The following is a 63178-nucleotide window of genomic DNA, read 5'->3' as shown; positions in this document are numbered from 1 at the left end:
CGTGGCTCTCGGCGCCCTGCGGCCGGTTCGTGCGCGCCAGTGCCTGCGGTTCTCGCCTGGAGCCCTGGCCGCCGCCGCGCCGGGCCCGGAGGCAGGGGGGCAGGCAGGGAGGGACGCCCGGGGGGCGGCCGGCGGCGGAAGGCGCGAGTGACGCTCGCGGCCCCGGGGCTCGGGCGGGCGTCCGCTGCGCGGATCCTGCCGAGCGTGCCCCGCGGCCGACGGGGTGTCCAGAGGCGCCGAGGCTCGGGGCGTACCGTCGGCGGCCAGACCGGGGTCTCCCGTGTGTGGGAGGCGGGTGGGAAGGCCCGGGGTGGCCGGGCTAGCTGCAGGGCCGGCCGCTCGGGCGAGAAGGCCCTGCACCGCGCGCGGCCGCGCGCCCCTCCCGGCCTGCAGGTTTCCGCGGGGGACCGGCTCCCGCAGCGGCGGGGCGCGGGGCTGGCGCCGTTGGGGCCGGGAGAGGCGGGAATGCGCGGGGCCGGGGGGAGGTATGGGGCCCTGGCCCGGGCGCCTCGTCGGACGGCCGCCGAGCGGTCTGCAGCTGCGCCCCCGCCACCCTCCTGGGCCCCGGGAAGTGGCACCCGCGGAGGCGGGCCGGAGAGGCCGAAAGGGTTTGCTCGGACCTGAAGGGCCCGGGTCGGAGGACGAGACCGCAGGCAGGTGGCCGCGCGGCCCGGGACCGGACAGGGCTCGTAGAGCCTCCCCGAGATTGGAGAGTTAGGGGGCTGGTTGTGAATAAATTCGGAATCGGGCTCGGGGCTGACTAAACACCGAAGAATGCGCTTGGCTTCGAGTTCTTTTGGGTTTTTTCCTCGCCTTTCCCCCTCTCCCCAAGCCTTTAAACTCGGAGCCTGCGGTCGGGGCTACAAGGGAGCCTGCGGGTCGCCGGTTCCGCAGGCGGTCTGCAGAGGTGGAGCCGCCCCCGCCGCTTCTCGCCCCCGGGCAGAGCCGCTCAACCGCCACCCGGACTTGGGACTGACCGGGGCTTGACCTCTCCCGCTCCCGCCCGCTCCGCCTCGGCCCGCGCTCTCGGGACCGCATTCTCCGCGGCCCGCAGGCCCGGACGGCTCCGACTTGGCTCTTCCGTCCGGGCACCGAGCCTCCAGGCTGGGGTCGGGACGGCAAAGGTGCCTTTCCGCGTGGGGTGGGGGGTAAGCTGGGGAGAAGATGCAGATTCTCCGTGTCGCCGGCGGGTCGGGCCCGGAGCGCCTCCTGCGCGCCCGGGCCCTGCGGTGGAAGAGCGGAGCCTCCCCAGCCGTCCCGGCCGGCCAAGTTCAGAATTTCCCGAGCCAGACTCGGCAGTCGGGCCCTTGGAGGCCGGGGCTGGCGGCGAGGGTAGGTTACTCCCCAGCCACTTGAGAGGAGACGCAGTGGGGCCATGGAGGTTATGGACCACCGCGCTCACACCGTTCCCGCACTGCCTTCAAACTCGGGGACCTCCGTAGCCTCCGCGGTTACTGGTGCGCAGAACGTAGTGCCGCAGCCGCCGCAGGCACCCCGCGCGCTCAGCCGAGGCCCGCGGCGGTGAGCACTGGCCTGCGCCGGGCGGGCGGTGCGGGGCGGAGAGGCGGCCTCCCCGGGTCTCCCGCCTGTCACATCTGCACTTATTTAAAGCTCTGCTGGTGGTCCGAGATCTCTGGAATGCCAATTGCGGACCTGGCCTCCTACGACATTTGCATTGATTAGTGAGCTGGTCATGGGGGAGGCCAGAGGCGGGGGAGGTGGGAGGCTTCGGGGAGACCGGAGGTTCACAATATTCTTCCCGACCCGGGTCCACGAGCTGCCCTGCCGGCCAGCGATTCCCAGCGCACCAGACTGCTGAGTGTTCACGGAACAGAGAACTGAACTTCAGGAACGTTTGATATGTATAGCAAGGGGCCCTAGCCTTTTAGCACTGTACATTGGGGTCGGCACACACAACCCTACATCTCTGAGGGCTCCAGCGCTGAATCAGGCAGAGAAGGTGGACACGTGCTGTGACCCCAGGTTCACCCCAGGTCCTGCAAGTGCCTATGTGATGTCTGGGATAGGCAGCTTACTCAGTGCATGACTTCTAAGAAATGTTTTCTGGTACAAGTCCACAAAACCGAGATTGACCTGCCTTGCTTAAAATACCCTACACAAAGCATGAAAAGGCACGGGTAACCTTGCGTCTGAGTCCAGCCCCAAGCGCAAGAGGCCTGGTGCAAATTCATGGGTGAGCAACAAGCTTCGTTCCAACTTTATGGGATGCCTCTGGTGCTGGGGGTGGGAAAGAGGCAAGGGGAGGAAGGTTTTTAATTCTATAAACCTAGAAAAGTTGAGTCTGATTTTGCGTTTGCCTTTGGACTTGGTGTAATTAAGGGTGAAAATAAGGCCCCTCTGTATTTCAGTTCCCCTTTGCTTTCTGTGAAGCCTTTACCCCGGAAGGAAAGTTGTTTTAGTAATCTGGAAAAGAGAAACCATGTGCTGAGTCAGCAAAAGTGCTGTACCAGGCCCGTTCAGTCGGATACTACTGCTATGTGTAATGTGCACATCTATGTGCCTTCCTGGAAATAATGCAAAATCTATTGGAATTTTCATGGCGTAGAAGAAGAGGTCACAAAACCTGTTGGCAGTTCAGCATCAGATAAAATGCTGTGTCTTCTAATACAAGAAATATGCTCGGAACACGTCTTCTAACAAGCATTAGACCCAACCCCATTTAATGCGAGAATACAGGAGAAATACAATTCTCCAAACAACGTAAAACACCTTTTTTTCCCCCAAATGGTTGTGTTGCAGAATGTTTCAACATTTCTTTCTGCTCGTGCTCTTGTGACAGATGTTCAAGGTGGCTCCAGTGCATGGAATCTTATTTTCCATTTTGAATCATTCAAAACATTTCTCAAAAATGCATCTTTAAAAGGTCTGAAAAGCCTTCTCGCAAATCCTGTTAGAATCTCGACAAACCTACGGACCATGCATTCTCAATTTCGTGCAAGGAATACATGTATTTGCAGAGTCATTTCGAATGATGCTCTCACTTCTTAAACTGTTAAGCAACCATTTTTGACAGTCATTTCTTTTAACTGCCCACGTCTTACCTGAATTTGCAGGACCCGAGTGTTTTTATTATTGAACGACAATCCCAATCCTTGTATTTTTAGTGACAGGCCGTATTTCTGGGGATATTTCTTCATAATTTTAAAAAATTCTTGAGTTGCAAAATACGTGGCTTAAAAAAAAAAAAAAACTAGCATATTGCATCAAGAACCAGCCAAAAGTATGCCTTTTTCCCTCATCTTTTCTATCTCAAAACTTAAATTAATATAACTGTTAATGCTTTTCCTATTTAAATTCTTAAAAATATAACTGACGTCTTTTAATTGTTTCAGCATAATGCAAAAACATCTGGATGTGAAGTGAAACATTCAGTCTCTCACCCTACGTGTACAACGTAGACAAAACATCAGGATGAATGACTGAAAATGTTCTCCCCAATCCAGACGGTTGAGTGCCTGGTGCTTCTATAAGGAAGCATATTTTCCTTTCTCTAAACATCACATCCTACCATATCCCACGTAAGGCATGATTTACACCCTTTCATCGACAAAATGCTGGGCCATTTGGAGTACAGCAGAGCAATCAGTAAGTGAAACTCTAAGTGTATGTTTTGGAAAATGTAGTCCTAGTACAAGTGTTAGTGTGTACTTTGGAGGGGGTGGTGGCAGAGGAACCAGAAATCGGAAGATAGGAGAGAGAGAGCCTTGTTCAATGGGGTGATGACTTGACTTAGAGGACGCAGCCTTCCAAGAATCCGTCTGTGGCATCCCGTAATCGGAAAGAGGCAAAGCGCGGCATCCAGCAGCAGCATGAACCAGGCTGCCTTTCGCCTGAGATGCAGTCGGACCGTGAAATGTCACTGTGCCCCCGGTGGCCCCGTCCCCCCGTTATTCCCTCTCCGAACATTATAAAGTCAAACAAATATCATATGGCATGGAAACATGATTAGGACTTATGAGCATTACACAGGTGGGGACATTCTATGTTTGAAAAGAAAGTGGTATAGTGACTGTTTTAATAACTCAAAAAATCTAATGACAAGAGATTTCTCTTCATGTGAAATATCACCACACTCTACAGTTGTTAGGCGTTGGAGAGGGACACGCAGAGCCACGGCTTTTTTTCTTCTCCCAAGTCACAGAGATTTAAAATCTTGAGCCGAGTCTGAGGTTTTCCACGTCTCTTTGCCTTAACCATGTTGAGAAAGGAGGAGCAGATGTAAGAGAGGCCTTCCACTAGAATCAGCAGATGCAATCAAACCTGGCATGAATTCCGTTCTACTTATTAGCCTCACACAACTCACCGGATCATAGAGGAGTGTTTAGATAATGAATGGCAATGAATGTTAAAACATCATAAAATCTGACCACTTCACAATTGCTGCAAGAAAAACATACCATTTTAAATAGACGTTCTTACAACTCAGAATCTGAGACTTGGATAATAAGACCCAGGATTTCATAGTGGCCCACCATCAATTTTAAAAAACAGTTTACAGGGATGTCGTAGAGTTTCAGGGGTACACATATTGGGCCTTTAAGAGGCTCAGGAGGCAAACGGGAATCTTTAACACCATATAAAACAGAATGGCAGTTATTTTTCTTAATTGTTATAATTGGGATGTTTTCATGACTTTTTTGTGATTCATTTATTGGAATAATAAAATGACAAAGCGAACTGGAAGGGATTCAGTGCTCATCCAAGGCCTCCTGTCTCCCTTTATGGAAGAGAAGACTGGAGACAAAAAACATGAAAGGACCTATCCAAGGCCACACGTTAGTCGGGGGGAGGGTCAACACTAGAATCATTGCGTCGCAGTCATGACTCACAGAGCCCACGGCTTGTTACAGGACAGCCTGCCTTCGAAAATGCTGCCCACAGATTCCCCAGCAGTGTCCAAGAAACTGACACCCATCCCTACGGGCTGGAAACAGCTCAAGACCATTCATTGGTGTTATACAGCTAAGAACTCCAAGACAAAGCCAGTGTGAAGGCAGAGTTCTCCCACTTGTCTCCAAGTAAGGCAGTTTTGCATAATTGCAAAAACATAGCTAATAAAACTCCGTCAACTTCAACAATTTGGCTAGTGGTCCCGATAACAACAAATGACAGCTTAGCTTTTTATGGAGAACTTACAGCACTTTGGAAGAATGTCACACACAGAATCAGCTGTGGTCTCTTTTCTTTGAAAATAACACATACAAACAGTCAAAATAAGGGTCTTTAATGGGGAGGAGGGAGGAGGAGGAGAAGGACGTGGTTGTAGCCATGCCAACAGCATTCCTGACAGAAGAAGACAAAGGTGGGGCGCCTGGGGGGCTCAGTCGTTAAGTGTCTGCCTTCAGCTCAGGTCCTGATCCCAGGGTCCTGGGATCGAGTCCCGCATCAAGCTCCCTGCTCAGTGGGAAGCCTGCTTCTCCCTCTCCCACTCCCCCTGCTTGTGTTCCCTCTCTTGCTGTCTCTCTCTCTATCAAATAAATAAATAAAATCTTAAAAAAAAAAAAAGACAAAGGTGTCAGTGGAAGTGTCTCAACCTGACTTAAAACCGCATCAACTCACTGGCCCAGTGGTTTGTGTGATGAAATGAAAGATTAGGATGCATGGGGCAGGTTGGGGGGTGGGAGGGCCCCAGAAGAAACACACTATTTAAGGATATTTAGATAGCAACACGAAGCATATGTCACCAATTTTTAGGACCTGGGAATCTCACTGGTCTTTCATGGCATGAGACAAGGAACTGGATTCATTCATGATGTAATCAAACCTCTTCCATTTTCTGTGTTACTCAACATCAAATTAGAACATAAAAGCATGGCTTCTAGGAAAGGGAGACAACTCTTCTTCCTGAACATTCTGAACCAAGAAATGCAAGGAAGGATACTGATTAGGAGAAATGAGGATGGGAGGGGGGAGTGATGTCAAGACTCAGTACTGGGAACTCTGAGAAAAGAAATAAGTCATGTTTCGATCGGCCTGGTGAGAGAAGAGATTCCAGTAAGCCTTCCCTACAGGCTAATCCAAGGTCTGTGCCCCCTGAGAAGCAGGATCTGGCCAAAATTTGAATTGGGCAGTGGGGGGAGATAATGATGCTGGGAAAAGCGGTCTGACAGCCAATATTCTTCCTTTGAAATGCTTAGGGGAGCAACTAAACCAGCATGCCCGTTTACCTCTTTAATTTACTCTCCCAAACAGATCATCATTTGGGCTATTCCCCTGAAGTCAAGCATGAAATCTATTTAGCTGGAGAGCTACTACCCATTTCCTCTGACCTGCAGAAGAGATGCCCTATTCTTCCAGAATCTCCGGAATGCCAGAATCTAGAGAAAACTGGAGCCACAAGCCTGGGCCCCTTGAGGTCCTCCCCCCCCCACCCCCACACCAAAGGAACAGAGTAACAAAGATGGAGCAGACTTTCAACACTACCCAACCTAGAAGCATAGCTGCCCATTCATCAGTGTAGGTCACTGTGTGACTTGAGGTTGCTATGGGTTTAAGAGGGTCTCTTGCCAAGAGGAGTTTCTCAGTCTTTTTTTTGTCCCTGAGAACTTTCTGGCAGTTTTGTAAAGCCTATAGACTGCTGGTCAGAGTGTTTTAAAATGCATAAACTAGGGGCGCCTGGGTGGTTCAGTCAGTTAGGCATCTGCCTTCAGCTCAGGTCATGATACCAGGGTCCTGGGCTCCCTGCTTAGTGGGGAGTCTGCTTCTCCCTCTCCCAATGACCCTCCCCCCTGCTCCTGCCCTCACTTGCTCGCTCTCTCTCTCTCTCAAATGGATAAATAAAAAATCTAAAAAAAAAAAAATGCGTAAACTATATTGAACTAAGTTTATCAGAATATTTTTAAGAAACTAATTTGTGAGACAGAATTATATTTAACCCATTAGATGAAAGATCTATTGGCGGGTCTAATAATATCTGCAATATTGGAATAGTGATAAGTGTGAATGATAAGCTATCATCAGCAACTATGTGATGTGAAGGTTGCTGTGATTTCTGTTGGTGACAGAGGCACAGGGACTTTTGCTAATGTTGCAGTTTGTCGTCTGTGTTCAGAATGTAAGGAAATGCTAATTTTCAAATAGAGGTTTATAGAAATGAAGATGGCGGTTTTTTTCACATCCAAGTTTATGGGATTCTGCTTTTACTTGATTGCATTTCCAGATCACTTTCAAGTGAAGAACCCCTTAGAAGGAGGAAGAAGGGCAGGCTAGTAGTACTTTGGAGATATGCAATATAATGGTCACGTGGATCCATTTTGAGTGGATTATGTCGGGCCCGCATTTGGAGTTTACATGTTGAGCCTGTGATCTTAGGTCTTGGTCTTGAGGTGAAAACTAAGTTTATAACATAATCCAGGAGAGTGGAGATCTGGAGAATGGCTCCCTTGCCCAGAGGACACCAAAGGAAGTGTCCAAGATCACCTGCCAAAGCATTTGGGGGAGGGGTGTAACCGGAGCCAGGAAAAGACTTGATAAGGATGAATGGATCACCTCTGCTCGGTGAAGGAGCCCAGGGTGGGGCTCAGACTGGAACGTGAAATGCAGAGGGACCCAGGGAAGGAGGACTGGCTGCTGCTGGTGGGCAGGGAGACCCCAGCAGTCTAATAGTTCCAACCTTCGAGATCCGTGGCTACAGAGGAAATACGGCCAGGCACAAGTTAGAAAAAGAGGCCAATTCTGCTTATCCAAAGAGGAGTAAGACTTCAGCCCCCACCGCAGGGAATCTACAGCAAGCCAGGGGAACAGAAGGCATCTGCGGGAAGGGTAGGGGAGAGACCTGCAGGTCAGGACACAATAGCCTACAGCCTGGGAACGGAAAGCGGAGAGAGGACCCAAAGCAGACTGTCTGACTGCAGTCAAAGAAACAAGTGATAATGTGAACTTAATTCAATGTAAGAACTTCCATTCATCAAAAAACATCATTAAGAGAATGAAAAGGCAAACCATAGACGAGGAGAAAAATATCCACAACACATATCCGATGAAGGATTCATATCTAGAATACATAAAGAATTTTTATAAATCAATAAGAAAAATACCAAACATACCAAAGTTAACAAATGTGCAAAAAAACTCAACAGACACTTCACAAAGGAGGATATCCAAGGGGCCAGTAAGCATGTGAAAAGATGCTCAAAGCCATTAGTCACCAAGAAAATGCAAACTAAAGCTTCACTAAGATACACACATGGCAGAAGGGCCAAAATTAAAAAACAAAACAAACAAAAAAACAAACCCATTGACAATATCAACTGTTGGAGAGGATGTAGAACAACTGAAATTCTCATAGACTGTGAGTGGGAATGTATACTGGTACAACCAGTTGGAAAAATTTGCAGTATCTACTAAAACAAAGCAGTAATTCATACCCTAAAGACCCAGCAACTCAGTCCCTAGGTATAGGCCCAAGTTTGCCTGTGTCCATCAAAAGACCTCTAAGAATATATAGCTTTAAGGTGTGGCTCAGTAAGTAGAGCATGTGATTCTTGGTCTTGGGGTCATGAGTTCAAGCCCCATGTTGGGTGTAGAGATTACTTTTAAAAAATGTTCTGGGGCACTTGGCTGGCTCAGTTAGTGGAGAGTGTGATTCTTGATCTCAGGGTTGTGAGTTCAAGCCCTGTGTTGAGTGTAGAGATTACTTCAAAAAAAAAAAATCTTAAAAAATATATATTGCTTTATATATTTTACATGTTTATAAATACAAATATTATATAAATTTATATATGTATATATATATCAACTTTATTCATCATAGCACCAACTTGGAAACAATTCAGATTGTAGTATATAATGGAATATCATGGAGCCAAGAAAAAGAACCAACTATTGCTATACACAAAGTGGATGAATCTCACAGACATAATTAGAGCAAAAGAAGCCAGATACAAAAGAGTACACGTTGCTTGATTCCATTTATGTGAAGGACAAGAACAGGCAAAACAAATCTACGGTGATAGTGGTCAGGATAGAATTTACTTTTCCAAGGGGCTATTGATTGAGAGGGGGCGCAAGGGCACCTTCTGTGGTGCTGAATTATAAATATTATTGACTTTCTGGAAAGCGATTTGGAAATGCAATCAAGTAAAAGCAGCTGGCCACGCCATAGATTCAGTCCTCCTAACTCCGTGGTTTTATATTACAGAAAGATTTCATTGGGCCATATGAGCATGAGGAGAGTGCAAGTTACAGACTGGCAGAAGATTTTTGCAATAGATATATTGACAAAGGTCTTATCTCCAGTTGAAAATGTGCAAAAGACATGAAATGCACTTTACAGAAGAGGATAATCAAATGGCCAAGAAGTATGAGGAAAGGTGCTCAACATCATTATTCTTCAGGGAAATACACATTAAAACCACAACTTGATACTAATATATTTTCACCAAAAGGACTGAAATTAACAAGACTGGTGATAACAACGGTGGCCCGGCATCTTGAGCAATGGAATCTTCGACAACACAAATTGGAGTACAAAATGGGATAAGCCATTTTGGAAACCACCTAGATCTACTGAAGCTTCACACATGCCTATCAGGTTGGGGCTCTGCATGGCTGGCCCAGGAACTGAGCTAAAGAAGAACAGGAGAAGAACTGGGGATCTTGGCTAATGAAGTCCACCAGGCTTAAGAAACCTTATTCCAAGTGTTTGAGTTTTTTCTTAGATTTCTTGAAAGTTCCTCATGCAAAATCCCAGGATTATCGTGGCTTAAATAAAGGGAAAGCGGAACTGGCAGAGCTTAGTTCAGATCAGTAAGGGAGAGGAGAGATCAGGTCCTCTGGTGGAAATGACTGAGCCAGCCAGAAAACCTGGGAAGGTTCCAGGAAGCTTTGAAGAGAGTGTGCAAGTCAGGGTGGGGCTACAGGGTTCTCTCTTAGGGCACCAAGTGAAAAGACCAAGAAAGTCACTCATCTCTTCCCACTGCTGCCCAGGAGATGGCCCTCTCCAACTCCTGCCACCTTGGGTGGTGTGGACAACACATTCGTCCTGAGCAGAGATGTTTCTGTCACCCTCACTTGTGTCTCCAACGAGCCAGTGCTGTGGGAACTGAAATGAGATCCCACATTTATTGTGAAAATCCAGCTTGGGAGGGAAGAACAAAGGGGATGGAGGGAGGATGTGGGGAAGGAAGAAAGTGACCCAAAAAGCAAAGAAGGCAGGAGCCAACGGGAGCCTGAGGCCCAGCCTTCCAGCTCTCCTCACATGAGCCCATCCATCAGCACACGCTTCTGGCCACACATTGATGCTTCCCATGAAAATTGGTGCCGGGACGGACAGGCTCCAGAGTGACTCATAACAAACAGCAAATAGCAGAGGAAGGCCAGGGATTTGACATCTGTTCTCTGGCCCGTAATTAAAACTTCTTTCCCCTAAACAGTGAGGACAGTAGTTGTAAGTACCAGCCTTTGTATGTCACTGTCAGAGTAGTTTTTCCTAGTTGGAGAATTTTCTCCGGAGATGCAACCAATGAAACAGCACACCCCCGCCCCCCCCAACTTCCCAGATCACATGTCGAAGTTCCAAGTTATCATTACCCTTCGGCAGCAAAATCCTTGAACAAAGATACCAGCCCTCTCACAAAAGAAAAGGGTTTTTTGGTTTGTTTTTAGAGATACGATTAAACTGACCCTATTCACATGTCTTGTTCTGTTCATTTCGCTTTGAGATTTGGGACACTGACTTTTCAAACTTCATCTTCACTGCTGTCACCTTCCACTGACATGTTTTAGGCACCTGCTGTGTTTAGAATGCTGTGCTTCGCATAAAGGGATGTGTATAAACTCATAAAATTATCAATAGGATGACCTGGAAGACACTTTGTCATTAAATCCTAAGACGCCATTACTCACTGATTCATTCATTCATTCAAAGAATGTTTATGGAGCCCCTATCATGTGCCAGCTGCCATGTAGGTGTCAGTGACGATGGAGAATAGAACGAGTCTCTGCCCCTCACATGCTTATAGTCCAGTGAGGGAGGAAGGTCTTAATTTTTCAAAATCATTCCCCTCTGTATATTTCACCCTTTCCCCAACCCTAAACTACCTGAAAAAGATCGTTGTCAAACTTAGGATAATCAGGGGTACATAGTGGGGGTGGGGGATCTCACTGCACTTGAAAGGGCTACTGATGGGGGGAGAAATAAGCAAATAGATCGAGGGGGCTGTTGCTGGCGTTTCTATCCTATGGTGTATGGGGTTTGGGGAGTTTGATGGAGGGCAGCTGTGGCATCCTCCAAACTACGAGACACGATCCTGCCAAAGAACCACAGGGGTGTCATTGTGCTTCTTATTTACTTGTGAAAGGCCTCTGTCCCCCACATGGTTGAGAATCCCCTAAGCTGACTCCAGAGGGTTGGTGGAATCTGGGGTGAGGGGTGGGAGTTGGGGCCTCAGGATAGGCCAAGACCTTGACTGAGGTCCAGGAGAATAGCGTTCTAGATCTTTCTCACCCCAACTCTCTGGCTGGGTCTCCACAGACAAACCCAAATGAAGGATGATAATTCAGCTGATATTGCTCCCTACTCTTGAAAAGAGGAAAGGTGATGTGTTGGCATGCTGCTGTCCAGGTTGGAAAGCACTTCCACGTGTATGATCGCATTTGTTTCTCTTAATAACCTTTTGAAGTGGGCAACGCAGCCCATTTCACAGATGAGAGAACTGAGGCTTCTTTCTGCAGATTAAATAATTTGCCCAATGCATACAACTAATGAAGTGGCAGAGTGGGGATTTGAACCCATCTCCGTTGACTGTTAGTCCTGTGTCCTTTCCACAGGCATAATATTGTTATTTAAACTTGTGAAGTTGAGAGCACGGATGGGTCCTCCCTCCAAGGAACCCGGAACCTCCCAAGGTGAAGGTTTGCTCCTGAACAACATCGAAGATTCTGCCAAGAGGGACTCTTGCATGTGTCGGACACTTCCCAGGAGGGCTTGTCTCCACGTGCGCTGAAGAGAAAACAGATGTCAGGGACAGGTTCTCAGCTGCCAACGGTAACTCCACTTCCTTGGACCGACTGAGAAGAGAGATTCCTGCTTCCCTAACCAGGCCAGCCCGATGCACACGGAGGAGAAAGCGCTACTCCACTATGTGATTTAACAGCGGCGGTCAGCAAACTTTCTGTAAAGGGCCGGAGAGTGTGTGTTTGAGGCTTCAGGGGCCACATGCGATTGCTGTCACAACTACTGAAGTCTGCTGTTGTGACACCAAAACAGCCGGAGACCACGTGTAAGTGAGTGGGAGGGGCTGTGTCCCCGTCAAACTTCTGGACGCCGAAACATGAATGTCATATAATGTTCACACACCACAAAATACTATTCTCCTGTTGATTTTTTCCAACCATTTCAAAATGTAAACATTATTCTTAGCTTGTGGGCCATACAGAATGGGCGGTAGGCCCCCTATGGGCCATAGCTCAGCCAACCCCGTTCCAGAGGACCAGAGGTCCCTGGCTCCCAACTATCACCCCCACACACGTCAGGAATTCCACATCGGTACTTTGTTCTTTTGGGGGTTAAACCATACTCTCCAGACTTCTGTTTTAAGAAGGAGGGAGTCTGACCCAGCACATTAACTTTCTAACAACCTCCTTTTCAAAGTTTATGAGTTTGCTTAGAATGTAAGCGCCATGTGGGCTGGGCTTTCTGGCTGTTCTGTTCATTGCTCAGTTCACTATTAAGAACTTAGGACGGTGAACAGTGTTGTATAGATACTTGGTACAAATCTTGGTTGAATGGAAGAATGAACTTTCCCCTTCTGGCCCGAAAGGTTGGAGTCTCCAGAGGGGCGGCAGTGGGAAGAGGACAGGGAAGGCAAGGGGCACCCGTCCCTTGGGGTGAGGAGGGCAGAGGTGATGAAGATAAAGCTTCAGACTTAATGATGTTCCTGTGGGCCTGGGAGGCGCCCGAGTCAGCGATGCTCCAAGAAGCCAGCAGGCTTGGAAGAGGCAGGATGCGGGGCATGCCAGAGCTGGAGGAGCCTGGGAAGGGCGTCAGGAAAAAGCCCCAGTGGCCGCACTCGGCGCCCGGAGGAGCGGCACCAAGCCCCGATGGCTCACCCCACCCATTTCCGCGGAGTGATGGGGTCCCTGCCAAGGAAAACATTAAGACTTGACAGATTTGGCAAGTCCCCAGGCCATGGATTTGTGCAACATAAAGTTAGAAGGGCCCCTTGGGAAATGGGGCAGATCTGAACAGACGGTGGAAAAGTGTGCATGGGAAGTCAGAACCCACTCCCTCGGCAGGCAAGTGCCAGGGAAAAGGAAAGCTGAGAGAGGGAAGAAAATAAAGACCACCCCCGACACCCCCAGGAGTCACACATTTTCCTGGGTCAGACACATCATAAAGCGCTGTAGGATGAAATAAATGCAATGGCTGTGGGGTGTGTTAGTAAAAATAACCAGAGTTCCTCACTGTGACCGCAATGAAAAATATCACGCAGGAAGTTACTAGATGGAAAAGTTCTCGGAGATGAGCTGTCCCGGCGTTGGGGCTCCAGCCTTGAGTTCTCACCCTCAGTTCTCCCCGTGCAGAGTGGATTCACAACCAGCCGTTCCCTGGCTGCCTCCAAATTGCTCCTTATCTCTTACTTGGGGACACTTCGATCTGACCTGGTAATTCCCCAAATTGTAAAGGGATGGACCGAATCAGTCCTTTTACCTCTGGTTAGAAAAGGCAAGCTGTGGTCCTGTGAGACCTTCCAGATCATGGTACAGGAGGTGAGGTCCCTGCACCCGGGCCCAAAAGCCCCAGGACGGGGAGGAACGGGTAGGACACACTGAGCTCCCCACTGGAGCTGGGAGTCTGTCCGTGCAGTGGTGGAGGTGAACCGAGAATCATACAAGGGGGGGCCTGTGATACATTGTGGAGACACATGCCACATGTCTCTTCCTTCATATGCCCACAGTGGCGTGGAGTATTACCTAGGAGTCTGGATCTTACCAGCTTTTTTTTTTTAAGATTTTATTTATTTATTTGAGAGAGAGAGAGAGCAGGAGTGGTGGCAGGAGGGGTGGAGGGAGAGGGAGAAGCAGGCTCCCCACTGAGCAGGGAACCTAACACGGGGCTCAATCCCAGGACCCTGGGATCATGACCTGAGCCGCAGGCAGACGCCTAACTGACTGAGCCACCCAGGCGCCCCTGGATCGTACCAGTTTTTTGACTCGGGGTGAGTTACTTTACCTCATAGTGGCTTGGCTTCGTCAGCTATGAAGCGGGAGTGATACCACCTCAGTGGTTGTTGTGAGGATCGACTGCAATGATCTGTGTAATGCAAGCAGTCCAGTGCCCAACATGCAGGACGCACAGAATACTTTGCAGGCACTACTTTTTTTACTGAAGTCTGGCTGACACAGACTGTTACATTAGTTTCAGGTGTACAGCACAGCGATTTGACAACTCTCTACATTATGCTCTGCTCCCTACAAGTGTAGCTCCCATCTGTCACCATACAATGCTATTATAATGCCATTCACTATGTTCCGTATGCTGTAACTTTCATCTCTGTGACTTCTTCATTCCATACCTGGAAACCTGTGTCTCCTACTCCCCTTCACCCATTTTGCCCATCTCCTTAACCCCTCCTCTCTGGCAAACATCAGTTTGTTCTCTATATTTATGGGTCAGTTTCTGCTTTTTTGTTTGTTCATTTGTTTTGTTTAGATTCCACATGTGAGTGAAATCATGTAGTATTTCAGTATCATATACAGTATCGACTTATTTCACTTAGCACAATACATCCATCCATGTTGACTCAAATGGCAAGATCTCATTTTTTATGGCTGAGTAATATTCCATTGTGTGTGTGTGTCTATGATATCTTCTTTATCCATTCTTCTGTCAATGGACACTTGGGTTGCTTCTATACCTTGGCTGTTGTAAATAATGCTGCAATGAACATAGGGGTGCATGTATCATTTTGAATTAGTGTTTTTGTTTCCTTTGGGTAAATACCCAGTAGTGGAATTACTGGGTCATAGGGTAGTTCTACTTTTAATTTTTTTGAGGAGCCTCCATACTGTTTTCCACAGTGGCTGCACCAGTTTGTATTCCCAACAAGAGTGCACAAGGGTTCCTTTTTCTTCACATCCTTGCCAACATTTGTTTTTTCTTGTCTTTTTTATTCTAGGTTGCTATTGTGTGTGGTTTTTTTAAATTGCAGATCGGTGAAACCATGGCCATTTACTTGAAATCAGCAAAGTTTCCCCTCCCATTTTTCTGGCCTCTATGAAGAAAAGGGAACCCTCCAATATCCCCTCACATCTTACTGCCTATTTCTCCAGCTCTTTTACCCAAGTCCCCCAGTGGAGAGGAGAGCAAGCAGGTATCCGGTTGGGTGTGGCCCAGAGTGATCCTCCACCTTCATGAAATTTTCCCTAGGTCTCAGCTTTCATTTACACATTCTTGCCAATTTTATATCTTACTCCATAACATGTTTTAATAGATTACATCTTATTAAGTTATTCCCTCAGAATCTTTGAGTAACATTGAGGTTCCACGAAGGCAAACATTCATCCCCAAAACATATCCCTGTTGGAAAATCTCAAACCAACATCATTTCTGCCTACAGCAGGTCAGCAGGTCAGGGGAGGGAGAGCCCAGATTAGACCATCAGGGACGATTTCATGAAGGGGCCTGCATGAAGCCCTGAGCTCTGGCCCACTAGGATGCAGACATGTGGAAAGAAGAAAGGTCATGAGCAGAGGTCTGTGGGTGAACACAAATGAAACCCTCAAGGAACCACAAAGACATTTTGTTCCAAAACCCGGGAACTGAGTTTCTTTCTCACCTGAAAGTCACTAATCTTTGTGTCTCATTCCAGGAAATCCTGATCCCACAGGGGCAAGATTTGCCGTCCCAAGGCCATCAGTCATCTTCAGCAACCACGCCATTTCTTCTACTCTCCTCTCTAACTCTCTACACATTTTCCATCTGGACAGGAGGCCCCGGGCAAGCATGTTTGGCACCAGGCATTGCTCACGTGCCTCCCTTAGGACTTAGCGGTCATTAAGAAATTTCTCATAATGAGCACTCTGGCTCCAAAGCACCCAGCTTTCCTTGCCCCTCTCTGCAGCCAGCCTTCAGGCCCTACCCTCCCCCATCCCAGGTCAGGGAGCTTCTCACGGTGGGGATTGTTCTTGCTTCCCTCCCTCTTCCCTTCCTTCGTCAGTGTAACTTCCTTCCTGGAAGTGTCGATGAGGGCCAAAAGCCAAGGGGAGGATGAATCATGATATTCAGTCGGTTCTGCTACATAAAGTGTGAGCTGCCTCAGCATGCTGAGCTAACTAGCTTATTGCTGGAACACTCCCAGGTTTTTCTTCCAAGGTTGGCCATCTTCCTCTGGGTTCAAGTGGAGACATCAAGAAGCAAAGCAAGGTACAGTTGGTTGGGGGTGGGGTCTAACAGTGCCTGCCTCCCACTGATGCATTTGCCATCACTGAAGAAGGCTGCTTTGGGACTCACTGGTGTGGGATGGTGCTGCCATAGGGGCTCCTGGAAGATCACCAAGTCCTTATTTTGTGATGTTGTTTCTGCATCTTGAAACGACAGCCCAGAACTCTGGGGCCTGGCTATAAGGAAGGCATGGCAAGTGGACATGTTTTTCTGCTTGTTTTCCTGTATTCCGAAGCAGGTAGCTGTGTCCTTGCAGATGGGATCTCTCTCGGCTTCTCTCGATGAACACTTGATGAAAGAGTTATTGGCTTCCAGACAACAGGTTTCAAATCCGAGCAGTCTTCCACATGGAAACTGACATGGGGCATCAAAATAAGAGAACTTTTTAATTTGACAGAGGTTGCTATAAGGCAGCATATACAGGTGTGACAGACTTGGCAGTGAGATGAATATGGAGAACAGGCTAAGGCTTTAATCCAGATATGATGCAAAGCCAGATCCTCACCAGCAAAATGGGGATAACACTTCTCAAATAATAGGTATGCTGTGAAACAGGTTGGCAAAAGCGAACACTTGGCAAAGGGTTTAAGTATGGCATAGGTCCCAATCATAAGCATTTACTTCTTCTCTTTGGTGGGTCATCAAACTGAAGGTGGTAAAGTGGCTCCTTTGGGAGAGAAAGATGTGTACCTTTTGGGGAGTGGGGAGTCAGCTTATGAATTTCACTCTTCCTAGACGTGGCCGTGGTGGGAAATACGGAGAGCTCACAGGAGAATTAGGATGTGTCATGAAAGCTGTTCCCTGAATGCTCAGTCCACACTCTGCCTTTGGAGGCTGTGGAGGAGGCCCCCTCACCATCCCAAACTCTGCCTGGGGGTCGTCGCTGTCAGATTCTAGGCTGGACAGAACCAGGGGTACTGACACTTTCTGGGGCTCTGACTTTTTTTATACCACTCTGCTAACTAAACTAACTAAACTAAACTAACAGCAGTTTACAGTTAAAAGGAGAGAAAGAGTGGCTTTAGAGGTCTCCTTAGGCCTTTGGGGAGGGACTTGGAAATGTTTAAAGAGGATGCAGGAAGACCCCACAGAATTACTTCCCCTTGTCAGGAAGGAGGGTCCTGGTGGACAGTATCCAAAGGATGTTCCACCCCTTCCTCTGGGCTTGTCCCCAGCTTGCGGCTTTCTGACCCTGCGTGGGGTCCTTTCCCCGCTCTGGTCAAGACTAGGAAGCCGCCTCTCACAGAGTCAGTAGTACTTAAGGTGACTGTAACCAACGCCAGGATCCTGCGGAGGGTGAAGGCCTGACCACAGCTCTGACGAGGTTTACCTTCCCAAACTGAACCGGGTAGAATTTGTTCAGTATCTATTTAGCTTTGACAAGCCACTGAATGTCAAGAACAAGTCAAAAGACCAATGAGGTTTCCATGAAACTGATTTTGCTTGTTTGTTTTTGTTTTGTTTTACCACGGCAGCAAGAGGGCAAGAACTACAGAATTTTGTAGACTCAAAGCTCGTTTGAAGCGAGGTTACCTTCATGTAAATAGCACCTTTTTTTTCCCCAGGAAACTAGTAAATCAACAGAAGGTGTCCCAGCGGTAGGCACAGCAGAGGAACGATGTAAAAAGCCATGGGCCTGGATCACGCAGCGCAAGAAGGCCGAGTGCAGAAGGAGAAGCCTCCGTGGGAGTTAGTTTTCTAACCTCTAGGATGTATTCTCTCGGGCACGAGTGTGTATTTTTTTATTTGGCGCTTTTCCAAATTGGGTCTCCGAATTTCAGCCCAAGACAAGGCTGTACCGACTTTGGAGGTCAAGCTCATGCACGTCAGCTCCGGGGCTTCCTGCTGTCCAGTCCTCCCCGCCCTGGCCTCCCGCTGCTGCTGTGACGCCATGGGGAGCCCGAGATGGCCCGCCGCCGTCTCCACTTCTGCTCCTGCTTCCAGCCTGTCAAGAAGGGCTGGAGCGCGCCGCGGCTGTGCAGACCGGGCCGGGCCCAGCCAGCTTTCCGTCTTCAGCTCGCTTCTCCGGGCTGCTCAATGCCCTATTATTCATTCCCGCTTGACTTGCTCTCCCGTTTCCTGCCTGCCTCGCCTTTCCAAGGCACACCACGCTCGCCATGCCCTCCACCCCACCCCCTGCAGTCAGCACAGGCTCCCATGGGTTCCCTCCCCAAGAGGCTGCCAGAGCTGTCACCCGCCTCGCCCTTACCCCAACATTCTCAGACCCATCACCCCTTCTTGTTGCTGCTTCCCAGGGTCAATTCCTCCACCCCTTTCCGCCTCCCCCATGATCGTGCCGCCCCTGAGTTCCCTCCCAGGTCGCATCCCTGCCCCCCTACGGATTCCCCACCGAACCTTGTCCAGCGGTCCATCACCCAAGGGAACTTCTCACGCATCATGGTGACGCTGCTTTAAACCCGCTCTTGCCGCCTCTGCTTCTCACTTCCCACTCAGCGTCCCTGGACTTGGACTCTTCCCCCGCAAGACAACCACTATTTATTGCAAACCCAACCACCCCACCACCTCCCCGCTCTGGGGCCTCCTTGAAGCATCAGAAATGTGTTTCAGCTTCTGCTTTCAAAACTGTCCTCCCTTTTCTTTTTGCCTCATCTCCTGCTTCCCCTGCTGTTCCCTCACATTGGTGTCATCGGCACCTCTCTGTGTGACGGGTCCTCTGAGTTCTGCCTTTCTCCTGTTTTGGTCCGTTTCTCCCTCTACTGGCCCTTGGATGTTGTCTCATGAAAAGTCACCACCAGACACTCCAATTCCACATATCCAGTCGGAACTGGGGTCTCCTCTCCCCCTCCCCCCAGAACACTTCTCCCTCAGGGTTCCCTGTCTCTCTCGTAGCCATGAGCATCTTCCCAGGCATCCCGAAGGTAGCAAACGCCTGGCTGGTGCCTCCCTTCTACCCACACATGTGATTGGTTGCCCCTGACCTCTGCAGGGTCCCCAACATCCATCCCCTCTCTCGGGGAACACTGCCTGGGCTTGCCAGCCCTCTTCCTCTCAGACCTGGGTTATTGAAATCGCCTTTGGTCTGCCTACCTGTCGTCCCTCCTCGGCCCGCTCCTCGATGGCTCTTTATGGCTCACAGGGTCTATTACAAATACAGAGATGGGGTCACATCACCTCTCCCTTCCTTCCCCCCATCCTCAAGGCTCCAACTCCTTTAAGGGATGGCTGTGGTTTGCAAAAGGCAGCATAGTTTCTGTAGCCTCCTGATCATGGCTCTCAGGATGGCCCATCTTAACTTCAGTTCTATTTCCCACCCCCACCAACACATGCACACCCATGTGCACACACACACACACGCATACCTGTGCACACACGCCCTCATGGTGCCCACCTTCCATTTGGGACCACTCGTCATTCTCATCTGTGGTTCCTGTCACACTCATGCTGGTTCCTTCCCTTGGAACATCATCCTCCCCTCTTGAAATCCTACTCATCTTTTAAGACTTGTCTCTTCTGTGAAGCTTTCTTTTATTCCTCTTCGCACAGCTCACTGCTTCCACCTCTGAAGTCACGTAGCACTTTGTTTGTGTCTCCACTGGAGGACCTACTTCATCCCTGAGAGGGCGGACCGTGTCGTCTTTATGCCTGTACCCTGAAAGACGCGGCGACCTGCCTCGCACCCAGTGAGAACTTCTAACTTGCCGAGTGCACACGTGAATACCACCACTGCCGTCCGGGGGACGTATGTATAAGCACTTTGGGGGTAGGCTGAGTGGTAGATGACAGGGCTCTCACAATATTTATATCTTAGCTTCGTCAGGGTCCCAGCTCAGACTCAGCTGAAGCTCCTGTGAGTAGCCCTCCAGCTTCACTCCCTCACCGTCCTTCGATTCTTCCTTCTGGGACATGGGCCTCTCCTCCACCCCTTTACCCTGGATAAGATTAAGTCTCTGCCTCTTCCATAAGTCTACCAGAACTTTTTACCTCATCATAAGGCCACTGTGAAGGTGTCATCTGGCTATAACAATAGTCCCCCTACATCTTTGCTCTCTCCTCCTTCCAAGAGTTGCCCTCCTGCCAGCCAGATACCAGTTAACTCTAAGGCTTCTTCTTTGCCCCACGCCCCCCCCAGGAGGGGCTTTGCTCTGCCCATCATTCACACCATGGTGGAGAGCTAAGTCTCTACAGCTCCTTGCCAAGGATTCCTGCAGGCAAGCCTTTGACGAAATGAAAGGTTTGTCCCTCCCTACCACAGGCAATTAGACCTATAAAGGGATGGGGGAGCTCTGAGAAGCTGAGATCATTCCTCCTGCTCCTGACGAGCCCACAAGCAGCTGCCTCCTCCATCTTCCACTGCAGTAAATTCAGGGAGGCCGGACCACACAGAAGCCCTTCCCCCAAACCCTGTCCTAGCACACAGCAAGAGAGGGCCACGCTGGGCCAGGACAGCTTGTAATTCTGGCCTGCCCTGACCGCGGTGAGTCAGCATGCACGCGGGCAGCCCCTGGCTCCTCTCCCCAGCCTGGAGGGAAAATGCTGAGTCGCACAGCTCGTGGGGAGCCACTGAGCCGAGACCCCATTGCTCTCTATCGCCCCGTAACCCAGACGGCTTGTGGGCTCTGTCCACCCTTCTTGGCCTCTGATGAGGGGGCCCAGCAGGCTCCAGAGCAGCCACACCTTGGAAAGCCATCCTGCTAGTGGTCAGATGGCCTTCCCGGGAAGGGACAGGGCCCAAGGTTGTGCGTCCACGGCCTGTACCTACGTGGGCCGGAGCACCAGCTGCAGGCTTCCTCCCTGGGCAGGGGACAGCAGGCAGAAGGGAAGCCAGCAGAGACCACAGCCCCCCATCCAGGTTTGCATTCAGGAACTTTCTTCCAAGCGCCGCCTTTGCCATGGCTGGAAGTGATTCATGCAGACCGAGGCCAGACATGCGATAGCCGTTCTCTATTCTCTATGAGAAGATTTATTCAAAAATAAATTTAGCTAAGGGGGAAAAGTTAAACCCAAAAAAATAGGAAAACAGAGGGACAGATTTTCTTGTTGACTGGCTGCCAGGGATTGAAATGTTGAGGCAGCCAGTCCCTTTGGAGGGGACAGCTGCAACATTTCATGGTGTAAAGTCAGCGAATTTCCACTGGCTTGCCTGCCAGAGACCACAAAATGGTTTTCAAACAACAGCTCACTTCATGATATTTGTGTGTGCGCGCGTGTGCGTGTGCGTGTGCGTGTGTGTGTTTGAGAGAAAGGCAAGGGTGGGTGGGGGTGAAGGGCGAGCTGAGAAGTGTCCTCTCTCGGCCGGCCGAGTGCGCAAGGGGCACGGTGAGGAGATTAATGAAAATGTTTCACTGGCATGAGGGGTCTGATGGCCCCGCTGCAAAATTGCTTGCAGATTCAAAAACAGCATGTTTCATTTCAAACTCATTCTCTTGCCATACATTAGCACTTGTCAATGTAACCATTAAGCACAGGCAGTGCAGAAATTTAATTACAAAACCATTTATTTTATTGAAAGAAAAATAAACCCAAGCTACCTCAAATGCATTAGGTAGGTTCAAAACATGTTCAGCTGATAACACCCAAGGGTAGGGAGGCTGCCGCAGGAATAATGCGTCTTTCATGTGCGGTGGGGACTCGATATTAGAAACAGCTGCCTATAGGTCGCTCTTTATTTAAGTTCAATTATGAATTAAAAAACAACGGATTTAATGAAGGGACTTTTTATATCTGCAGTTACCCGGCTGTGGTGTTCCTTCTTCTCTTTCCATTTTGCCTCCTCTTTTCAGCGTTTCAATTAAAAATGCTAGGTAGGCGAGCCCAACTTTTTACTGAATGGGTCTCCCGCTCCCCGCCCTCCTCTCCCCTCCCCCCCCCATCTCAGGCTTGTCTTTTGTTTGCCTCATGGTGGGAGAACCAAGGTCTGTGGTATTAAAGGAAGTCACAGAAATGTGCTAAACACATCGAAAAGGCTCTGGTCTGTGTCTTATTCATGCCTCCTTCCTCCGTCCCCCGTGTGCATCTTCCGCACGTTGGAGAGCAGGCAGGGAAAGGCTCTCTGGTGAAATCGTAGATTTGGGTCAAGCGGTGGGCTGATGTCATGCTGGATTCGGCCTCTCCGTAGCACTACAGAACTGCCAATAACAAGTCTGTTTTACTATTCTGCTGGAGAGGGAAAAGAAAGAGTTATAACCTTAGTGGTTTGGACTGATTTGTCAATTTAAAGTGTTTTTTTTTCCCCCCGTCTGAGCTATCAACCCACAATTTCTTACAGACTTTTCCTCATGTAGTCCGCACAGAGGAGGAATCTGGAAAGGAAAGATCTTTCTTTTCTTTTCTTTCTTTTTTTTTTTTTTAAATTTCCCCAGTGAGAATACGAACCTCTAAAATTTCAAGGAGGCATACTTGTCTGGTTGGAAGTGGGGAGCAGAAGGCAGATAGGCTCGGAGGGGGGTTGTTCTGCTGAAAACTCCATTTTAGCTCTCGTAACGAAGCTTATGCACAGTAGCAGAGTCCTGTGATGTTGTCACAGTAATGATTTTGCCTGCGTGAGACCGAAGGAGGATGTCCCGGCCTGTTTCACAAAGGCCTCCAGACTTCTGTTGTCTCTGGACGGACCTCGGCCGATGCTCTGTGGGGGAAGGGGCACGCACATTGTTGCCCAGCGGCTCTGAGACCTGCCAGGAGGGGAGCCTGAGCAGTCACGCTGTCCTGGTGGTTTGGGAATTGTACCCACTCTCTGGCCCAGAGGAGCACCTCTACCTCTGACCCAGATGCTCAGCTCTGTTCTTGACACGTGTCCTCTGCGCCAAAGACCCAGGGAGCCTGAGGCAGGAAAGACACATTCAGAAACAGAGAAACTCACCACTCTAGGCACCAAACCCTTTCCTATAGAGTTTAGATAATTAGTGGTTTGGGGAGGAGGATGGGGGGCAGAAGGAAACAGGATGAGGATGTTGGAGGTGGGGGGCGGTTGGTGTTTGTATCCTACTTTAATATTCTAAAAGAACTGGTATCTACACTGAGCCCTGTAAGCCAAGGAAGCCTCAGAGTAGAGTGGGCCTCCATCCTGTTATCACAAGTGTACCCAACAGAGAAAATAGCAAAAGACTACAGACATTCTCTGAGGGGGTCAAGAAGGTGACTCTCATTCCATGACTGTAAACAAGAAAGAACAAGGGGACACGGGGGATGGTGGGAGGAGGGTTCCAGACTGGCTAATGGCACTGTTAACTGAAAGAAATTCCACTTGGGGTGTGTGCTACAGACTTTCTAAACATTGCATCTCACTCAATAAAAGCACACGGCAACATCACGTCCTTCTGCTATGTCTCTCCCTGTCCAGTGCTTGGGATGGATAAAGGTGCTCCTGCCGGCTTCCAACGCTTAGGTGTGCATTTTCTAAGTACGTGATGCTTCTCCGCCTGGGTTTCAGGCAGGAGAGTTTCCAAAATGTATCCTAGGTTTAGAAACCACAATGGTTTTTAAAATAAAGCAACTTAATGGAATATCCAATAATTTTCTTATTCTTGCCATCTTCCGGAATAAGACGTCAACCTCTAGGGGACAGAATAGGTTTCCTCTCCAAGGAGTTGGGTTGGAGAAGCAGATGGAACAAGCAAGCTCTTCAAAGTCATCCTGTGGCTTAGAAGCATGAACTGGGGGACACGCAATGAGCTTGCATCCGCAGGAAGCCCTCCACAGAGTGTGGAAGTCCCAGCCCTGAAATGTGCCTCCCAGAGTGTGCCCAGAGGACAAGAGAGCTCCACACCGTACCCAAAGCATCATTTTCATAGGCAAAGCTACTCCTTCTCCCCAAGGAGCTGCAGAACCCACAGCAAGATCACTTGGGGGTCCTCCTTTCAGGTGGCTAGTGACAACCAGGGCTGCCCCCTTTAGATAGGGTTTTCTCGCTCCTCTTCTGATCCTTCACCCTCCACTCATCCTCACTCTGTGATACAGAGTTGATAACATGACCTTTAACATTCAGTTATAGCTATTTATCCACACATATTTTTTGAGTATCTACTACAAGCTGGGCACTCTACTAGGTGCTGGGGATTTAATGAGCAACAAGACGGCCAAGATCCTTGCCATTTGTCTATATCCCAGTGGGGGAGATAGATATTAATCAGGTGAACAAATAGGTTAAAAGATTACAAATGGTTCTTTGTGCTTTGGATGAAATAAATTGGGCCTCGTGACAGGTTTTAATAGGGGAGGGACTTGACATAGGGAAGGTCTCTCTGAGTTGCTGAGAGTCACGCTGGACCTAACGGCTAAGAAGGAGCCAGCCACATGGGGAGCTGGGGGGAGAGTGACAACAGTGACTTGAATCCACACAGGCAGCACAAAGCCCTGATGCCCACAAGAGCTTGGCCTGAGCAGGACCAGCCAGAAGGCCATTGTGACCAAATGTGATACATGAAGGTAGGGAGGCTGGGCAAGAGGCCATGGGAAGTGGTGTGGACCCAGCATTTATAGTGCAGTGGAAGCCAGTGAGTGGCTTTAAGCACTGGATTAACCTATTCTCATTTGTGTTTTTAAAAGGTGATTGGCAAGTGTGGAAAATGGGGTGGAAGTGAGCAAATGGAAAAATGGGGAGATTTGTTGGGAGGGCACCCCAGGCTAGTGAGAGAAAATGGAGGCTGGAGCAGAATGACGGCCATGGGTATTCTTCCTCTTCTTTTGCATAATGGAGATTTATTTGGCTTCTCAACCAGTCTGAGGACAGAGAGCTTGCTTTTGTCTTCCTAGGATAAAGGAGGAGGCTCACCCTTTCCCACCAGTACCTTCACGTGATGCATCAAGCTGCTCCTCAGCTTGATTTTCAAACAGCCCAACGCAGACTACTCTCCTGCCCCTCCCTGGAGACACGACACTCAATTTTCTCCTTCCCCGTCCTCCCAAACTGTGGCAGCACTTTTTCAGAACCCTTCCGCCTAGGATGTTCTTCTAGTTCTGACAAAGCCTGACTGTTCCTGCTAACTAAAATGCCTGATGAAGTGCCCATCCTCTGAAGGCCTTTACTGATGCCCTGGGGTTGTGGCAGCCATCTCTACCTCCGTGCTCCCATGGCACTTTGTTCACAGCTGGATTTTAGCACCGCATAGCATTGTGCTGTAAACTCTCTGCTTGGTGTCTATCTCCTAACCAGATCCCTAGCTACTACTCAAGTTATGAACTTATCACAAAATCTCCATTTTCTAGAGAGAGCTGTCAACACGGAGGACAGGTTTTGAACTTCATTGTATATGAAATCATGGTATTACATACTCAGTATTAATAAATCGTAGCATTGTGGACTTCTGTTGTACTTTAAAACCTGAGCTTTCTGTTGTACTTTAAAATCCAATATTTAAAAAGTGTAAATACCAATCTGAAGACAAAAAAAAGAAAAAAGATTTAAAAAACTGAACAAGATTTAGGGACATGTAGGACAATATCCAAAGGTTTAATATGAAGTTAATGGGAGTCTCAGAAGGAGAGGGGAGAGACAATGGAGCAGAAAATATATTTGAGAAAATACTGGCTAAAAAATCCCCAAATTTGTCAAAAGATCCAAAGCATAGGGAATTCCAAACAGAATAATTATGAATAAAATCGCTTCTAGGCATATCATAATTAAACTGCTGCCGACAAAAAATAAAGTGGAAATCTTGCAAGCATGCAAAGAAAAATGACACATTGCATACAAGGGAAGAGTGCTTCAAATGGCTATGGACTTAATGTTGGTAGCAGTGGTTTGAGTGGCAAATGGACTTACACCGTTTCAAGGTTTTTCCATTTTATGTAAAGACATTCAGTATTAATTCTAAGTATATTGTAAAAATCTAAGGATTTTTTTTTTGTAATCCCTAGATCAACCATCAAAGAAATAATACCAAGTGATATAGCCAAAAATCTGCTAACTAAGTTAAAACAAAATTTGAATATATTTGAACAATCCAACAGAAGGCAGGGAAACAGAAGAATTAAGAATAGAGTGGAGTGGACAACAGAAAAGAAATAATAAAGTGGTAGACCTAGATACAATCATATCAATAATCACATTAAGTGTTAATGAACTAAATACTCCAATCAAAAGGCAGAGTTTACCAGAATAGCTCTTTTGAAAAAGCAAGACCCAACTATATGTTGACTAGAAGAGATGAACTTTTACACCCATGTTCATTGCAACACTATTCACAATAGCCAAGATATGGAAACAACCTACATGTCCTTCAATAGATAAATTAATAAAGAAAATGTGGCATAGACAGACAATGGGATATTATTCTGTAATAAAAAGGAAGGAAATTCTGCCATTTGCTACAACATGGATGAATCTGGAGGGCATCATGCTAAGTGAAATAAGCCAGACAGAGGAAGACAAATACTGTGTGGTATCGCTTACATGTGGACTCTAAAAAGTCAATAATTTTTTAAAAAGAGATAAACTTTAAGTATAATGTAATGGACCAATTAATAATGAAGACATAATGATTATTAATGTGTACATGATTAAGAATAGAGCCTCGAGATACACGAAGCAAAAATTGACAGATTAAAAAAAGAAATAGAAAAATTCACATTTATAGTGGGGTTATTTTAACACCATCCCTGCAACTGATAGAACCACCGGACAAAAAATTCAGTAAAGTCACAGAGGCTCTAAACAACTTTATCAACCCCTTAGCCTATTTACAGAACACTATACCCAACAACTTTTCAACTGTACACATTCACAAAGAGAGACCATAGCTGGGCTATAAAACAAGTCCTAATAAAATAAAAAGTATTGAAATTATAATAGCATGTGTCCTTGAATCACAGTATAATTACATTAAATTAGAAATCAATAAAAATAAGATGCCTAAGAAAACCCCAATATTAAATTAAACCCATACTTCTAAACAACTCATGAGTGAAAGAAAAATCATAGAGAAACTAGAAAATATGTAAAACTTAATGATCATGAAAATACAACAGAATTGGGGGGCTGTGGCTAAAGTAGGGCTTAGAGGGAATTTTATGGCTTTAAATGCTTATATTAGAAAAGAAGAAAGGTCTAAAACCAGTGACTTAAGATTCTACCTCAAACCCAAAGTAAACCAAAGTAGAACAAGTAATATAATAAATATGAGAGTAGAAATGAATATAATAAGAAACAGGCAAGCAATAAAGAAAATTAACAAACTCTGAAGATGTTTCTTTGTGAAGAACAACAAAAAAATGATAAACTTTGTTAGACTGCTGAAGAAAAAACAGAAAACACCAATTGCCAATATCAGGAATGAAGAGAGATTATCACCACATATCTCACAGACATTAAAATAATAAAAAGAGAATATGAGAAATTTGTGAAAAACTTTATACCAATAGTTTCTACTAATAGATGAGATGAAAAAAATCTTTAAAAATATAAATCACGAATATTTACAAGAGATGAGACAGAAAACCTGTATTTTAGGCACAGGTAATTACACTGGTAAATTCCATCAACCATTCAGAGAAGAAATAACACCAAACTTACACAAACACTTTCAAAAAATAGAGGAGGATGGGATATACTTCCCAACTTGCTTTATGGTACCAGTAAACGCTAATACCAAAACCTGACAAACACATATGAAAAAGAGGCCAGCATCCCTCATGAACTTAGATGTAAAAGTTCTCAACAAACTATAAGCAGATTAAACCCAACAATATATAAAAAAGAATAATACCTCATGAGTAACAAGGGTTTATCTAGGAATGCAAGGTTCATTTGATAGTAAAAAAAAAAAATCAATCATGTAACGCACCAAATTAAAAGAATTGAGGAGAAAAACCATGCAATCATTTGACAGATGCAGAGGAAGGAGCTGACAAAATTCAACATATCTTTATGATAAAAACTCTCTGCAATCTAGGAATAGAAAGGAACATCCTCAATCTGATAGAAAAAAAAAGTATTCTTTTTTTTCTTAAGATTTTATTTATTTATTTGAGAGAGAGAGCCAGAGCAGAGGGAGAGGGACAAGCAGACTCCACACGGGGTACAGAGTCCAATGTGGGGCTCGATCCCACAACCCTGAGATCATGACCTGAGCCGAAATCAAGAGTTGGAGGCTTAACCCACTGAGCCACTCAGACACCCCAAAAAAGTATTCTTAATAATGAAATATTGAACACTTTCCCAGTAAGTTTGGGAACAAGGCAATGATGTCCACTTTCATCACTTCTACTCAACACTGAACAGACAGTCCTAGCCACTGAAGTAGAAATAAAGATTTTAAAGTTCAACAGGATTAAAACTGCCTCTATTTGCAGATGACGTGATTTCTTATGTAGAAAGCTCTTAAGAATCTATAAAACCATTATTCGAACCAATAAATGAGTTTAGCAAGGTCACATGTTGCAAAGTTAATATACAAAAATTAATTTTATTTTTACAGACTTCTGGCAACAATTAGAAAAGGAAATTTTAAAAAGTCCATTTACAAGAGTGACAAAACATACTTAATAAATTTAATGAAAAATGTGCAAGACCTATACACTTGAAACTGTAAAATATTGCTGAGAGAAATGAAAGACATAAATACATGGAAAAATATACTGTGTTTATAGATTAGAAGAATCTATGTTGTAAAGATGTCAGTGCTCCTCAAATTTTAGACTCTATGCAAAATTCCAGCAGGCTTGGGACACCTGGGTGGCTCAGTCGGTTAAGCGTCTGCCTTCACGAAGCTCAGGTCATGGGATCCCAGGGTCCTAGGATAGAGTCCCACGTTGGGTCCCTGCTCAGCGGGGAGTCTGCTTCTCCCTCTCCCTCTGCTGCTCCTCCTGCTTGTGCTCTCTCTCTGTGTCAAATAAACAAATAAAATCTTTTTAAAAAATTCCCGCAGGCTTTTTTTTTTTTTGGTAGCAATTAATGAACCAATTATAAAATTTATATGGAAATAGAACTGACCTAGATTGCCAAGATAATGTTTATGAAGAACAACGTTGGTCATCTTTTACTGTCTGGTTTCGAGGCTTGCCATAAAGCTACTGAAATCAAGAGTGTAATGTTGGCCAAAGGACAGACCTATAAATCAATACAACACAACAGAGCCAGATATATTGTTGGTGATTTCTCATAAAAGTGCAAGGGCAATTCAAGGGAGAAAGGACAGTCTTTTCAATAAATGGTACTGGAACAATTACATATCCATATGTCAAAAAGAAAAGAAAGGGAGGAAGGAAGAGAAAGCAAGAAAAGGAAAATAGAAAAAAAGAAAGAACCTTTCTTTAGTCTCCATACTTTGTAGCATGTTCAAAACTAAAAATGGATCATAGACCTAAATATAAAACCTGAGAACCTTAGATTATACAACAGCTAGAAGGAAACACAGGAGAACATTTTTATGCCCTTGGCAAAGATTTCTTAGATATAACATATAAAACACAATTCCTAAAAGCAAAAAAAAAGGATAAATTGTTGGATTTCATCCAAATTAAGCAGGAAATAAAGTATCACCTTATTAATGGCTGGAAAATTGAGGCTTGCACCAGGTCACACCGCTAGCAAACGGGAGAGCCTGGAAATGAACTCATGGCAATCTGACTCCAGAATCCACATTTTTATGCACAGGATTCTAAAACAACTCCATGAGACACGATGCAGGGAGCATAGACTTCAACTACAGCTGTGCCTCTGGGCTAATAGACCAGGACAGCACCCTACAACCTCCCAATCCCCCACCCTGGACCTTGGGGAAGCGTGAGCGCTTAAGCTTCAGCAAGACTAAATGAGCTTTCAACAAACTCGGCAATGCTTCATCGCAAAAGAAAAATGTTATGACGGAGGTTAGAACCAGGCTGTCTTCCCTGATGATTTGCTAGCTCGATCTTAATGACTTGTTATTGCTGAAAATAAGGGCCATCCACGTGACTGGTGTGACCCCAGGAGCTGTGCTGTAGAGAATTCGGTTAGGCCTGAGCCCACCTCTTGGAGGCTTGTATAGGGAGTGGTGGGCAGGGTTTGGGGTTGAAATCCCACAGTGTGAGCCCTTACTTGATGGACCTGCCCCTGCCTCTTTTCTTTCCTGCAGGGCCGAACTCAGGACGAGGCACACAGCAGATTTCAACCAACGCTCATTGCTTGAGATACAGTTTGTAGATGCCATTTTCACATTAGAGATTTATTTGTAGTTCCAAAGTCCCGACTTAAACCATTAAATGATTTTCTCTGTGTTCTCTAGAATAGCACATATAAATCTCTTTACAATTCAGACTTGAATTCAGTAGATCTGGGGTAGAGGCCAAGATTCTGCATTTCTTTTCTTTTCTTTTCTTTTTAAGGTTTTATTTATTTACGAGAGAGAGCATGGATGAGTGGAGGGGAGAGGCAGAGGCAGAGGGAGAAGCAGACTCCCTGCTGAACAGGGAGCCCGAGTCAGGGCTCGATCTCAGGACCCCGGGATCATGACCTGAGCCAAAGTCAGATGCTTAACTGACTGAGCCACCCAGGTGCCCCAAGATTCTGCATTACTAATAAACTTCCAAATGATACTGATGCTGTCCATGGACCCCCGTGACCTGCAAGGCCAAAGAACGTGAACTCCAGAAGCAGTTTCTCTCTTCCGTTTCAACCAGGAGTGTTCAACATGTGCAATGCCTTAAGATCATTTTCTCCCTGAGAAGAAAATCTTGACTCGCTCATTGCAAGTCTCTTTGTGTATTCATTTATTTTAAAAAAAGGTAGATTGAGAATATACCGTGTTCATAGTATAGCTATCAGGCCAGAGGGAGAGCCAGGGCAGGCTCGTAGTATGGTGCCCTTCAAACACATTTGGGCATATATATTTAGAGGTCATGTCAGCTTTGCCTGGTGAAGGGGGAGAAGCAACATCTGTCCTCCTGATGAGTTTAGCTCTGGTTCAAACCTGCAAACCCTTTAGAAAAAAAGTAGCAACTATATATTGAGTGCCCCTGAGTGTCTCTCCCAGCCCACTTTCCTCCTTCCCATGAGACAGATCAAAGTATGTACAGTTTGCCCTTCACTCTCTCTCTGTCTGAGAAGAATCCAGTTAATATAAGTTTCCTGCCTTTTTATTTATAATAAATAGGCATTCTCGGAAAAGGTCCTGGCCGATCCATTTTCTAATTGGTGCAACTAAATTTCATTCCACCTGTACTTTATACTCAACCCAGTGCTGAGAGAACACAGACTCTGCCTTCGGTAGGCTTCCCATCCTCTTAAAGAAAGAAGGCTCCTGGCTAAGTACTAAAAGCATGTGGCAGCTGAATTCTGGGTCATGGTGTCCCCGATCTGACTGCGGGGTGGGGAGGGACCAGTCACAGTGGCCTTGGCAGGGCTTGCAGAAGGCTGCATGGGCTAGAGGGACAGGAACAGAATGTGAATCCAGGGAGCAGAAGCCAAGGCCAGGGAGGAAAGCTCGCAGGCTGGACAGATGCACACAGAACCACGCCTGCAGGTGCTCAGCATCCAGATCCGGTTGTTCAGAGCCTCTCCGGCAGCATGCTCCTCTTACCAGCACCCCCGCCAAAAGTTCCACAAACATTTCCATCCTGAATTCAGCCAGGCTGGATATTTCACTCGACCACAGAGAAGAGCCAGAGGCTTTGACCTGAATGCATGAAATGAAGGTGGAAAAACAACGTTTGAATTTTAATTCAGAGAAAGGAAGCGACCGGCAATAATCTGGAAATCCTTCATCAGGCAGCCACTTAACGACAGCAGGTGAAGCGACTCAGCGGACTGGAAAAGCGTGAGGGACCTTCTCTCCCACCGTGATTCGGATCCCACTGTTACTGGGACAAGCAGAGCTGGTGACATGGCATGGCTGTCTTGGGTCTTTTAAAAACCCGAGGCTGCCTCCACGATCTGATGCTACAGCCGAGCCCTGGGCCTCTTCTTCAAACTCGCCGCAGGAACACCGCTTCCAGCGCATTCTTGCCATTCTTCTGCCTCGAGGCAGGCTTCAGGTCAGAGCAGTTGCAAGATTGGATTTGTTTGTGATGTGTTTGTAGAATCAAGGATTTTAACAGTTGGCAGAAGGAGGGAAAGATGAAACCGAGAGGGCTAGAGCATGTATACCCGACGGGCTGCTCTTTGCAGAAGCGGAGAACTACGGGGTAGTGGGACAGAGGGAGGCGAGAGTCCCTTACTGTCGGCCCCTGGCTCCGGGCAGCTGCCCAGAATCTTGAGCCAGTCAGCTCCCTTTGGAAGGGCCGCTGCACAATGAAGGAGGCCCTGGGTGCTTACAGCGACTGCAGAGGGTCAGGGCACAGCACAGACAAGCTCCCCTCATGGTGATCAGAGATCCCAGCCACCCACCCCTGGGGCTTCTGCTCAAGAGGGCTTTGAGTAGCTTGGCTGTCCAGGCATTCAGATTCAGGGGAGGAGAGACAATGACAAGACCTCAATGACAAGAGCGATATTAGGGCTATATCACAAAGCCCTTGACTAGGTGTTCGAGGTTGAACCTGGCCGCAGCCTATCTGCTCCACCTAGCCACTCCCCTGCACCCGCCCTGTGCCCCCCGAGGCCAGTGCTCTGGAGGTCTTCACTCCCCTTCCCTCCGGGCCCATCCTTCCCCACTGCTATCCATCCTTCAAGAGCCATGAAGCTGGCTGGCTCGACAGGCCCCCAAAAGCTCTTCTTTCTTTAGAACTGGATCACCCAAACAGCAGACCACACCAAATCTAGCAGCAGCAAAGCACTGGGCAACTGAAAGCATTGTTTGGGAAGAAGTTGACGGGAAAGTTTCTTTTAAAAGGACCGAAATCATCACAATGGGAAAAATAGGAACTTTCTCGCATTTCTTTACTCTGATTTTGTTGTTTATGGTATTATTTTTTTGAATTACCTGGAGGGGGCACCCTGTCAACTCTCTAGGGTTTAAGTCCCCTAGATTTGCACCCAGCCTGTCCCTCTCTGACCACTGCACCCAGCAACAGCCTGTCCTGCACACCGGGGCCCTGAGTCATTCATGTCTTCCATATGGTTATGGAGCTATTTCCTGTCCTGCTTCCTGGTTCATCAGAACCTTCTCGTGGGCGGGCACCAAGTATCCTACATGGTACAGGATGTGGGTGCATGAAAGCTGTTAGCACAGCGCCCAGCACATGGTAGATATTAATAGTGGTGTGATTATTATTACTTCTTTGCATCACTGCAGAGATTTTTTTTTCCTTCAAAGATTAGACATTGCCAACTAATAGGAGCTCGGTAGATGCTTGTTAAACTTCTTTGCGGTTATCTAGTATCTATGAAATTAAACCGTGTTTTCGAGAACCAGCGGAGCCCAGCCTGTGGAGACATGTGGGTCCAATCCTGGCACCGCCCCGTGCGTCTGATTACTTAACCTTGTGGTCTCTGTTCCCTTATCTGTAGTGTCTACTTCGCAGGTTTGTTAGAAGAATCAATGGTTAATATTTCAACAGCGCCATCACACTGTGCCTGGAACCTAGTAAGCCCTATGTGAGGATCTCACATACCAACATTACCACACACAGTCAGGTAGAAATTTACCTTCGGAAACAAAGTTTTCTAAGCAGTACCAAGAAGATTGGCACTATTTTATTAATTTGAGAGAATGAGTTCCCCTCTTTGGGAATCCTGTTTGCAGATAAGCAATTGGGATGCTGATTAGATTGAGCCTCAACTCCTTCAAAGCAGGTGCAACAGGATCTTTCCTTGGCAGGACTTGACTAATGATTCAGCTTGAAGTATATATCTTTAAAATAGTTTTACTCAAACCATCCTCTTCTTTAGGGTCGCAGATGCTGGGCTGTGCTACCCGCACCCCTCTGTAGGACCATTGGGAGTGCTGCCAGCCGGAGGCCCTGCCCAGAAATCGGCCCTCAGCTGGAGAAGGGCCTTGGGGACAGCCACGTGCAATGACCTGTCGCTGTGCAGAAAGGAGGCCCACACCCCTCGCCCCAATTTCCAATAACTTTGAAGGTCATCCCTGGAGCTCCCCCCAGGGCCAGCTAAGGCCCTTAATGAGACTGCTCTGCAGTCTACGTTTTCTCTCTGCCCGAGCCTGCTTTTCTCCTTCCTATCCACTTCCACAGGTGTGGGTCCCGAGAGCACTCCCTAGTAAGCGTCCTGCACGCTAATCTCCACCTCCGAGAATGCTTCCAGGGAGCCCAGCCTGCAACGCCTGAGGGCACATTCATTTCTTTTCATGAATTTTGATATGACCTCTGACTTACAATTTACCTGATTTCCACTTGTAACTAAAATGTGAGAGTATGGTGCGGTTTGTCTGGGACAACCTATTTGTGCCTTTCATTAGCAAAAGGTTTAATTATTTTTTATAGGTTTTTAAAAATTTATTCATTTGAGACAGAGAGATACAGAGAGAGAGAGCACGAGCAGGGGGAGAGGCAGAGGGAGAGGGAGAAGCAAGACTCTCCGCTGAGCTGGGAGCCCGATGTGGGGCTCGATCCCAGGACCTGGAGATCATGCCCTGAGCTGAAGGCAGACGCTTAACCATCTGAGCCACCCAGGCACCCCGAAGGTTCAATTATTAATAGCAATCCCCTTGACCTTAAAAATATTTCCAGTGGAACAATAAATTATATGGTCACCTCATCTGTAAACAAATCTCATGTCCCCGGCCTCACTGCCAGTGTGGAAAAATGCGGTCATATTAACATTGCCTTCATTCCCCTAGCTTGGAGCGCCTCTCAAGTGTAACTTTGGAACCTCAGCCCCTCCTTCATCCTCCCCTGCTTCCTCCTCAGAATATCTGAGTGACTCTGGAGCCCACATGCTCTCAGCAGACCTAACTACTGCTCAGCAACTGCTCTCAACCCTCTTCTGAGGCTGCTGGTCACACCCAGGACTGACAGTTCCCTCCCCTCTCCCTGGCAGCAGTGGATCCCCCTGGAACCGCTGCTTTTGGGCTTCAGACAGCCTCTGAGCATTCCACGATTGTCACAAGGCCCAGATGGCCCAAGGAGGCCTCATCCCTGACCAGGGTTTGAGTCTCTCCTTTGGCTGTAGCTTGATACATCTGTCCTCCCATGAAGTGAGTAAAGAAACACATTCCCTTTGTCTGTACACATTTTTTTTTTAGCTGAGCAGAATGGCATGGAAGCTAAATGGGTGTGGTTCATCTCATATTGTCCACAAACTCTTCCCCACTCAGGATCACACACAGGCCCTCAAGGCCCTCCTCAGGTCGGAGTTGAATAACAACCTCCAAAATATAACAGGAAATCCTCAACCTAGCTAATCCTAGTGTTTCAAGTTCTTTTCCAGAAGTTTCCTCATACTCCATGCAATTGAGTTGACACAAACAGATGTGGAGGAATTGTACCCTAACTCTGCACAAACCAGGTTTGTTTGCTTTACACGATAGCACAAGATCATAAAAATGACCATGTACATCGCAACCCTACAAAGCCACCTTGTTAATCAGTGGGCAAACAATTGTTCTGTGACCTTTAAATATTTTTTGTCAAAAGATTAAAAACTCTCTGACTGCTGGTTATAAATGCATTGGGAAATGAAAAATGAGCAAAATTAATATTTACATGTTATCCTGTAATTTAAAACATTAGAAACACTGAGGATTAAAATGTTTTCTTTCTTTCTATAAGTTTCTTTTAGAAAGGTAGTTTGAACAGCGCTTGCCTTCTTCCCCTCATCCCCTAACTTGTGATGTGCAGCCGGCACCTTTTCCATGTCTTGGTGTGTGGTCATGCTTCTTACGGGGTTTGGATCAGCTTGCAATGGTTTATCCTTCACTCTTGCAATGCCATGAAATATCTATGAGCATTTCTTTGAGGTGAAGCGTTTTTTGCTGACATCACTTCCTCTGGGACATCTTCATTTTCTCCAGATCTGGGTGCAAATTCCTGGGTGTGCAAGTAGCTTAACATCAACCAACTCACACTGAAATCTGAAATGATGAAACCAGCCTTTTCGGCAGTAAATGGTTCTTCTTCAGTCTTCTCGTGATTGACTTTCTTGTTGTGGCAACTGACTTCAATCCTCTGGTCTGAATGTTAGCCAGACTAATTAGGATTTTGAAATATTATGCTCTTCAACTGAAAGTAGAAGAAAATATTCCATTTCAACCATGAGTGGCTTCATGTTGCTACTGTAATTAAAATTGAAAGATAATGAAGTGACTTCACCTGGTTTTTTATACTCACTGGACTTTTCCAGTAAGGTTAGCACCATAGCTTCTCACAGCCCTATGTCTCCTCCAATCTTTGCTTTGCTGTTGCCATTTTCAAATTTATCCACATCCAATTTCGCTGCCAGTGTTTTCACTTTTTGTTTCTTTGCTGTACTTCTGTTTTTGTTAGCTAATCCTCTAGAGATTCTCCATTTTTGTAAAATGTCACGTGGGTTTATCACGGGCAGGCAAGGAGGCAACACAACCACACACTTCGCTGCCTGTGTATGAACTCACTGCCAGGAGCATGGTGACCAGTCACGGACAGACTTCGAAAGGAGCGATGCGATGGGTCACTTCACCGTTCGTAATCTGTGGTCTGAAAAGCAGGCAGTGAAATTTGTACTTTATGCAATTACAGTCATAAACCATGGCAATGGAAGTTGGAACCACTTTGTTGGGGGTTGATATTATCTAATTAAATCACGGTAACTGAAACTTGCGTGTATCAGAACCATGCAACACAGGGACTGTTTTATGAATGTTGTTTACCAAATATTTCTGAGCACATTTATGGCACTGTACTTCACCCGTGGTTGGATAGTGGCATGTGATTACTTCTGGCCAATGAACTGAGAGCAGAAGTTACATGTATCACTTCCATGCTAAAGCATTTGCTTGCCAGTCAGTACTGACGCAGCCTCTGAGAGTATCTGAGAAGGTCGCTACTCTGTTAGCTGGGGTCCCTGAGCAACTAAGCTGAGCAGAGGCCTCTGCTAAGATGTCATAGACATGTAGCATAAGCAATAAGCAAACCTTTGTTTTAAGCTATGGAGATCTCAAGGTTTGTTTCTGCAAAAGAACAGCCTGTTCTGATTGATATGATATATAATTAGGAGAGAGTCTAGGAAAAGATGGATAGGGAACTGGGCAGAATTCAGAACCCAGAAATTGGCAGCTAATTGTCAGAAGGGCTCCAAATGCAGAGGTAGAGAAAGAATCAGGGCAGGTAGTGAAAACAAACATACCATCTATATATGGCTAAAAAAACAATTAGCACAAATACAGAAAATAGGTGTATAGTTTAATAAAGAATCAAAAGGTGAACATACTTATAACCTCTACCCAAATCAAGGGACAGAACCCAGTTAGAAGCTCCCATCTGTGCTCCATCCGCCACAGACCCCACCCTGCCCTCTGTCACCTGCTGTCCAGCCCTGTTTTATGATGCCTCCTTCCTCTCTTTGCGGCATTATCACCCCCTCATGCATCCCTCAACGTTGAGGTTTGGTTTCACTTTTCAAATATTTTTAAGTCTCTGAATATTCAGATTCCCCATCCACCCCTTTCCACTTGTGAATTTATTTGCTGCAGAATTTGTTGTCTACAGTCTCTGTGATACTCACGATGTGGTAGATATCTTCACCAACACGGAGAGATTTCGTCCCGGCTGATTTATGCTGCCTCACCCAGCGGATGCATCCAGGTTTAGCTTCGTGCCATCTGGAGGCGGCCTTTGCAAAAATTCTTCTTGAAATATTTACAGGAGAGTTGGTGAGGCATTGTGACTGGCAGCTTTTAAACGGACCTCCTGTAATGAAAACCAATCCCATCATGTACCCCGTGGACAACCTCCCAGAAAGGTTCACCGGCTTCCAGGGGGGAAGTTGGATGGCCATGAATGCCCAGACCTCAGGCTTATTTCAAGTGTACCTATGAGTTTTTACACAGTGTTGTGTTGATGTTGTTATATTTAATTTCTAAATGCATATCATAATATCTCTGTGTCTCTGCTTCAGTACTACAGTCTTTAAATATGAAAATAATACATGTGAGGGGCGCCTGGGTGGCTTAGCCGTTAAGCGACTGCCTTCGGCTCAGGTCATGATCCCGGGGTCCTGGGATCGAGCCCCACATCGTGCTCCTTGCTCAGCGGGGAGCCTGCTTCTCCCTCTCCCAGTCTTCTCTCTCTCGCTGTGTCTCTCTCTGTCAAATAAATAAATAAATAAATAATCTTAAAAAAAGAAAATAATACATGTGTACAGTTTCCAAAGAAAAGTAAAATTTGAAGGTAAGAAAAGGGGGAGCCATCCGTCGAGTTTCCCACAGTGTGGGTTTTACTGCTTGTACCACCTCGTTCCCCTGACTCTGTGGTTCCTCTAAATCTCTGGTTGGATCTATAGGTTGATCAAATTTGGGTGGGTTTGAATAATTTTGGTAAGACAACTTCATGGGCAGTGGTGTGTTTGTTCACCCAAAGGTACATAATCATCTACAACATGATTTTTTGTGTTATAAACAGTCATTGTTGCTCAGTTCCATATTTATCTGGGGTTTCAGAATTGGTGAAATTCCAGTTCAGAACTTCCCTCCTTCTATGATCTGGTTACCTGTGGTGCATTCAGACAGGAAAATCTGGGTAAATCCCTTATTTTCCCCCAATGCCCACAGCTCTGGCACACCCAGGTAAGTTGCCAAGGTCTGAAATTGGCCAAACGGTCATAAAGATGGCCTTCGTCAGCCCACCCCTCTCTCACTATGCCTTCAGCCACTAGAGTTCTTCACCCCACCACCCACCCCATCAGAACCCACCTTCAAGGAGGGCAGGTTCTCATTTTCTCTCCCCTTAGAAGATAAACTGTGGGCATCACCCATCCTAGAGGCATCTGGATCTTCAGCCACCTGTCTCAAATATTAGGTCACCATCCCTGTGGGGTTTAAAACAGGGAGCCCTAAGCCCAAACCCAGTTTGTGATTATGTTTGTTCGGGCCAGCAAGAGTGTTTTTGCTTCTTGTGTTTGTTTGTTTGTTTTAAGCGGAACGAGACTACATTTGGGTAGGGGGCATTTTCTCTCTGGCTAGCTCAGAGGCCAGCAGCCCCTCTTGCAGAACACCCGCTCTGGTTCCTGCATCTCAAACATACTGGTGTCGCCATTTCTGTCTTAGAGAAACCTTGAAGACAGGTGTTAGTAGCCCATTTTACAGGTGAATGAACGAAAACCAGCTAAGTAATGGGAAGGGCTTGAGCGAGGCCTGCCTGGAGATGAGATGGACAGCGTGCATTCTGGAAAGTAGACAGACAGCATTGGGAGAACCAGCGACGGGGCCCTCTCTATTCCTGCACAAACTAAAACCCCCATTCTTTTCTCTTCCCTTTTACAGAGACAGCTCAAGGAAGCATGATAAAATGAGGCCTAAGATAATATTTGGGGGGAAGGTTTATTTTTTTATGGTCTGTTTGCATTAGACCGTCGGGCGAAGAGAGGCGGTTAAAGACTTGTCCCAAATGGCTGGGCTGGAGAAGCACAAATCCAATGTCAATAGTTGGAAATACAAGTGTTTGGTTTCATTCAACTTCTTTTTAAAAAATATTTCTTCTTTCCTTCTCCTGAGGCAATCCAAGGGAAGGAGATACAGAGCCGGAAAGAGACAGGGAGGAGCGGGGAGTCAGCCGGGGCCAGGGGAGGCCTGTCCAGACAGCCTCGCTCCCCTCTGCGTGTCGTCAGCCAGCCCAGGAGGGTGTCAGGCCTGAGCGGGAGCAGTTGCCCGGAGTTGTCTGCTGGCCCCAAGGACTGTTGCTAATTGAGGGCAGGGGAGCCAGAGTGTCAGCATTTGTCCAACAGCAAACTTAAAAAACAAAAAACAAAAAGCAAAAAAACCCCCAAAAAACAAAAGCGGAGCAATAAGGAACAGATCATCAAATCGGGGCCAGCTCCGGGAAAAACAACTTGAGTCCTGTGCTCTCCTGTGGCCCTTTTCAGCAACAGCCGCCTCTTTTCCTTCCCCAAGGCAGAGGCCACATCAGGCAGAAGAGGCCACACGCAGAAGAGGCCAGGTCGAGAATGCAGGATCTAGTCTCCTTGAGCTTTCAGATTAAAATTCCACCTCTGACCCTTATTAACTGGGTCACTTTGGCAAATTCTTTGTGCCTCAATTTCCTCATCTGTAAAATGGAGAAAAAATAAGACCTCATGGCTGGGGAAAGGGTTAAGTGAGAAAACAGGTTAGCACAGTGCCTAGCACGTAGTAAGTGTTCAGTAAACGTTTGTTGTTATTTCATTATTTTTAGAGCTCCTTCTCTCTCTGCCTTTGTCCTTCAGTTACACGCCACTCCCCAGCAGTCCCACTGGATTTGTCTAAAGAGGTAAATGCAGCCAGAAGCATGGAAACACAGGTTCTCTTGCAGGGTATTTTGCACATGGTCCACCAAGACCCTCTCTCTCTCTCTCTCTCTCTCTCTCTCTCGGTCGGTTTCCACAGAGCTCCATGGACAGCAAGCCCTTACCCTCATCCACACACCCTAGGTGCTATGGCACCATCTACTGGGATAGCCCTCTTCACCTCCATCCACCCAACTCCAGTTCAGTGCCCACACTGTAAAAAAATGCTTTCTGTTTCAAGAAAACCAACCCAAGTGCATATAAGAAGACAGGAGATATACTGACCATACAGCTGAAAAGTCCAGGGGGAGGTCTGTCTTCAGGCATGGCTTGATTCAGGGTCTTGCAAGAAGTCACTACCACCTGATGTCATCTCTCAGTCTCGCGTCCTCTATGTTGGTGCTGCTGTCAGGCAGACTCAACACTTCTGATGGCAAGACATTTGCATTGCCAAGTGAACTCCAGGTTCAAGCTCAGTGAGAAAGAGAATGTTCCTCTCTCCTAACAGCTCCAGCAGATGTTCCATGTGTTCCTTGGCTGTCTTTGGGTCACAGGGCCATCCCTGGACCAATGTTATGGTTGGGTGACAGAGGGAGAAGTGTGACGCTCCCACCTGTAACCCAACTGACAGTTCTTGGATTGATGAAGTGGAGAGGGGTTCTTCCCAGAAAGAGATCAGGGTAGTCTCCAAAATAAGGGAGAAACTCAAAGCCCAGCAAATGCCCACCACACACACGTCTTCCAAAACCCATCCCCAACAATTCTAGCCAAGTCTCTCCTCTGAACTCCTGACCTGATTCTTCAGAGTGCCATTCATGTTGGCAATGTCTTTTATGTCTTTTGCTGGTATCTTTGGTTAGGAGTAAGTCTTGCTACATTAGCTACTCCATGCAACACTTCCCTATGAACACTTCCTGTGTCCTTCATTTGGCGATGAATCCAGCGCTGCATCCTTGTTCTGCACTGCTATGTTTCTCTTACTGATCCTGAACTTCACATCCTATATGTATGTCTTACCTGTCCTTCAGGACAGGAAACAAGAATGCTTCTTGCCTGGCACCTTCTATACAGTAATTGCTTGATCGATGTTGTTTGATTAAGAACTGAAGGGCAATTCTTTTCTTATGTCTTCTGTTGGTCGAATGCCAGTAGGTGCTAAATAATATTGCTGGAACCCTAGATTTAGAACGAACACTGAATGTACTTTGGACTTTGATCCAAGCATCCCTAGAGCCCCAGTCTGCCCCCCCTGGGGCTGGAGGCTGGGGGTCCTGGAGAAAGACCAGCAGAGCCCAAACCAACAGAGAGGAGTACAGCCCTTAAAACAAACAAAAAGCTGTATCTGGTCTTTCATTCCTCAGGGAATAGAGATTAAGGCAGGGCAGGTCCTTAGCAGGTGAATGAAATAAATCCGCAAAATAAGAGAAATACCAAAAGGGAGCTAAACCAGTTTGGACACTTTGTTCAGAGCCTTTGCCATTACCTGCAATGATTACCTGGCAAAGCTCCTGGACATCCGGAGATAGCTCAGTCCTAGCCTCGAGGCTCCTCTCTGGGACCTGGCTGGGGGCTTGATCCCAGTGCAACCCAAGCTGAGCTCTGCGCAAGGCCCGCAGGTCAAAGAGCCTCCAGGGACACCGATCAGCCCTCAGGCAAGGGGGAGGAGAGCCAGAAAGGCAGGAAACTGAAGTGTCTCCAGTTCTCCTCAATCCTCTTTACCGGATGGAGGGGGCCACCCAGGTGGGCAGGAACTAGTGATCAGGTCAACATGGCCCCTGCCCCTCAGGAAAGCTCCAGCAGGTAACTGCCACCTGACACCCAACACCCCTGCAGTCCCCTGTGGGGGCTTAGGCGGATGGAGTAGGGGTGCCAGGGGCAGGGACGCAGTCTTATTCTCCTAGAGCCCTTCACTGCGAGGACTGTGAGAAGACTTCAGATCCTATCCCCGTGTCATCATTTTCTAGCTTCGTGACCCCAAGCAACCTCTCCAGATCTGACTGCACTTATCTTGGGAGGGTGTGAGGTTGGATGAGCCCCCTGCCTGCTTTAAGTTAGGGGACGGTCGATCCTGATGGTATGTTATCACCTGCCCCAGCTCATCACCCACAGGCCACATCTCTAGGATGCTTGGTTTCCCGGTGGACAGTTCAGGCGAGGTCCCCGCTCCAGCTTGTGCTATGGAGCAATAGGGAAGTGCCGCCCAGCAGTGAAGGGCAGGGCCCAGGGGCCAAACTGTTGCGTCGAGTTCTAGCTCTCCCCCTTTCCAGGCCTCCCCTCTGTAAAATGGAGATAAGTCCTCTCTTGCAGAGTTCCTATGAGGACTCGATGATGTGATGTAGACAAAAGTGCCTGGCACTGGGTAAGGGCAGGGTAAGGGCTGGCTATTGGTGCCATGAGTGTTTAGGAGCCCACAAGGCTCTTAAAACCACCATCTGAGCTAATAAAAGGTCCAGGATGTCGCTTCCAAAGGCTTCGCCCCAGCGTAAGTTGAGCCTGGCACAGACCGGGGGCCGGGAAGAGATGGCCTTGGCCGTTCTTTTCCTCCCTCCCTCCGGCAGGTGAGAATCGGCAGCCCCGTGGCCCGGAGATTGAAAGCCCCTCCCAGCCTCCGGCTCCAGAGGGTGGTTGGCAGCGCGCTCCTGACGCTGACCGGCTGCACCCCACCTTTGCACAGTGGGGCCTGGCAGGCCGGATGCTGCCTTCTTTCCCAGCGGGCTCACGCCAGATGGCTTGATTACCGTGCGGTGCATTTCAGGCCTCCTTGCCATTATCAGCTTCTCGCTTTCAGGGGCTGGATCAGGGGCAGGATCCTGCCCTTCCTCCCGCGCGCCATCACTGGGGGTTTGTTTTCGCGGCAGCCTGGCCTGCACGGGTGAGCCATGACCTATCCCAGCAGAGCCTCCTGCCCGCACACACCCGCCTGGACGTCGTCCCACCTCCCCTCGGCTCCAGCCCCGCGCCTGCCTCCCGGGATCTGTCTTGAGTGAGGCTTGGCCGGTGAGGAAGGGGCTAGGTCCCAACTGTCCAGTCTATGCCACCAGCGTTTCCAGGTCACTGAAGAAAGCGTCTTTCCCGTGGTGATGACCAGCACCCCGGGAAGGATAAAAGAGGAGAAAATTATACAGAAGGAAAAAGCCAGGATTTATACCAGAGTCACAGGTCCTGGATTTACAACGTTTGCACCTCCCCCCCAGTCCTTTCCTCACACAGTGCCCCCTCCCACCGTGCCCTCCCCTGTCCCCCATGGCTTTCCTATGACAATACCTCTCACGGGTCCTTCCCTCCCAATCACGCCTTCCCAAATGGACCCCCGCCACACCCAGGCCGGTGCAGCTCCCCTGTGTGAGATGAATTCCTGAAGACGGGGTAAGGGATGGGACCTCACCTTTGAATAAACAAACAAACAAAACTTTCTTTCATCAGAGAGCTCCAGAAAGAGTCCCTGGGCGGGGGTGGGAGGGGCACTTTGGCAGCCGGTCCCTTTCCCTCCCCCGAGGTGCTTGTTCTCACTGCCACCAAGTCACCTCGGTTGCCTTGCTCTCCTGCCCAGGTGTGGGCTGCACCCCCATGGGCCCCCTTTAGCAGAGCTCAGACAGGCTGGAATTCTCTAAAAATAACCTCACAGAAAATCAACGAAACGAACAAAGGGAACACAAGCAGCTGAACAACAGACGTGCTTACCCAGTGCTGGTACCTAATCCTAAAACAACTGAAGTCCCGCCACCCCTGGGCTGGCCAGGCCTCGGTTCCTTCCTGCCTACTCCCTGCCCCTGCCAGAAAAGACCCTCTCAGGTAAAGCTTTCTGACACGCCCTCCCCCATCCCTGCTGCCTGGCTGGGAGCCTACCAGCCAGGGAGCAGTGGGTAAGAGAAAAGGCAGGTGTTCACAGTGCAGCAAGCAGCTGGTCTTGTGTCCAAGCTGAGCTCAAAGGGAAGGCGGGGCCCTAGGCCCCCTAAACCGGAGCGGAATCCTGCTGGGTGAAGCAGCCCCCCATTTGGTGTGACCTCCGGAGAGGGGAGGCATCTCCAGAGGGGTGCCTGGCTGGGGGAGGGGAGCAGGTGTGATCAGAATTAGAGCCAAGGCCGAGCTCTAGACGTGGGGAGCGGGCACCTGGCTCTGGCTCTATGCCTGTCAAAGGAGGTAACCTCCAAAGTCTCTGTCACTTCTAGCACTTTTCCATCTTCCAACTCTCCACCTTGAGCCACCAGTTCCTGGAGAAAACTCCAGTCCGTCAAGATGAGTCTCGGGGGCGGTACCTTGGGAAAGGCCGTTCCCAGCATGGTGAGGGCAGCTAACCTTCCTGAACGTCAGCCAGGTACCAGAGACCATCTGAGCCGTTTTGCACGTGCGGACTCATTTCCTCCTCACACAAGCCCTGAGCGGGAGGGCCCCAGGTCCCCATTTCGCAGATGAGAAAACTGAGGCACAAAGAGGGTAAGACCATCCCAGGGTGGTAAGCAAAAGGATGGGCTTCGGGCAGTATGCTCCGGGGTCTGTGCTCGATCCGCACATTCAAGTTCTCCTTCACATACAGTGGCTGTGATGTCTATGACAGGCACAGTAGTCAAAAGGTGAAAACCCACATGTCCATCAACGGATAAAGGGATAAACAAAATGTGCATCCGTACAATGAAACGATATTCAGTCCTAAAGACGAGTGGAGTGCTACAACATGGATGAACCTCGAGGACATCACACTAAGTGAAATCAGCCAGTCACAAAAAGACAAGTAGTATATGATTGCATCTACCTGAAATATCTAGAATAGACAAATTCATAGACATGGGGAATAGATTAAAGGTTGCTAGGGGCTGAGGTAAGGGGAGAATGGGGAGTAATTGCTTAATGGGTATAGAGTTTCTGTTTGGGATGATGAAAAACTTCCAGAAATGGATAGTAGGTATGGTTGCACAGCATTACAAATGTGCTTAATGCCACTAAATTGTGCACTTAAAAATGGTTCGGATGGTAAATTTTGTGCTATGTTAAAAATAACTTATTAAAAAAAGATTTATTTATTTATTTGGGGGGGTACAGAGAAGAGAGAGAATCTCAAGCAGACTCCCTGCTGAGCACAGAGCCTGACACAGGGTTCAATCTCATGAGCCTGAAATCATGACCTGAGCTGAAACCAAGAGTTAGATGCTCAAGTGACTGAGCCACCCAGGTGCCCCATTAAAAATAACTTTTAAAAATATCTGTACTGAGGGGGTACCTGGGTGGCTCAGTCGGTTAAGCATCTGCCTTCAGTTCAGATCATGATCCCAGGGTCCTGGGATCAAGCAGGCTCCATGTTCAGCGAGGAGCCTGCTTCTCCCTCTCCCTCTATCCTTCCCCCACCCACCCCCCCATGCTCACTCTCTCTTGCGCTCTCTGTCTCTCTCTCACAAGTAAATAATGAGCACTTACATGCCCTTACTGTACTAGGTACTTTATACATCACCTCGTTTTACCTTTACAACACCCCTGAGTGAGGCTATGGTGCCATTCTACCTAATTTATAGGCCAGGAAACCAAGATTCAGAGGATAAACTACCCAAGGACCCACAAGTGGTAAGTGGCAGAGCTGATACGTAAACCCAGGCAACGTCGAAAGCAAACTTGGAGAAGAGGGTAGGGAAATGTGAGAAGGCTGGAACAAGCTGGGACGACCCGGGGTGTGCAGCCACTCACATCCCTTACCTGTGCTCGCCAGCTTCCACAAATGCCACTTTGGCATTTTGTCCCATCTCTCCTGCATTTACGTTCTCACAGCCAACCAACACCTTCTGGCCTCCCCCTTCCACTAACATCACTAGCTCTGCCTCTGCTCGTCCACGACACCTCCACACTCACTCCCTGCACAGGACAGCTGGTCAGGGATCTGGGGGAGGGGGAGGGCTCAGAGTCCCTCAGCCTAATTCTGTTCTGAGGGAGAGAGGGGCCGAGATCTCTCCTAAAGGTGACTGCCAAGCAAACAGCAATTGGGGGTCCTACCGGGGGTCCTGCCAGGTACCTGCGTGTCCTCAGAAGAACCTCAGGAAGGCTGGGCAGGCAACTCCGTGGGGTGCCAGGTCTCATGGATTACTCATTTATCCCAGTCTCAGGTGACATCCTATCTGAGCGCGCTCAGGGCAGTGCGTTTCTTTTGCCTTTGAAATCACAAAGTGTCCGTTGCCCTTGAAACACAAGGCAGTCCACATTCAGGTCACGCAGGAAAGCCAAGCACACCCACATCCAGGCCACAGCACTCATGGCCAGTTGTAGCCTCCTGAGACGTCAGCCTAGTCCCGAAGGTCACATGCAAGTACAAAGCATCCTTAGAAACTCCTCACATGGAAGGGCTCGGGCAAAGTCCCAGCTGCTACAGGTTGTGACTGGGGGGGTAGGGTGGGTGGGGCGTGGATGGGTTTTCTGTGTGTGTGCCACATGACTTGCTGTCTCTACCCCATATCCCCCAAGAGATTTTCTCTGGCATTCTGTTCCCCAGGCCCTGCAGCCAGCCACTGACTCTAAGTCCCCAGATGTCCACTGAGGAGCTGTGACTCCTTTCAGGGGACCCTGAACAGCTAACAGGCCGCAAGGAGCGAAATCCATGGGGATTCCAGACCTCGGGAAAGATTTTAAAGCAGCTGAGTCTTTCCAAACACATCTTTAATCGTGTCCAGGAAGGATGGCCTCTGCCAGCTGGCAGATTTAAAGGATAGGTTCCCATGCTCTTGGGAAAGTCACTCTGGCTCAGAGTCGCCAGACGACTTTGGTGTCAACCCTCTAGGCCCTGACTCTTGGCTCTGCCATGACCCAGCCCTGTGACCTTCAGCCAGTGTGGCTGAATCTTTCTCCTTTATAAACCAGAGATGGCGACGGTACCTACCTTCAGTTACTGAAGAGAGTTAAATGGGATGCAGCACATCAGGTACTTAGGACAGTGCTTAGTACCAAGGTTCTATTCAAAAAATATTAGTTGTCGTTAGTGCACAGACACACATTGGTAGCCAAGCAGGGTACCTTGCCCTGGAAACCTGACTCCTTCTCAGACCCAGTGCAGCACAGTGGGTAGCCACTACCTGCCACTGGCTATTGGCCAAGGATGGCATCTAAGACAAACCTTTTTGCTGCCAGTGTCCTACTTTTTTCTGAATTGGCAGGTAGTGCACGTCCCCTGTCTCTGAGCTGGGACCCCTCCACCTCTCCACCTTTGTCTCCTATTGTACCAATGCTAGGCCACCCTCCCCACAACACACACATGCACTTTGGATCCAAAACCGGTCCCTGATTTCCCTACACACCATTTTAAACAGCTTTATCCAGATATAATCCACGTGCTATGCTGTTCACTATACATTTTGAAGTGTATAATTCAATGGCTTTTAGTATATTCAGAGCTATGCATACGTTGCCATAATCAATTTTAGCCTATTTCATTACCCCTCCAAAAGATCCATATGCCTCTTATCCATCACCTCCCAAACTCTCCTTCCCTCTGCCCCCCCCAGCCCTAGGCAACCACTTATCTACTTTCTGGCTCTATCAATTTGCCTATTCTGGACATTTCATATAAATGGAATCATATAATACGTGGTCCTTCTCACTTAGCATGATTTTTTCAAGTTCCATTCACTTTGTAGCATGTGTTAGTATTTCATTTCTTTTTATTGCTGAATAATACTCCATTTTACAAATACAGCACATTTTATTTATTGATTTATCAGTTGACAGACATTGGGGCTTCTTTCTACTTTTTGACTATTATGAATAATGCTGCTATGAACATTTATGTAGAAGTTTCTGTGTGGACACATACTTTCACTTCTCATGTAGATACGTAGGAGTGGAATTGTTGGGTCATATGGTATATGTTTAACCACTTGAGGAACTGCCAGAATGTTTTCCAAGCAGCCATACTATTTTAAATTTCCACCAGCAGTGTATGAGGATTTGATTTCTTCATATCCCTGTGAACACTTGTAATTATCTGTGTTTTTTTATTATAGATATCCTAGATAGCTTTATCCAGTGTGAAATGGTATCTCATTGTGGTTTTTATTTGCATTTCCTGATGGCTAATGAGGTTGAGCAGCTTTTCATGTGCTTATAATCATCTGAATATCTTCATTGGAGAAATGCCTATTACGATCTTTTGCCCGTTTTTAAATTGGGTTGTCTTTTCATTATTGAATTGTAAGAGTCCTTCGTATATCCTAGATACGAATCCCTTATCAGATACATGATTTGTAAAAAATTTCTCCCATTCTGTGGGTTGTCTTTTCACGTTCTTACTGTATTCTTTGAAACACAAAAGTTTTTAAATTTGATGCCATTTTGAGTAAATTTTGTATGTGGTATGAGGTAGGGGTTCAACATCATTCTTATACATGTGGATATCCAGTGGTCCCAACACTGTTTTAAAACAATTCTTTCCCCAATTTAATTATCTTGGCAGCCTTGTCAAAAATTATGTGACCATAAAGTTGAGAGTTTATTTCTGGACTCAATTCTGGTCCATTGATCCATATGTCCATCCATAGGCCAGTACCACACTGTCCTGATTACCTTTGTAGTAAGTTTTATATCTGGCAGTATAAATCTTCCAACTTTGTTCCTCATTTTCAAGTTGATTTTGGCTTATATGGATCCCTTGCATTCTCATATAAATTTTAGGATTGGCTTGTCAATTTCAGCAAAGAAAACAGCTGGAATTTTGATAGGGATTATGTTGAATCTGTAGATCAGTTTGGGAATGTTGCCACCTTAATAATATTATGTCTTTCAATCCATGAGCATGGGATGCCTTTCCATTTATTTAAGCCTTCTTTAATTTCCTTCAACGATATTTTGTGGTTTTTGGAGTATAAATTTTGCACTTCTTTTGTCAAATTTCTTTCTTTCTTTTTTTTTTTTTTAAAGATTTTATTTATTTGACAGAGAGAGACAAAGTGAGAGAGGGAACACAAGCAAGGGGAGTGGGAGAGGGAGAAGCAGGCTTCCCGCGGAGCAGGGAGCCCGATGTGGGGCTTGATCCCAGGACCCTGGGATCATGACCTGAGCCGAAGGCAGATGCTTAACGACTGAGCCACCCAGGCGCCCCTTGTCAGATTTATTTCTAAGTATTTTATTTCTTTGATGTTATTATAAATGGAATTTTTTTCCTTAATTGAGTTTTCAGTTTACTCATTGTTACTGTACAGAAATACAATTGATTTTTGTATATTTTTCATGTATCCTGAAACTTTGCTAATTCATTTATTAGAGCTAGTTTTTTTCATGGGTTATTTAGGGTGTTCTCTATATAAATCATGTCATCTGCTTCCTTTCCAATCTTGATGCCTTTAATTTTCTTTTCTTGCCTAATTTCCCTGGCTAGAATGTTTAGTAAAATGTTATATATAAGTGATGAATAGATATCCTTGTCTTGTTCTTAATATAGGGTTGCAGTCAAGTCTCTTACCATTAAGTATGTTAGATGTGGGGATTTGTAGATGCTTTTTATCAGATTGAGGAAGTTCCCTTCTATTCCTGATTTCTTGGGTGTTTTTAATCATAAAGAGGTGTTGAATTTTGTCAAATGCTTTTTCTCTGTCTATTGAGATGATCATTAAGTTTTGGTCCTTTATTCTGTTGATGTGGTGTATTACATTAATTGATTTTCAGATGTTCAACCAACCTTGTATTTCTGGGGTAAATCCTACTTGATCATATGCATAATCCTTTTTTACATATTGCTGGATTCAATTTGCTAATATTTTGTTGAGGGTCTTTGCATCTGTATCCCTAAGAGATATTGGTCTGTAGTGTTCTTTTTTGGTAATGTCTTTATCTGGTTTTGGTATCATGGTAACACTGGCTTCATAGAATGATCTGGGAAGTGTTTCATCCTCTTCTATTTTTGGAAGAGTTTGTGAAGAATTGGTATTAATTAATTTAAATGTGTGGTAGAATTCACCAGAAAAGCCATCTGGTCAAGGGATTATCTTTGTGGGAAGTTTTAAAATTACTAATTCAATCTCTTTACTTGTTTTAGGTCTATTAAGATTTTCCATTCTTCCTGAGTCAGTTTTGGTAGTTTGTGTCTTTCTAGGGATTTGTCAATTTCAATGAAGTTATCTAATATGCTGTCATATAGTTGTTCATAATGCTATTTATATCCTTTTATTTCTGTAAAGCCCATAATATCCCTTTTTCAATTTCTGGTCTTAGTATTCTGAGTCTTCTTTTTTTCTTGATCAGTCTAGCTAAAAAGACTTATCAATTTTATTTATCTTCTTAAAGAGCCAACTTTTAATTTTGTTGATTTTCTCTGTTGTCTTTCTATCCTCTATTTCACTAACCTATGTTCTAATCATAATATTTCCTTCCTTCTGTTTGCTTTGGGTTTGGTTTGCTCTTCTTTTTCCAGTGTTTTAAGGTGCAAGTTTGGGTTATTTATTTGAGGTCTTTCTTCTTTTTTGGTGGAAGTGTTTACAGCTATAAAATTCCCTCTAAGCACTGCTTTGGTATGCTGTGTTTCATTTTACTCATCTCAAAGTATCTTCTAATTTCCCTTGTGATTTCTTCTTTGATCCATTGGTTATTTAATAGTGTGTTGTTTAATATCTGTGTATTTGTGACTTTCCCCAATTTTTTCCCATTATTAATTTCCAATTTCATGCTATTGTGACCAGAGAATATAGTTTGTATGATTTCAATCCTTTTAAATTTATTGAGTTTTGTTTTAAGGCCTGGATATGGTCTATCCTGGAGAATGTTCCATGTATGCTTAAGAAGAATGTGTATTCTGCTCTTGTTCAGTAAAGTTTTCTGTAGATGTCTGTTACCCATTGACATTTTATCTCTTCTCATTAATTCCAATTCCCAGAATGTCTTTCCCCTTATCTCCACAGAGCTAAAGTATATCCATTACTTAATCCCTAGAGTAAGTCTTACCTCCAATGTTGTGTAAACTGCTTTGGCAAACTGAAAATAAAGAAAACATATGTGTTCGTTATCTGATGCTGCATAACAAATTACCTCAGAACTCAGGGCTTTAAACAACAAACATTTGTTATTGCAGTTTCTGAGGGTCAGGCATCCAGGAGCAGCGTAGCTAGAAGGCTCTGGATCAGTCTCTCTTAGAAGGTGGCAGTCAAACCATCAGCCAGGGCTACAGTCATCTCAAGGCTTGTCTGAAGGATGATCTGCTTCTGAGATGACTCAAGTGGCTGTTGGCAGTCCTCAGTTTCTTGTTAGCTATCAGCTGGAGACTTCAATTTCTTGACACATGAGCCTTGCTACAACATGGCAGCTTGCTTCTCCTAGAGCAAGTGATCTAATAGAGAGCCAGCAAACAAAAAAACCGCCCAAGACAGAAGCCATAGTCTTTTATAGCCTAATCTCAGAAGTGAGATTCTGCCATTTGCTTGCAATTAGACAGATAAACTCTGTAACAGTGTAGCAGGGGGCTACACAAAGGGTGTAAATACTAGGACATGGGGATCATTGGAGGCCATTCTTGAGGCTGGCTGCTGGAGCTTACAAATGATTCGTTTGAAGTAGCACAACACTGATACCTAAATCCAGTAAACACAACACACAAAATATAAAACTACTGGCCAAGCTCACAAATGAATATTGAGGCAAAATTCCTAAATTAATTGTTAATAAACAGATTCATGTGGCACATTTGAAGAATAATACCCATACATAAGTGGGATTTATTCTGGGAAGGCAAGGATGGTTCAATATTAGAAAATCCATTAATATGATTCACTGTATTTTAAAAAAATCTAAGGAGAAAAATTAATTGATTATTTCTATAAATTCTGACAAGATATTTGAATAAAATTCAACCTTCATTCTAGATTAAAGGAAAAAATCTTAATAAAAGAGGAATAGATAGATTCTTTCTTGGCATGATAAAGTATGTCTTCCCCAAAAGTCAGCATCTTGCCTAAAAGGAAAACACTAAAAGCAGCTCCATTAAAGACAGATGAAAAGATAAGAATGCCCATTACCATTACTCTTTAAAAAGCTCTGCAGATACAAGACAATACAAGTAGGCAAGAAGAATTAGGAAAGAAGTTAGAGGTGTAAAATACAAAAATAAGAGGCAAAATTATCACAATCTGTAGAATTATCATGAGTATGATGTATAATTATCATGATTATATATCTGGAAAACCTAAGAGAATCTACTGAATTACAAACAAGAGAAATGGGTAATGAAGCCAGTTACAAAATTCATATGTAGTTCACAATAGCCTTTTTACATATAAATATCACCCAATTAGAAGACACAGTGGAAGAATTTCCAACAGCAACTGAGGTATAAAATAGTCTGGAATAATTCTCAAAATGTGCAAGAAATGTATGAAGAATAATATACGTGTGTAGTGGCAGATGGTAACTACACTTATGGTGGTGAACACATGTAATGTACAGAATTGTCAAATCACTATACTGTACACCAAAACTAATATAACATTGTGCGTCAACAATACTTCGATAATAAAAATTTAAAACAAACAAAAAAAATGTTTAAGAAGGGGGGGTGGGGAGAGGGGCAGAGGGAGAGAGAAAGAGAGATTCCCAGCAGGGAGCCCGACGTGAGGCTTGATCTTATGACCCTGAGATCATGATTTGAGCCAAAATCAAGAGTCAGATGCTTAACCAACTGAGCCACCCAGGTATCCTTAAAACAAAATTTTAACATACAAAGGGACTTGAAAAAATGCAGAGCTATACTATATTCTCAGAGAGAAAGGTTCATCACTGCAAAAATGTCAGTGCTCTACTCAGTTACTTTATAAATCCAACACTATCTCAATGAAGGTGACTACAGGACATTGTTTTGTAGAACTAGAAAAGCTGATTCTAAAAGTAAACAATTGAGTCTACCCATGAAACCTGGAGAAAGAAGAATAATGAGCAAGCTTTGGGGGGGGAATTAGGAAACCAGGGCTCCAGGCCAAACTCTGCCCTAACAAATTGAAGGACCATTCATCATTTCTGTTGGGGTTTTGGTTTTCTCATCAGCAAAGCGAGACACCCAGGCTAGAGGGGGTCCAACCTTTCTTTCAGCTCTAGAATTTTCTGATTGATTCTGTTGTAAGATTGTTCGTTCAAATCCTGCAGACTTGGATGGAGCCATGTCTCCTCTGAACAAGTCCAGGGCACCTAAAAGAGTGTTTGGCTAAGTATGTGAATTTCTGGGGTTCCATGGAGGCCCTTTGCCAAAAAGTGGCCCTATTTTTACCCTCACCCCCATGCTGTCTCTGGTACTGCTTCATGGGATTTAGTCCGTCAATGTGACCTCTCCCTCCATTACCTGCCCCCCTGAGGAAGTAAGCTCAGTGTTTGGATTTTAGTGCCACTCCTCTCTGATCTTTTCCTAGGAGCCAATCTGAATAAGAGAAAGAAGAAGATGGGGAGAACAGAGACTCTACAGAAAGGTGAACGACCCGGGGCAAACAAAGAAAAAGCAGAGACACAGAACACTGCAGACATCTTAGCCCCAGGAAGTCCATACAGAGAACTCAGAGGAAGGCACAAGAACTATCCCCAGATGACAGTGGAATTAAATGAATTAATATCTTTACCTGCAAAGCAAGTGCATTATAGACTGAGTTCGTATTTATTGCTTTCAACAGAGCAGAATGATTTGCACAAGGAGAAAAGGAGAGCTTCCTCTTCTCTCCTCTCCTCAGTCGGGAAAGACCTTCTGGGAAAGAGACCGTTTGAAAGAGGTCCTCGAAGGAGAGGGAGGAAGATGCTTGGCAAAGCTTGTTAGGGTGTGCTTTCTCCAAAATCAAGAGAAGGCACAGAAGAGGTGGGGGTAGCCAGAGAGCAGTGAGGAATCCTTTCCTTGAGAAAAAAGGGACAGAGGTGCTGAGGAGAAAAATGCTAGCCCAGGAGGGCAAGGGCCGTGAAAGCCTGGGGGTGGGCTGCCATGCAGTAGGTGGAAAATTCTTTAACAATTCTTCTACGGAGGGCGGCCTGATTTTCCAACAGCAGGCCCCCGCATGGGAGTTTTGGAGGTAACATGCTGGGGGACTGGTGTAGCTCCCTATGATATCACTGCAGGCCAGCAGGAAAGCTTGCAGTCTGACCACTTCTAAGTGTCCTTTATCTGCCTCAGTGGCCAGCCTCGAATTCAGGTGAACTCAGGTGTTGACCAAACTCCTGCCAGGAGTCCAGCTTCACACTTAGGGCTGCGCTGAACAGAAGGGAAGCCAGGGGAGAGGGTCCTTGCTGGGAAGGAGTTCATAGCTGGAAAAACAAGAATTGCACATTGGAAAGTGGTATTATTCCTATAATTCACCCAAGTCCGGAATTAAATCTGAAAATGAATGGAACAGTGAGTGAGTTAGGAGCTGAGAGGGAACAGAGAGAGGACAGGAGGCTGGTGGCCAGGGACGACTTTGCTGAGAAGGTGGAACTTGACCCCAATATGCATCTATGAGAACAAGGTTTCTCTGCTTTCCTCCATGCCCCAGGCTATTAGGGGACCAAGCCAGAGGCCCCGGGGGGTGGAAGAAGTAGCTTCTCTTCTGGAAGCTTAGAGGTGAGGCTTTAAGTGAGAACTTTCTCTGGTCCTATCTTTCTCAGTGCTGTCTGTTTGAAAAGTGAGTCGATTTTCCTGTTACAATAGCCAAAAAACCAAAATAAATCAAGAAACGAATGGCAAGCTGGAACCTGGAAATGAAGTTAAAATATCTAGGCTTAGTGAAGACACCACAAAATGGTTTTCTCCTCAAAGTGGCGCTCAACCTAGACTACACTGCTCTAATGGATCTGGGGACATATTCTTCTCCCTGACAACTCCACCCACCCCACTTCCCACCCCATTTCCTCCAAAAGCCTTTTGCAGATGGTGCCTCTCAGTTCCCAGAACCAGTCTGGAGCAGTGATTAAAAAGATCAGAATTCTGGGAACCACTTTTTTTCTTCTTGGCCACCTTGGCAAATGCCTAAGCTACACTAAGATGCAGTGAATCATTTAAAAGTGACAATCAAGATGCTGGAGAAAAATTAAGAATTCCACGAGGCCTGGGGCCAGTCCACCAAAAAACAAACAAACAAAAAAAAAGTGGTTATTTGGGAAAAAATGGGATTCTGTGAACACTCTTTTGGGGAACCTTCCTGATCCATAGGTACTCAGACCTCCCACTTCCCCCACTGGTTCCTTCTTTCGTTTCCCCACTCAAAAAATGAATTACTACCAGTTCTCTGCATAGTACAGGGTTGTAAGACAGCCTAGAAGAAAAGGAATAATGAAAGACTCAGGACCTTGTTGGATCTAATACCCTGAGAGTCTTCTGTACCACACCCTACATTCCATTGGAAGGACACCCCATAATCTTTTGCCCATTTCTGTCTTTTGCAATTTTTCCCGATGCTTGAGAAGCTCTCCCAGGATGCAGAGGGGAAAGCCAAGGAGATTAAAACAAAGAGAGAGAATATAATAGACATAAAAGACAGATAACAGAAACCATACTTATGAATTACAGGTGACTTGCAGAAGAAACTAATCAAAGTACTGACCTAAAAACAGTTTATAAACTGAAAAGACTCCTGCATTCTGGATGGTATTAGTTTCCCAGGGCTACTGTAACACAGTACCATAAACTGGGTGGCTTAAAACAACAGGGATTTCTTCTCCCACAGTTTTGGAGGCTAGAGGTCCAAAATCAACATGTAAGCAGGGCTTCCCTAGAGAATGCTCTAGGGAAGAATCTTTCCTTGCTTCTTCCAGCTTCTGGTGACCCTGGGTGATCCTTGACTTGCAGCGGGGTTAACCCCAACCTCGGTGTCCGTCTTCACTTGGCCTTCATCTCTGTGTTTGTCTGTGTGTTCTCTCTTTATAAGGACACCAGTCATTGGATTCAGGGTGCCCAAAATCCAGGGCGAATTCGTTTGTAACCAGTTGTATCTTTCAGACCTTAGGTCACATTCTGATGCTCCAAGTAAACGTGAATTTTGAGGTGACATTATTCAATTGACTGCACAGAACAAATCAATGAAGAGACTAATAAGTAGGCACATCTTGGCAAGAATCTAGAAATAGAAGGACAAAGGAAAAAAAAAATTCTACCAGCAGTGCAAAGTTATTACAGTCAAATGATGAAAAATCAGACAGTCTTCTTCAAGCATCTCAATGGTAGCAAGAGATGACCAAAAAAAGTGACACAACATCTCCAAGGTTTTAAGGGAAAACAGTTTAACTTAGCCAAATGGCAGTTTTATCATTAACTTTTGACTGTTTCAGAAAAGACAGTCGCAAACATTCTCAGGAACATCTTTCCTGAGAAAATTGCTTTAAGATCCATTCCAACCAATGGAGAGGTGAAATAAAATGAGCCAAAGAATGTGTAGGTCATAATATAAAGGAGTGTTGGCAGGCATTGAAGAGATTTAAGCATAAATGAAGTTTAAATGATCAAGTTTCAAAACATGTAATCTAAATAGCAATTAATTTTTTTTTAAGATTTATTAATTCATTTGAGAGAGCGAGAATGAGAGAGAGTACATGAGAGGGGGGAGGGTCAGAGGGAGAAGCAGGCTCCCCGCAGAGCAGGGAGCCCGATGCGGGACTCGATCCCGGGACTCCAGGATCAGGACCTGAGCCGAAGGCAGTTGCTTAACCAACTGAGCCACCCAGGTGCCCAATAGCAATTAATTTTTAAAGGGAACATAAACAGTGTAGAATGTCCACAATTTAATAGTAATTCATTGATTCCCCATATCCCAGATCACACAACACACACGCAGAAGAAACAGATGGGAGAAGGTAGAAAGAAGTAAAAGAATGTTAATTTCTTCATATTACACATGGCTATTCAGTATTTTAAAATAATTCTTAGTCCTGGTATTTAGAAGAAGTATGGATTCAAGTATTTTACTGGTAGATTTATAATTGGCAAAATGATGTGTGTGTGTGAGAGAGAGAGAAAGAGAGAGACAGAGACAGACAGAGACAGAGAGACAGAGTATGCACACAAGAGAGCAGCTAGTTCCCTTCCTCTTTATTTTATAGGAGGTCATCCCCTCCCCCACCACCACAGCCTAATTGAGGTATAATTGACAATAAAATTTGTATGTTTAAGGTGTACAACTTGATCTGGTATATGTATACATTGTTAAATAATCACCACATTCAAGCTGATTAACAAATCCATCAACTCACATAGTTACCATGCTCTTTTCTCTTTTTTTTTCTCTTTTCTTTGTGTGTGTGTGTATGTGTGGTAAAAACACTTAAGATCTACCCTCTTAGTTAATTTCAAATATATGATACAGTATTACTAATGATAGTCACCATGCTGGACATCAGATCCCCAGAGCTTATTCACCTTGCACAACTGAAACTTGCTACCACTTAACAAATGCCTCCCCATTTCTCCCAGGAGGTCACGTCTACAGAACCTGTCCTTCGTCCCCTTTGCTAGTGTAGTCCTTTCACATTCCCCTGGCCCCGCAGGCTCCCCATTTCACCTGCCTTCATATCCAGCCTCTGCACATTCCTGTGGGCAAGAGGAAAGGGGGCAAGTGAAGGAGGATTGGAGTAAGCCATGGATATTAGGTTCTGCTCTGCGTACGTCCCCCCCTCCCAGCCTAAATTGACTGGGCTGAGCAGGAGTTGGGGCAGGAAGGGGGAGGTACATACTACCAAGACACTTCCTAGACCTTTGAAGGGACATCTTTACTGTTTCTAATTTCTTGTTATTATCAGCAATATTGTAGTGAATATCTCTATACATGTGTTTTCTTCAAAACTTTTATTATTTCTGTTACAGGCTATGGAGTGAGACTCTTCATCTTTCCCCAGCAAGCAATCAGGACTCACACCTGAGTCAGAAAAAACATGAAGTTCTTCAGCAGGTAGCTTTTGAGATGACTCTCAATGATGCTTGCCTGCTGCCATGCTCGGCCTCACTAGTCTCCTCCCCTGGAGTGTGAGCTGGGCCTCGTGACTTGCTTCTAATAAATGGACTCCTTATGGGCAAGAGTGGGGAGTGTACTTTTCCCCATAAGATCCAGCCCTGTGCCAGGCTCTCAATAAATGTTTGGTGAGTGACATCAGATGTGAGAGGTGAGGGACAAGGTGGCCTTCCTGTGGGTCTGGCCACACTGTCACTCCTTGGGTTAGTCCAATGGTCTTTGAGCCAGGGCATAATGTGTGGCCAGGGATAACCTAAGACTTTCCAAAAGATATGTGGACACAAGTAGTTTTAAGGAAATCTATTTCTAGATTTTCAACTTCCACGTCTATTTTTCCTAAAACAGGTCTGCCTGAAACATCTCCTGGTTAAGGCTCCTCCTGTGGGTTCTCCACTCCCACCTCCTCCTCACAGTCCTGCTTCACAAAAGATAAGGATTCCTTTCACCCTCCCTGAGCCTTAATTCCTATGGTGTATAGTTTCCAGCTGATTAAAACTTCCAGGGTATCAAACAAAGGGACAATTTAAGATATTTTTTATTTAACAATCTCACCTCTTCCATTCCCTGACCACTGTCAAAGGATGCAGCCTTTCTGTGGGAGAATCCCATAAAAGCAAAGCAAAGACAGTGCCCAGAACAAATACCAAGCTAATAGCACCTTATTTCCTACAGGTGACAAGCTCGTGGCAAGCCTCTGTGCCTTATTTTCCACTCTGCCAGAAATAGAATTCATAAGTGAGACTGTCTCCAGGACGCATGTCAACATATTTATTTGAATGAACAAATGAAGTCTTATTTTTTTTTCAGATTGAGTCTGATTTGGTCATTTGGTTTGACAGTGAGTTTTGGCTTAACTAATTAAGTTAAATGGTGGACAAAATCCATAAATCGAACGGGCTAAATATGCAGCTGTGTGTGTGTGTGTGTGTTTGTAAGATGAATTTTTTATTTAAAAGACTTGGTATTAGCAAGATATGTTAAGATTAACAACATTTTTTCTTTTCTGAACCCTTTCAGAGTATATTGGGTTAAACAAAGCACTTTAATGTGAAAAAGTGCAGGATGCAATCAATAGTCCCTCCATAAGTGATAGTAGAGGGTTTTTTTTATATACTTTCTAGCAACTGAGAAACTTGAATGAGTGCAATGACCAAGAATAAATTTCCCCAGGTAGTTGATTCTCCATTCTTTGCATTCAGCTAAATTGATGGAGGATCTAATTAAACTGTCAGCTGATAGATCATTAAAAATAATTTTTGATGATAGATTACCATATGATTTTGGCATATAACTGGGAAGGGGTTCAAAGAATCAAGTCTCACTGCTATGACAAAACTCTTTTTATTCTCATCATATTTCTATGGACACATTTTCTCAGGTGCATCTACAAGAAAGGAAAAATAGCAACGGAATTGAAGCTAAACAGTGTCTCATTCTAACAATAAGTAATGTTTATTCCTGGATAGAGGAGCGAGCGTAAAAGAAATCCTTCCCATGTCACTAAAAGATGCATTTCCCACAGTATGGAGGTTCCTCAAAAAATTAAAAATAGAACTTTCATATGATCCAGTAATTCCACTACTAGGTATTTACCCAAATGATACAAAAACACTAATTCGGAAAGACCTCTGCACCTGTGTTTATTGTAGCATTATTTACAGTAGCCAAATTATAGAAGCAGCCCACTGTCCATCAACTGATGAATGGATGAAGAAAATGTGGCATATATAGACAGTGGACTATTACTCAGCCATAAAAAAGAATGAAATCTTGTGTTTGCAACAACATGGATGGACCTAGAGGGTATAATGCTAAGCGAAATAAGTCAGAGAAAGACAAATACCAAATGATTTCATTCATATGTGGAATTTAAGAAACAAAACAAATGAACAAAGGAAAAGGAGAGACAAACCAAAAACCAGACTCTTAATTATAGACAACAAACGGATGGTTACCAGAGGGGTGGTGAGTGGGGGGTGTGGGTGAAATAGGTGATGGGGATTAAGGTATATTTATCATGATGAGCTAAATAAAACAGTAAGTATGTTACTTACCGTTAACTAAGTAACATAGAGAATTGTTGCATCACTGTATTGTACACCTGACGCTAATACAGTATTGTATATTAACTGTCCCAAAATTAAAGTAAAAAAGATGCATTTTCAGTATCATGGTATTTTTGTTAAATATTTATTAAAATTCATATTATATTTATAGTATTTTGATTAATTGTATAATAAACACTATTTTGATGGATAATCTAGAAACTTTTTTTAACACCTAGAGCTTATGATCCCAGGAGATTTTTAAAGTTAACTTCAATATATACACATATTTTTATTTCAGAGTATGATAAGCATTAAAATAGGATGAAAATCTCTGGTGGAATTGGAATGAAAATGCAGATTCAAGGAGAAATATGAACAATATAAGATTTCTGTTGATAAAGAAGAGCCTGTTAGGTATTTTTTAAACAGCTGATGGTGAGTATCAAATTGCTATGCTATTTATATGTCATTGGATACATTTAAAAGAGTCATGTTACAGTTTTGTAGCTGGCAGATTTTCAATATGCAGACATTGCACCCTTTGGGATCACTACTGAAATTTGCAAGGCAATTATTTAGCTGTCAATGCACCCATGCTGCCTCTCAGACTTGGCCTAGCCCTTCTCCTTAGCTAGAACAATCTCCCTATCCTGGCCAGGATAACATGGGCATGGAGGTTCTGAGACTGGGGTGGCCTGGCCAAGTTCAGGGCTCAGGAGGGGGCACACGGTGACAGTCGGGGAATCAGAGCTTTCCCTTGCTGTCCTGACCCCACCACTCTCCAAAAGCCAAGCAGAGGGAAGTCCCACACCTCCCCTTAGGGACGGTGTCCTCAGAGCTGAGGACAGCAACAGGCTGTGGCCATGTAGACAAAGGATTCCCCAGACTTTTAGGCCACAAACCCCTCTAGAGTCCTCTGGCTTAATTAGCGATGCTTGGCTTCCTATAGGAAAGTGGGCGCAGGGGCCTGGGCTGCACACTCCCGCCTACTACCCACTTCACAGCTCGCCCTTCTCCCCAGCAAGCCTTGGGTAAGCAGTCTGGAGAGAGAGGGGACCGAAGCTCCCAGGCTGAAGGAGGAGACAGTTCCCACAAAGAGGCAGAGAGGGGATACCAGAATCCTCCTCCCCTTGTCCTCATTCTAAAAGAAGGACTGTATGCTCTTAACTTTTTCTTTACATTCATAATTTAAGAGAATTGATGCTTTAAAGGACCCAGGGCCTGAAATATTTATAATGTTCCTTGAGGACCTGCGACAACAGAAGAGAACCACCTATATAAATAGCAAGGCCATCATAAAGGAACCAAAATGTTTGGCAAAGGCAATCCAGGAAGACTTCCTAGAGAAGTGAGATATTCAAACGACTTTTTTTTTTTTTTAAGATTTATTTATTCTAGAGACAGCACAAGTGGGAGGGGTAGAGGGAGAGAGAGAATCTCAAGCAGACTCCCCGCTGAGCACAGAGCCAGACGCCAGGCTCTATCCCCTGACCCTGAGATCACGACCTGAGCTGAAACCAAGAGTCAGACGCTCAACAGACTGCGCCACCGAGGCGTCCCTTGAAACACCTTTTTAAAGGATATTTGGAGGCTACTAAGCAACAATTCCAATGTTTATTGCCTCCCAGAATGTTCTCTCAGTGGTGAGGAGTTGTAACATTGAAAATACCAGCGATCAGCTGGAGACAGATAAGCTGGAGTCTGGGGGAGGGGAGCGGGGGGGGGGGGGGGGGTGGAGTGGAAGGAGAGAACAAAATCCTTTCGCAAATGCAATAACACTGCCCTACTTCATTTCATTACCAGAGATGAACAGGGCTTATAAATGACGACATTACAAGCTGAAACGTGACCCCCTGGGAGAGAGTACGGGCCGCCTTAGTGTTTGTAGATCTGCTCCCTGCCTGCTGTCCACAGGGATCTACGTGAGCTCAGAGAACCAACAAGCAGGAGCACCTTCCACTGAGATGCAACGATGCTTCAGCTGTAAAGGGCGTAACCCGGCGCGGCACTGAGCCTGGTTGGGCTGCCCTGGCCTGGGGAACCAGCCACAGCTCAGTGACCCGGCCAAGGGGGACAGCCAGGCCCACTGCTCAGTCCTTGGGTGAGGAGCGCACAGAGCAGCGGGCAGCACCCACTGACTTTGTAACCCAATGTGACCAGTCCCTTCCAGGCACTCTTGGCTCCAGCCTAACTGGATTGCCTGCCCTTGCCCTGTGCCTCCCTGCCCTGTGTTCTCCAGTCCAGGCCATTTCCTTCCCTTAAAGGCCCTTTGTTTGCATATCCCCTTGTCTACTTTCTACTAGTCCCACCTCTAGGCTCCTCCTCAGAAAGGCTTCTCTGATTCCCCATCAACTGAGCCAGCCCTTGATCACCTTGTCATCCTCTGTGCTGCCGCCCCGGAGCCCCTGACCTGCAGTTCTCTCATGAAATGGATCCCTTTCTACCTTGCATTATGGTTTTTCTATGGTTTGATTTCCTCTCCCGGCCTAGGGCAAGAATTATCAGCCCGTCTCACTTGAACTCCATGAAGCTGGGCTGAGTATGTCCTGGGTGCCAGGCAGTGTACAGGGGTGCATTCATGAGGGAGGGACACAGAACCCTGCAGCCAGGC

General features: G+C 46.0%; 1 long non-coding RNA gene across 1 annotated transcript; it reads left to right on the top strand.

Annotated features, from left to right (window-relative positions):
• The first annotated feature begins 16257 nt into the window (after positions 1 to 16257).
• On the top strand, positions 16258 to 25636 carry LOC110590455. The gene is made up of 3 exons (XR_002480953.1): positions 16258 to 16387; positions 19910 to 20105; positions 25115 to 25636. It is a non-coding gene; the product is annotated as an uncharacterized LOC110590455 (long non-coding RNA).
• Positions 25637 to 63178: the final 37542 nt, after the last annotated feature.

This window comes from Neomonachus schauinslandi, chromosome 10 (genome assembly GCF_002201575.2).
Source record: "Neomonachus schauinslandi chromosome 10, ASM220157v2, whole genome shotgun sequence".
Taxonomy (NCBI): Eukaryota; Metazoa; Chordata; class Mammalia; order Carnivora; family Phocidae; genus Neomonachus; species Neomonachus schauinslandi.
This window is presented reverse-complemented; position numbering and strand designations above follow the sequence as displayed.